Source organism: Achroia grisella, unplaced genomic scaffold (genome assembly GCF_030625045.1).
Source record: "Achroia grisella isolate CSIRO2021 unplaced genomic scaffold, CSIRO_AGI_Agris_v1 utg308, whole genome shotgun sequence".
NCBI lineage: Eukaryota > Metazoa > Arthropoda > Insecta > Lepidoptera > Pyralidae > Achroia > Achroia grisella.
Window position 1 is genome coordinate 188,518 of NW_026712791.1, and position 72,089 is coordinate 260,606.

A 72,089-nucleotide genomic window follows, 5' to 3' on the forward strand; every position below is an offset into this window, starting at 1 on the left:
ATTATGCATCAAGTGATGTTTACTAAATACAAATATGACTATAAAATAGGTTTATTATGTGTTAGTGTAATTGTAATATTATGCATTAGTATACTAATTATAAACCATAAAACACATATACAATTTATATAACTATCACAGTCTACGCATAATTTATTTATTATTTGATTAGAAATATATATTTCAAAATAGGTAGTATTAAATTTTTGAATTGAGGAAAATTTTAGTTGATAAATTTGTTCTTCTCGGTGAAGAGAAGACAATTTCATAAACTAGGTATACACAAATGTAAAATGGGCGGCAAACGATTTCTACCAGACAACTTTAGCATGGACTGGAGTTAAGTGAGTCTGGTTGAAGCATAATAATATTATGGTATACTTACAGTATTGTAGAAGTTTCTAATAAACATTTCTACAAGGGTTATTTTCCTTTTACGCTGGCCCTGAAATTTTATCAAGAAATGAAAGTCGTTCAACCTGATCAAGGTGGACAAGTATGGAGCTAGGGTCTTTAAGTATCAAATAATATTGCCATATTGTTATTACAAGTACCACTGAGGACGTACAAATAATTTTATGAGACTAGCTGCCATAAAAATGAAATTGGTCCGGTTATAAACGAACACCTCGTGTGTAATAAACTTTATATTATATCTACGTGGTGTTTTATGAAATAAACAATGTAAAATTTCATTCTTATTGCACCTTAATTAACTTATATATATAGATATATATGTATTGGATTTGAAAGTATAGATATATTTGATTTTTGAACCACCAAGTGGTTTAGTTGATTAGCACACCTCCTTACTTTCGGAGGTCGCGGGTTCGATTCCTCGCACAGTACAAACATTGTATCCGAGTACGACTGTTTTGGTTTGGGTGTTAAAAAAATATATTTATATATTTTTATCAGTTGTCTGGTACCCATAACACAAGCGCTGCTTAGTTTCAGATTGTTTGCTATTCTATTTATGTAAAAAAGGAATAGTTGTCTTAGGAGCTTGTGATAAACATAATACTCGCCGAATATGGCGAATGAGCAGACATGGTAAGCGTTAAGAGAGTACTGTATACGTAAAACACAAACAAACAACTAACAAGCAGTGTTAGTACGTAAAAGTCATGCAGTTAACCAGAGGGAGACTGTATGAAGTTGTTTACAGGAATATCCCTGTATCGCCATTTAATTCTGTTGCCAGTCAGCTCGCTTACATATTGCCTTCCGGTTTCAAGGGTGAGATATGGTAGTAAAATTAATGAGTATTGTGACATAAGATCATGAGGGTCGGAAAACTACGAGATTCGCTTTTGGTGATGTATAAACGGCTTTGTGCTTGCCGTCTGTGCTTTTTCATAGTTTAGTGAGAAAAAAATAACAATTAGTGTTACAAAACAAAGCATTGTAACAAAATAGTTTCTGCACCGTGATGTTACAGAACTTGAATTGAACAATTCTGATTATTAGTATTTTTTTTTTATGTTTGTGTTCACTGTGTTATTTTGAATATTTGAACATTGTTTAGATTAGTTAATAGTTAAATGTATCTATTATTGTTAAATTGGATACAATACTTAAGTCGCGTACAAGCAGCAACAAAACGCAACACAAAGGGAGCGTTCTGATTGGAGCGCACACCCATCCAATTTAAATACGCAACGTAACGTACAGACTTAAAATATCAACCGATCGATCTAACGTACTTTTGTTCACTCCACCAAAATTGTAATTTATCACAGTATTTACCAATTAAATTCAAGAAATCAAGCGAATTCTATCATTTTATACAACCCGTAATCTGCTGAAGCCAACATCACCTACGATCTGAGCATTCGAGCCGCATCAACACGTACCAACTTATTTTAAAGAAAAAAATATAAAAAATTAAGAACTATCAAAAGAAAAATAAAATTATTAAGAAACTTCAGATATATTTGCATATTATATTAAATATAGTTATTGTGCTGCAATATATGTATTGTGTTAACAAATGTGTCTATGAATGTGAATGTGTTTGAATGTTCCTGTGATACACATGTTTTACAAATTTTGACGCTTCGCTTTCCTGTAACGATATCAAAACTTCACAAATTTTGTTTATGATCACTTTTCTTCACCGATATAACAATTTACCGGAAAAAATCTCCCTTCCGTTTGACTTAAAGCTGTCTCGGGTGCGCCCGATGCCTCCATATTTTCTTATTATGTCATATTTTTTTTCGGCGCTGCCTAAATTATGATTAAAATTTATGGTTACTGCGAACTCCTCAAATTATGGGAGCTCCACTCTGCAAACTGTTATTTCTTTATAGAATAAGTAAATAACCGCAGTTGCTTAGCAGTTTAATTAGGCACTTGGGTTCATTAAATTTGAGTTATATTCGCAATATCATCCGCTTTAGTTTACTAAATATTTGCGTAATATTTTAGGAATTTGCAGCTTATTTTATGAATACTTCTAGCGAAAAAATCTTTTGTATTTGCTTAGGTTGATAAAGTACCTTAATTACAGTTATTGTCATGTAAAGATAGTGGATATGTTTCTATAGTTTCTAGAAAACTGTTTCTATTAGCCGGGATATTTGCAAAACTTAGATTAAAACCATATCTTATGCAACATAGAATGTTTTTTTTTTCACTCTAATCTCTCTCAGCTTACTACAAAGTTAAGAGTTGAACCCTAAGTATTCAGCAAAGAAGCAGGTGTTTGTACTTCATAGTCCAATCTTTCCTAATCTTTCGTCAAACCTTAAACCAAAGATTTCTGTAGGCAATGTACCTACGTTTTAACCAACTTAAATCTGAGATCCACAATATTTTGTATTGGGAATGTCGACTTTATTGGATAAGAAATAAGACATATATATACGCTTTTGAAGTTACATAAATTAATTTTGCAATAGCTTTATGTCCGGAGTGCATTCGGCGCAGGTGGTTGGTATTCCCCTGGGACCTTTGCAAGATGTAAATAATGATAGCAACTCATTTATTATTAATTTATTATTATCGTATGAAAGACGTCGGTGTACGTGGTGGTTTAGTGGCTAATTGAAGATGTTGTGACACCAAGGTACCAAGTGTTATGTTTTAAGAATGTTCAATATTTATCCAACATTGTGTTTTGTGACTATAATTAAAGAAGACAGAAACCGAATGGGAATGGAATATGTTAATGAATTATCAGAGATTATGTTTCAAAACATAAACCATTTTCTAAATATTTGTAACGAAAAGTAACGGAAGTTCATTCATTGATTAAAAAAAATATTTGTTAAAATCAAAACTGAAGAAAGCAGTTAACATATTTCATTTTGAAATCGGTTAAAAACAAATACTATTATAGTCTATAATAAAACACATTTAACAGTTAATAAACAATAATTTAAATTATTTGGTCGTCGCTCAACCATCATGTTTGATGTCGAAACGGATTTAAGTGCAGCCTCTTTGTAGGGTGGCCATGATTACATGCTATGAACGCTAACAATATTATTATAATAAGTGTACACAAAAATGTCAAACGTTTCAGTAAATTTATGATATTGTAGGTATTGTTCTAATGAATGTAAATAGTATAGTGTATAATTAATAGATTTTTTATTATCTGACATTAAAAACACAACAACTCTAAACTTTCACCCCTCTACCAGCAACCTCCATTTTTAATAGCGATATAAGTACTTAAATTTACATGGCAAAACAACGTTTGCTGGGACATAGTAAAGTACAAAAATATTGTTGTGGCGCGAATGAAACTTCACAAAACAAGACGAATTGGTCACCTTAACCAACTCTTCGTTGAGCTGACACGAGGTGATTACGTGGCTTGTTTATTTTGTTATTATTATTGTTTTTTATCTAAACACGATCGTGATTACCGAATGGAAAGGCTACAGACGTCCAGCCGACTTATGAGTGATTTTTATTTCACTTTTTTTTCTTACGGGCCGATTGAGTCCACTCTATACCCACTTAAAGAATTAGTGACTTTATATGGTAGAGGATTTTTAATTTGAATATTAACTAACATGTTCGTTTGAAATGAGTTTCTGAGGAGTGATTAGTCGGCCTCTTTTTGTATTTTTATAATCTGTTGCGCAAACATTTCGGTTCTGCAACAAATATTCAGTACATTCGCTTTGGGTATCTAATGGTATCTATCTAAGGGGTAAGGGTAAAAATAATTATCTAGGGGTAGCATTGAATTTGAGTAATTTATAATATCAGTTAGTTCCACTCGTGGAAGAAATAGGTCCTACCTGCATAGATTTAAGATAATAGACTTCAATTACTGCCCGTATGACGATGAAACACTATTTGTGATACAATAACGGAATGCCACATATTTAAGCAAAAGATTTCATTATGAAAATATATTACATATGTAAATAAAATTATAAAAATTCCCAAGATCAATGGCAGGTACAAATACAATAGCCGATTTATGTATATATTACAGTATGCAACCGAAGTCCAAAACGTACAATATATACAATATATAGCATTTATATAAAAAAAAATCCTTTTTGTACAACACTTTGTACTAAACATTCTATTAATTGCAGGTGTAATAAATGTAAAATTATACGCCATACGTGTTATAAATTTTTCGTGTATAAAATTATTTTAACTATTAATCTATTTCATTCGAGCTATTTTATAAAAGTCACTTGCAACAAAACACTTATTTTGCATTTTTTTCGAGACTGTGCACTTGTGAACCACTCAACACACGGCGACTGATAAGTCTCATGGTGGCGCGTCGCACGTATAAAATTATTTTAACTATTATCTTATTTCTAGAGAGACAAAGTAGTTAAAATCGATTTGTAGGATTAAGTATTCATGTACGAGGAAAAGAGAAATTATAATTCGTAATTTGTTTTTTTTATGTTATGCTTGTACGTGACTTAAAACACCATACGTATAATAAATATATTTTTACTATTGATCTATTAATTAAATTTCTTTCTAACTATTTTATTAAGTGAAAGAGAGAGATAAAATACTATAATAGTTTACTAAAAAGTTAGTTGTAGGATTAAATATTCATGAACACGGAAGAAATTATAATTCGTAAATTTTATTCTTGCACGTGCCATAATATAACCTATTTTAACTATTGGTCTACTTCTTTAATTTCTTTCGATATTACTATGAAAAAGAGAGACAAAATACTATAACTGGTAAAATCGATTTGTACCTAGGATTAAGTATTCATGAACAAGGAAGAAATCATAATTCGTTAATTTTTATCAAAGTTATTCTATCAATGTTATCTGTAAATTAATTATTAGTCGTGAACTGAACCCATATCACTAAAGTTAAAGGTCGGCATCTAACCCGGCATAGGGAAGTACTATATCTTGACATGTACGATCGTGATGGACAAGAAAAATAACATTCATTTTTGATTTACATGACAGGGCTAACAGCATATTATAAAGCTTTTTTTATTTTTGATTCCTATATATTTATCTATAATTTTCTATTTTGCTTCTTTACTTTTGTACTGCGGTATTACTTAAGAATATTTATCGGCCGCATTTTGGAAAATCGAGAGTGAGTGCTTCCAAAATGCGATGGAAAATTAGGATTGCACATTAGCAAATTATATTTTGTTGACTATATCAGATTTCGTATAATAAGTATACCTTTCTATATTTAATACCTCTTCTTTCATTAACATTTAATAGAAATTTTTCAAGCAACCTAATGTAGTGTAAATAGATACTATTTACGATACTACGCAAAGATAATAGACAAATGTCAGATGGGGGATGAGATCCATTTTAGCTATATGATGTATGCAATCTTTGAATATTTTTATCATAACGTCTAATAAATGTATGTCAGACTATGTCAGCTAGTATTGTGGCATTTTCTTTCTTTAAAACAATTTGACAAGGTACGTTGTTAACTGTAAAATCGATAGGTATACTTTTGTGAATAAAAGGGCAAAAGTGTTGTAAATGTGGTCTTGTTTGAACCGTAGTTATATTTACAGTCTGTAAATTGGTTGTACTTGTATAATAACTACAACGGTATTTCGTGCACCACCCGTGTTATATGTCAACAGCAACAATACTAGCTGATATTGCTACAGGTCATTTTCTGAAGGCGAAATCGAGTTCACTTCAGACTTGGCATTTCGTGTCGGCAAAATTGAATTTTGCGACGTCGACAGGCATATACCAACACCCAATGTTATTAGAGGGACACATTGACGGGAGTGCACAATTTCAATGCAATCGTAAAAGATTCCATGGTCATTTTCTGAATGTCATGTTTTCCAAGTTTTATTAAAAGTACTTTAAAATTTAAATTCGATTTGTTACCAAATTGCTAATACAAAAGATGTTTTTTTATATCAAGTAAATCAAATTGAAGAGTTTGTATTTACAAATTAATATAATAGCCTTGCAGTACATATAAAGTATAAAATATATCGTAATTTATTTGTTTGTCTCTGGAATGGGTAGACCGATTTTGTCAACAAAACAAAATCGGTCTAGACAGCTAAAGTTACAATGAGAAACTTAGGATATATCGTGTTGTTTCCACGTGTTGTCGTCACGATTGATGTTTATTTCGTGCGATTGTATATTACCCACATTTAAAGAAAACTTACGTGTGTTTGTACACATTTCAGATATTTAACTGTAATCTGTCTTTATTTTTTAAACCCTTTTCTTTTTTAAAGAAAATAACAAAGCATTTATATTGTAGAGACTTTTGTATTTATTAGTAAGGAGTGTAAACTAAGTTTGTATAATTAATTTTATAATTATTGGGAATAAGAGTAGGAATTTAATAATTCCATTGAACTGTATATTTATAGATATCTCTTTGCTTGTTTCTAATAGCATCTTATTATTAGCTGGTAATTATTAAAATGATACGTAGGTGGTGTGGGTGTAATTATTTCTATATATATTTGAACTAGCGGCCTGTCCCGACTTTGTTCTAGTTATATAAGTAAGTTAGTTAGTTATAGTATGTAATATTATGTTATCTGTGGTTATAGTTATATAACACACAATATTAAAATGTATTGTAGATACATAGAATTTTTTCGTAAATATATATTCCGGTGAAACAAACATCAAAATTAGATAAGGAGATGCGGACTGACGACTCAGACTTTGTTTTACACTTTGACTTTGTTTGTAGGCATAGTCTACTATTAGACTAGCTGGTCCCTCCGCTTTCTTACAGCTGCAATAATTATTATTAAATTTATCGTATTTTACATACAATACTGTAAATATGTATGTATATATATAAATATATATATATACATATTATAGGTAAAATTTAAGAGTTTGGATGTTCGGGGTAATCTCCAGTACTACGAATGCGATTCTGAAAATTCTTTTATTGTCGGATAATCCATTCATCTTCGAAGGTTATAGGCTATATAACATCACGGTTCGACAAATACAATCCTTTCTGCAGTGAAAAATGTTGCAAGAACCGGAAAAATATGAGGCAGAAGAAATTGCGCGAATCATTTAGTGTTACAAGTAGTAACTAATGTTATATAAAGATTTGCAAGCAAATCAAATCAAATCAAAATATCTTTAGCCATGAAGGTCTATTACAGCCTCATATGATATGTAATATCGACCGTGAGTTCGGAGTGCTTTCTAGCTGAGAAGAACTGACAAGAAACTCAGCTCGTATTCTTTTCAAGTAAGGTTGCATATGTTTGCGGAAGATGTTTTTAAATTCTGATGATAACATAGTTTAGAAACAAGATAATAACAGACGCACATAACAACTTTGTTGTAGTGGTACTATTTATAGATAAGAGATGAGGATAACTCTAGAAATTAATTTAACATCCAAATTATTGCTTCTAAAATGAAAGCCATCGGCATCTTTGATCGGCAACTGTGTTTATTTCTCACATAGATTTGCATTGTCGCGATTTTTTGCTCTCCGCCAATCGTGACCGCCCCAAGATACTTGTACGAGATATAACATGCTTATTTTACATATAGTGTGCGCCTTTTATATTGTGCCGACGATTTTTTGTCTATTCTTGTTAGCGCAATGCAAAAAAAGTAACTTGGTAAATCATTATGACTATGGTTCACACCTGTTGTATCTTGCAGATTATTAGAGATTATAAACAATTTTATATGTTACTAATGTTAATAAAACCATATATTATACCAACAGGATAGATGCCTCTGCTGGTTAAACTGTGCATATACTCGTAAAATATGTACATTATATAGTTTTTAAATTGAAAAACTTATTATAAGTTAATTTGTAATGATCATAGTAGACAATTTTATTAAATAATAATTTGATTGTATGATTGCAATACTATTGAATAGTAGTGTCTAAACCTTCGATTTTTGCCAATTTCGGAGTTCCTGAATACTTAGTAATGAATATTATGTTATCTGTGGTAATGAAAAACTAAAATTAAATTTATAAGTTCGATTTTAAAATTGAAATTATAAAATTAATTTTTCTATTTAGGGTGAATGGGTAATTATGGAGATATATTTATTTCAATTATATTTTATTAAAATTATTTTTTTTGCAACAATACCATTCCATACCATACCATATATCTAAGAATTGCTTATAACAACAGTAGGTATTTATTATAAATATTATTAGGTTTTTATTATCATTGTATACTACACCTAATATTATCAAAACAATGAACATAGAACAATATACTGTAACAATGTATATATGTACATAAGCTAGCGATGTCCATGTTCCTTCGATTATATGTCATATCATATTGTATGCGACGTAAAAGTATTGATATGCAAAATGTATAAAATATTTTCCACAAGAATACCACCTGGGACATAGGAGCACATCTACCCAGTAGTGCAGTAGCAGACATGGGCTCTCTGCTGATTGCGAGCCGTGTGCCATTTGCATCAGCCTTATTGAGGGTACACTCCGCTATAATAATATGGCTCTTGCAATATAAAACGGTAATATAGTATGTATTGAATTTATTCAATATATAGTATATAATAAGTAATATAATTCAATTCAGAATATATTTATTCATGTAGGTCTAATACAGACTCTTATGATATGTCTACCGTCAATCTACCGTCAGTTCGGAATTATTTAGAGATGAGAATAACTAACAAGAAACTCAGCTCATATTCTTTTCAAATAAATGTTGCACATGTTTACAATAATACAGATCCATACACTGATAATAGTTTTATAGTTGTGGTTAACCGTAACTTAGCCTGAATTTCTTCTTGATACAAATATTAATTACATTCTTTTCCTGTGATATAATACATGTATCTCGACTTCTGTGCCACAGATAATATAATATTACATATCCATACTTAAAAATGGACAAAATTTCCCTAAATTAAAGAAAGTAAAAAAAAAAATCGTTCAAATGTTTAGTACTGAAACACTTTCGCATTTATAAATTAGAGTATGAAATTAGGGATATGTCTAAAATAAGTAGATACCTTTTGTCATATGAATATAATAGAAGAACAAAAATTCCAGCGGTTACAGCTCTTGACTTCCATTGGTCGCGGGTTCGATCTCTCGCATGGTCTGGCTGTTGTTCTATTTATATTATGTATGTATTTACAAAAAAAATGTATTTATATCAGTTGTCTAGTACAGCTCTGTTTAGCATGGTACTAGATGGCGCTGCGTGAATTGTCTTATGATATTAAAAAAAAATTGTCGCAATTTTAACTGCATTTCATTTTTGAGGGAACAGATACAATATATATTCACGTTAAATTTCGTTAAGATCTCTTTAGTTTTAGTTTTTAAACAGTGGTGTTAAATGTGCAAGCTGTCATATTTTTCTCGAGAGAACTGTACAGTGGAATGTAAATGGCAAAGCGATACGGCAACCAGTACACTGTCTTTGTAATTTGAAAGCGTCGCCCCATCTCTGAATATAGTCGAACTCTTCTGAGTGTTCATTTCACTAAGTATCGACAGCATTTTTTTGACAATTCACACAGCGCCATCTAGACCGAAGTTAAGCTTGTGTTATGGGTACTACAAATACATAGATATATTTTTTTCGTATATTCATTTATACATAGTAAACACCCAGACCGATACACACAATCATACTCATGAATACAAACATTTGTACCGTTCGAGGAATCGAGCCCGCGACCATCGGGAGTAAGGCGGTGTGCTACACCACTAAAGTACCGAGGTGTGTTTTTCTTCATTTTATTTATTACTGATGTACATCACACACATAGATATATTTTTTCGTATAATCCTTACAAATAATAGAGTCCTTTCAGAATCATACCTACAGTAGTTGCAACTCTTGTTCAAATCCCCCAAGTGTAGTTGTTATCCAGATGGCAAATATGCATTGCAAAAGCTTTGATCAAATATTCAAATCCAGATTTCAATAGGTCAAACATAAAAATATGCTCTCATACAGTTGCACGATTCTCATAAAATCCAAGAAACGTTCCCAGCAATCCCCCAGGAAACAGGCTTTGAGCAGGGTGACCAAAATTCTCGAATAAAAAAGAAAATTGTAATATAAAATCAATTTTTGTAATTAATGTAAATTATATATGTAAATAATAAATTATGATGAATGATGATTGATCCAATGTAAATAGTCAATGGTTGTTTTGTTTGATATATAACTGATATCGGTTATGACAATATGAATATGAAACCCTCACTGTCACAACGTTTATAGACAGGAAAAATTGAACTTCACTTCTAGAAAATTCTTTTCAAAATTTATATTCCATGCTTTGAACTTAGTAAGAACTGTATTCAATTTTGTAAATCTAGATATAGCAGTAAAACAAAATTGAAGCTGAAATCGTACTTATATAACATTTATGTTAATATAATTATTACCAATTATTAATTAATTGATAGATAAGATTATTACATAATTAAATAGTAATGTAGTCCACACATGCAGAGTAACAATCAAAATAAACTACATAAAAGAAAGACATACAAAAAATATGAAATTCTTAATATGAGCACTTCGCGAACATCATCTTATAAATATATAATTTTAATACCTTCTTGGGGTCTCCTGAATATACCATTGTATGGTAACCCTAATCTTCCCTTTGACGCACCTTGCCGCTTCGCAATATGCGCGTGTAAACACACCCTTATCTGAATGTACAACCGTCTCTGTGAGTTTTCGTCTTATCTTCAAGTCGTAGCTTTAGCCGCTTTTCCTTAGTTCGGTCAACTTGTTTAAAAGTTGTATTACCCCTTCTACCGTGTAGGGACTTAGTACGAGTAAAAAGTACTACTTCATTTAATTTTTTTAGCGTTTTGGTGAGGTATTAGTGGAAGATGATGGGGTTATGGTGAACTGAGGTGATTTAGCGCATCGTGTCGAATTCATCAGGAATTTTGGACAATGGTTTCTAATTAGTACTGTGGACGATTTTTTTTAATGGATGATAATGGAATAGTGCATCCGCCATTAAGAAGATGATAAGATGAGCATGACCTCAGTCAGGTCAGTTAGCCCATCGTGACCCATTTACTAGGAATTTATCACAATGGTTCGGAGGTCAACCTGTCATAGTACATTATTAACAGTGTGGTCATCAGTCCACATTACTAATAATGAAACCATCGTGTTAAATTCCTAGCCTTCTATTTCTAACAATGGCGCAGTCAAAAAAAAAAAAAATCAGTCCACATTACTAATAATGCCCCTAGCCTTCTATTACTAACAATAGTTAGTAATTAGTAATTGTTAGTAGTAGAAGACCATTAGTGCCATTCACCACCCAGTAGCATAAGTCAGTTTAGTAGTTGCCATTGATCATCATAACTTCAGGGAGCCAGGTATCACTTCTGCCTGATTATCTGCGTCCATACATATGAATATAACAGTCAACAGAGGTACCGACGAGATAATTGTAACCAAATATATACATTTTTCTATATTTTCATTTTATAGTTATAAATATAAGTTTAAATGTTTATCTATATATATATATATATATATATATATATATATATTAATGAATCCCTATTTCCCGCGGTCTCACGCGTGAAGCGTTAGACCGATTTCACTAAATCCTTTTTTGTTGTGTTCATTAGTAATGTAGTACGCATTTTTTTAATAATATTAATTAAATAAATAGTAATTGGCATAATTAATAAAAAAATCCGCGTAGCTTATTAACACCGATTTAATATTTATAGTAATTATAGCATTAAGACAGAACAGTTAATTATATTTTATATAATAATTATAATTTGAAAATACCTCGGGTAAAATATTCCAAGTCGTGGAAGTCAGTATATTACAAACGAAAAAGATAAAAAGTTTATATTAAGACTAGCTGTCCCGGCAAACGTTGTTTTGCCTTAAAATAAAAAAATAAATTTTGGGGTGGACTACCCCTAACATTTAGGGGGATGAAAAATAGATGTTGGCCGATTCTCAGACCTACTCAATACGCTCACAAAATTTTATGAGAATCGGTCAAGCCGTTTCGGAGGAGTATGGGAACGAAAACTGTGACACGAGAATTTTACATATAAGATTAGTGTACAAGATTAATAGCAAAATATGGAAAGAAAATTGACAATGAACACTATCTGCCCGGCTAGCTCAGTCGGTAGAGCATGAGACTCTTAATCTCAGGGTCGTGGGTTCGAGCCCCACGTTGGGCGAATACTTTTTTATATTTTTTTGCAGCTGTATATAATTTTAGAGATATTGTTTTACTATTTTATGTTTAGTATACATAATTACAAATTAATTTAGCTTAGCATAACAATATAAACATTGCTTTATAACAATTGCGAGTCATATATTGGATATTTAATATGTTAATAACTTATTATTCTTATTTGCTCACTATCTTAATTATTTTTATGATTTAATTTAAACAGTAATAATAACTGTTTTAGTTAATTTAGATTATATACGACATTCATACATATGTATACTGAACTCATTGATATATATGTATGTCGTATATATTTTTTAATTATAGCGCCATCTAGCGATAATACGGAATAATATGTAGTATTACAACGCGGCTTCGATTATTCCGAAATAGTTTAAAGGTAGACATATGTATACTTGCAGGTACTAGTCACTTGTAATAGATGGCGCTAGTCGTAATTTTAGTAGAAAATTTGATTGCAATCAAAATACGTGGAATTATTATGTTGAAACTTAAACATATTTTCAGGTTACCATAGGCAAAAAAATCTGCAGGTAGTTTGAGTTTCGCTACCTTAAATTCTTTCAGGAAAGTGATTTATTCTTTTTTACGTATGAAATTTTGTTTTGTAAATAACATAATGTACTTACTTAATATGATTTTTATTCGATGTACCTAACACTTATCATTATATTTTATTATTAATTTTATTATGTTGTACTTATTATTAGAAACCTTTGAATCGGTATCTTAATTGCTTTCACAAGCTCTTCTTACCTTGGGACTAGATGACGCTGAGTGAATTCTCGAAGGATCTTATTATGTTATATTAATTATTCACAATAGTAATATGTAATAGTATCTTATTTGTGGTAGTAGTTATTATTCTATTATAATTGTTTGTATTCTTTGCCAATATTGAAAGATGTAACCGCAACAGACTGTCGAATTTTTTGTTCATCAATCATACTTTTCTCAGAATCGGTAGTGTTTAATAAATTGTAATGTGGGTGTAATTGAATATCTATGAGTTCTTACATATAACACAGAGAAAAGAATGGGAATTTTCTATGTACAAAAACTGTTACCTACCAGATAATAGGTACAGTTTTTGTTTGTTCATGAACTTTTTTTCTGTAATTGTATCAGTTAGTAATTTATTATAATTTTATACAGTAATTAATATGTGTATTTGAAACTTTTTGGCGGAAAATCTTTTATTAACCACTATGTTATATATGTTTAACCTGTACCTGAGGGTGATACAGCTGGAATCGAGCCACAACGCGAGATTCAAAAGCGTTTGTGGACCGGGTCGCCACCAACATGCTCTCCATCTTCATGAAGGAAGACTACTGGCCGAAGAGAGTGGTGTCACAAACAATATCATAGTTACAATATTAAAATTTGAAACATAATATATTGGTATAAAATTCAAACCAGAAACTTTCCTTTCTGCAACACGATGACCAATGTAACAATTCAAAGTGTGATGATGTTGCTTTACATTAGCATGGAAAATTTACTATTTCAAGCAATCCCTTACGACACCTTACGAACAATTGTGTCTAAAATGTGTGCGTTTTTTATATCATTATCACGAGTAATTGCTCCTGGTTTCCTGCGAGCATTCGTCAATCATCATTTACTGCAATTTATGTTTGTATAAAACATACTTGACGTGCTACACGGCGTTTATTGTATGTAACGTCTTACTACGACTATGTGGCTGACGACTTGCCTTGTACTTCTAGGTAAGAACAATCTATTTTTTAAATAACCTCTAGTTTTATTTTTTTCAAGCTCATTTACAGGTTTTTCCGCTCGAACCTGTCGTTCCACAAAAAATATAGAGAGGCCTGGTAATTAATTATTATTTATCTGCAATTTTTACTAGGACTACCTGAATTTTGGTTTACAACATACCTTTCTATAGATTTTTAAATTCTATGTAAAATGCGAAAATGTAACAGATATATTAATTTACCAATCGTATAATTTATAGGTTTTATGAGTTACTAGCGACCCGTACCGGCATCTCATCGATGCATTCCAAATCTTTAAATTTCGCGGCTTCTTCGATACATATAAACCTTGCTCTTAAATCACTCTATCTATTGCTGCAATAAAATCCGTTGAGTAATTTAAAAGATATAAGCGAACAGACAGTGGCGCCGACTATGTTTACTAATATGTAAAGCTAATGAATTAATATATTAAAAATCGTTGAAACATCAATTAATATCTAGTATAATCAACGACTCATGGGATAAACCAATACAAATCAACCATTAGATGCATTATTGATATACTTGTTTTGCATTTATATATCATCACGATGATATAGTGACTTGCTTGTGTATGAGATAGCAACAAAGCCTTGTGGATATCGGTGCAACAGGCACGTCTAGAATAAACAATATATTGCTCTTTCTAGTTCAACAATAAAATATACCATTCAGTTATTCACAGAGCTCTTAAAAGTAAAAGCAATAGTAACTATCAGTACTGTCAGCAAAAACAACAGCAAATTTATTCTTTGCCTTAAAAAATCTTTGTAAGAAATTGTTTGTTCGAGTACCTCTAGATATGCTATTATTGTTGGACATTCTATATATAGAGGACATTATACTGTAATCTACTCATCAAGGGAATCATGTCTTTCATTTTTTTGCCATTTTCCATTCACATAACAAGAATCAAGATAACTTCTGCTTATTTTGTTATTTGAATCTTTTTATATCAGATATTTAATTACGCATATACATCTTATAGTAAATTGCTCGGCACATAATTGCCTGTTTCAATTATGCACCTATCTAACTGAATCTACAATTGTATGTTATTATTTTTATGAGAAAAACTAGAAGGATCTATTTTTTCTCACCCGAAACTATTATATTTAAATGGTAGTTGATTTTAATGACTTACATTATGGTGCTAAGGAATATGCATCCATCTACTAACATTTGTGGATATCAGTACGATTTAGCTAGAGTTTTTAAGGGAAGACTATGAAATGGCAATAATAAAGAATGAGCTTAGCTCAGAATGGCTTGATTTGCTGGTATATTTAACTACAATAATTTTGAAGTAATTAACGTTACATTACTCTGCCAAGAGAATCACGATGAAAAAGTAGTATACAAAACTTATAAATAATGATTAAATACTCGTACCTAGGTATATGGAATAAATCCATTAGGCACTTAATGGCAATTCCAACAGTATGAGCAAGCGTTCTTTGTTGGTATTCATAATTTTATTTTTAACCCTTTTGACTGAAAATGTCTTTTACTTCTACTTGCCACAGATTAATATAGTTTTAGAGAGAACAGACGGTGCAAATGTCTATGTTTATATACAAATATGCATGTTAGATAAAATACTAGGCTTGATATTTAGAAAAAAAATTATAAACATTAATTTTTTTATAAACCTGGATTTTGACTATATAGATGAAGTATCTAGAAACCCTGAATCTAAATTTAGAGCCAAAATTAGAATATACATGAAGTTGTACAACTTATTTAGAATATATATGTATATGTATATATGTGCTACCTAGATTAGAGTCAAAAATAGCTTTTAATTACTATTAAATTTCAAAGGTCGTAAACATTTGTTATTCTTTGTATGTTTGTTCGTACATTCATTGTCAAGGACGCAATAACCTTGAATTTAATAATCAATATCAATATTAATGTGTCCCTAGCATATATTATTTGTGCTATCGGAACTATTTACGTGGTTATATAATCCAAGTGGTCTACAGATATTTTTCATTTTGGATTATAATGGAATGGTGCACCCACCTGCGCTAACGGTTTACGCTGGCGGGGCACCAGTAGAGGACGATAAGATGAGCATGAGCTCAGGTCAGTTAACCCATCGTGACAAATTTATCACGATGGTTTCCCGGAGCAACCGCGTGGAGGTCAACCTGACATGGTACATTACACATATTAGACTGGTCAAAATATCCACATATAAAATATACATACATAGAATTATGTTGTACTTTTGCGTGTTATCAGTTAACAGCATCATAAAAGCTTTACATTCTTATAATTATTATTGTAGCTGTCTCCAATACAAGTCATGGCGTATCTTCCAAAATGGATTTTGAAAACGAACAAGACTCCACAGCAGTTGTCAGTAATTCCAGTAAGGTAGAAGATGAAGATGTTGAAGTAAAGCATACAATAGTTGTATCAACAAAACTCAAGAACAATAATCGTAGGGGTCTACATAGCAACAGTGATGGTTAGTTCCAACTTTTGAATTAAGAGACTAAAGAATTTGCATTTGTAACTTTTTTATTCTAAGGTTTGAACGCTACAGATTATGTAATATATCCCCCATAATATGCCCTCGGGTGAAACCGAGGGCACAGCTAGTGATCAATAATCAATAAAAAATATCGCCTATGTTATTCTGATGCATAAGCTATATTGCTGTAAAGTTTCATCAAAATCCGTTCAGCAGTTTTTGCGTGAAAGACTAACAGACATACATACTTACAGACTTTCGCGTTTATAATATTATATATGTATATATTTAATATATATACATAAGATAAGATATAACTATCTTAAAACACACAGTTTATAATGCAAAGCATCTTATTCACATTAAGAAAAATGCAAACTTTAAAGTAATATGAAAATAAAACGAATGTAAAACGTTTATTTTATGGTCATTAACTGAATTGTTTAACTACTGTTTTATGAAACCTATAAACATCATGCAACTTATTTCATTCTCCTTATTATAGGAGAGATATTAAAGAAAAATGCACTAGTGTTTTCGTGTAAAATGGGAATACAGTACTGTATTTTTATGATCTTTTTTATGCTTCCATACTGCAATATAAAAATACATTTCCTATATAAATCTATAGTTTCATCTCATTTCATTTTCTTGCGAGTATGTTCAAATCTAACTCCAGAGATAAAGCGCGTCTACAAATAATCTGTTCAAAACTTGTTTAATACTCATTCGGTTGGATACGCATTTTGTATAATAAGTAATTCGTGTTTTATTCTTATTAGTGCCGCTAGCATTACGATCATGTCACCATCCTACATACTGGGCATTGCCCTGTATGCAAACTAATAGGCACTCGAGATTAAAGTTATACTTGAAATAAGATTACAGACAAAAGGACTGGCTAGTTTCCTTGCAGCCAAAACGAATTAAAATAGTAATGTATAATAGAAATAGCTAATATTTTTAGCACTACGCCACTAGAACATGAGTTTTTATTTTTTTAATTACTGAAAGCATTAAAATTAAATATAAGACTCCCATGTTTTTTTCTTAATCTTGATATATATATGTAATATATTTTGGTTTGAGGCTATCCACTCCTCCTATGTGACATTGAAATTACAGAGTATGACATGTTACAGGAATAGTAACCCCATGTCACTCTGAGACTTATACGTCGACGTGATGTCCACGGTTCAATCCATATATTGCTAACTGTTTGGTAGACCGTTTAGTCTACCATGAACAAACAGTCTGATAGATCACCTTACAAGTTTCTGTACTCCCTACCTAAGTTGGCCTAAACTGTTATAAAAAGGTATATAAATTTTATTTAGTATTTTTTTTCAGGAGATTCTGGTGTTCTTTCTTACAATATAGGACACACACAAAGATCAAACAAAGACACCGACAGCGATGAAGTACCAGTTATTCCGGGATATAAAGCTGTACAAACTACACAAATTACAACTCCAGATAGTCGTCATAAACCTCAAATTTTCCCTGACTCGGTTTTCATTAACCGTAACATAAGGGACGAGTATGATGTCATACCGAATTTGGCTACAAATCCGATGCAATGGAAGCCTTCTAATTATTTCAATAATATAAATTGGTGGAACCATGGCGACAGACAACCAAGTTTTGTAAGAAGATTCGATAGACCTATAGGAAATCAAAACAATTTCTATAGAAAAACCGCTAATGATGGTGTGAGGGAGTTCTATTGTAAAAAATGTATGGAAATGAGTAATGGACAGATAAAAGGATGTATTCAACAGCGCAGTAAATCGTGGTATGTAGAAACAACAACAAACAAGATAAAGTTAGATGGTAAATTGGCGAAATTAAACTAATAGCTCGCTCCATTGTTTTTGTTCATCCCGTGCACGTACCTAATGTTGGGTAGCAAAAACGAGACGGTGATATGATCTGTGCAACCTTGAAAAGTTGAGAGCCATAATGATATTCCATAATTGCATCCATCTCTGCTAATGTTATAATCACGTGTAATTATTTTTATAATTATGTTTTGCCAATCTAAGGAAGTATTCAAAATATGTTAGGTTATTCTTATGGCTAGGCTTCTTATTATAGAATGATAAAATCTAAATGGGTAATGGTAAGTTCATGTGGTAGAAGTATAATTAATTTATATTATTGAATAAATTAAGTCAGTCAATCTAATCCAGAACTGAGTACCTACTAAGAAAAAGGTAAACTGCAAATTAAATATTGACATCACAATATAGTAATTTAGTTTATTAAAAACTTTACAAAATCGCCGACGACGATATAATACTAGAGGAATATTTGAATTATATATATTTATTAAACACTTAAGACTAGTTACAACTAATTCAGTGACGACGTATAAACTCCATTAGAAATTTTGAGATCTCCATTACGATTGTACCAGATTTTTTTAGGAGCTTCAAACTTACGTTCAGTGTCTAGCTTTTGACTCTGTAAGTAGTTACTTTGCCGTTATTGTTAACAGTAGTCTCCGCACCCCTGTCCTTGAATTCTTTGCCGTTAACGTTAGATGATACGGAATAAGCATGGGAGGACATGCTCACGAAATTACTTCCTGGTTTTTGTTCTGTGTCTGCGAAACGGCTCATAACGTCCACGTTCGGCATTTGCTGAAAAGAATATTTTAAATTATAAAATATTGTTATGAACTGTCTATTTCATCATCTGAAGTAATAATTGGGCACAAACAAAATAAAATAATGTCTTAGTTCTATTATGGTAGAAACATTTTTAGCATAAAGTATAGGTACAGTCATATCAATGATTTGAAGTAAGACTTTACATGACGAAAGTGAAGTTATATTTCCAATAACAAAAAGGAAAAGCAAACCAGAAGAACAGCGAGATTCAAAACGAAAAAGTGTTTATTGGTATTGCCTTTCTCCATCTATGGTTAAAACTATGAGGATAATTAGCTGCTATAAGTTACTTTACTCAAAGTTCTTGTCGATATATTATGGCGCGATATTGCTGTGTCGGTATCATTCAATAGGGCAGAATGTCTATACTCTTATCAACTTGTTAGTAGTATATTTTATATACATGTAATTCTAACATTTATTATTCAGTTTACAAGTAAGGAATGTTATCAACTAAGGTGATGCATGCATCGACAAAAATACTAGTAATACACGTATGCTTATTACAAGGTTTGCAACAAAGATGCGGCTCGCGTTTAGTCACGTTCTTTTATTTCCACATAATCACACTGCTATGACTATAAAATATAGTACTATACTGCAAAACAAAAATATGAATAAGGGAAAACATTTAGTCTAACCTGAGCCTTATTCAATCAAAACTTAAATTTATATCAGACCTTACATAGTTGCGAAACAGTTTTGAACTCTCATTTTGAGTAAACTCTTAAATTGAAAAACTTATAAAACAGTTTCTGTTTATTTTGGAAACAGGATGTATTCGGTTTTTGGAAATAGTATTCAGTTTGATTAAAGAAACTAATTTTACTTATTATGAGTATTATAGAATAAATATTACGTAGTAATTAGGTACTAATAGTTTTTATGAGTACTGTTTAAACTATGACATTATGACAATTAGATTAGGCAGAAAAAATATATGATTAGAGGCAGATATCTCAGTCCTCAGGAATGGCAATGCATGAGTGGCATCGCGGGTATTATGTGATGACGTCATGTCTGTAGTGATGTTCATATATATAGGAGACGGTTACCGTTTGTAATAACTGAAGTCGTCAGTTTGTTAACGAAACCAATTAAAAGAAAATACTAACTGGGTTGGCTGGATTAATCGCAGCGATCTGGTGAGTAAATCCGGGTCCTGCTGCTCCTCCCGCAAAGGCACTATTTCCAAAGTTTGACATGTCGAAATTCGGGAAGGTAGGAAATCCACCGAATCCTGGGAAATTGTTGAAGGGAAACCTGCGCGGGAAATTCGGAATGTAACCAGCGTGATTAGACGTTAAGTCAAAGGCTTTGCTGGCTGCATTCAACGCTAATTTTTGATTTTCAAAATTTGAACGGAATGTCCTGTAAATATATAACATGATAAAAACAAAAAAATCACACATAAAGTTTAATATTGTAGCATCGATGTAAGCCAGAAAAGTAGCCAGAGAGACAGAGGAAGTGCTAATGTACAATTAGAAGTAGTTCATATTTCGGTTAGTAATAAGACCACTCGATTACATAGTGTTATAGTGTTACCTGATAGGTTCTAAATATCCCCACGGTCTTAGTTGAGGAAACGGTAATGGGTGAAAAGGATGCAGCTGTGGTAGGAACGTTTGTGGTACTAGAGGTGGCAACGGTGGAATAACTGGCAGTGGAGGGAAGGGCGATAATGGCTCCAAGTAGTCCGGGAAAAATCTTCGACTAGTAACACTATGAAACACAATATAATTAATTATTATTACTAATAATTGGTTTTCTTTACTGTCATTGGTGTTTCCGATAACCAAGACCTTTAGCTTGTTATCAAAATCCATTATTACAATTTACGTTGGGACTTATAACCTAATATATTGTTCTTCATAGGTTATACAATAATGGATCAACCTCCTAATAATAAATTAATACCACCAATAAAGACCAATACGTGGGCATGCGATTCTTCATACAAAATAATGAATTAATTTAGTTACATACTTTATGTCTAGTATTTATTACAGATAAACTTCACTTGAGAGATTATAATAGGAAGAATCATAGTTATATCTAGATAATATAATGCTGTTAATAACAGTAGACCTTCCACCATCCAAGGTATACCTCCACCGGAAGCACATAGCTTTATATACTCTGTCAGTGAACCTACTCTTGTAGAAGATTCTCGAAGTTCCTAAAGTATTCAGGGAAGAAATCATCTAAGTCCAGAAAATTATTCTGGAATGTGTTTTGGGCGAATGGTATAGGAAATCCTTTATGACCAAAATTAGGCCCGTCCTTTAATCCGTAAGTGCCACCGTACCTATTACCAGCTGAGTCTTGATAAGCATATGCTCCTACTCCTTCTGGTGCACCTGGAAAAAAAGAAAAACATCTTTTATTATTTGACCAAAGTAGTATTACAAACAAATAAAGCTGTCTACGTCGTCGAGCTAGTACATCTGCCTCACCTACATATATGAAGCGAATACCGACCAAAAACATAGTTTGTTCTTTAGATATATTGTTTGGGTGATTTTTATGTATATTATGAATATATTTAAAATATAATTGTATCTAAGTACCCATAACAGAAGCTCTGCTTAGCTTGGCATTAAATGGCGCTGTGTAAACTGTTCAGGAATATTACTTTTTATTATATATGTGACTCCGAAAATATTTTTTTTTTTTCATAACTTCATTCTCGTTTGCATTACTAAAATCAATTGATTTTAGTTGTAAAATTTAATTCTTTTGAAATTCAACCGATATACCGTATGCCCAACTGTATTATATTATAAATGTAGTTAGCCCAATCGCTTTTATTAGGCTAATTATACTCGAAGTTACTAGATCTTAAGCATTACAAGTTTTTTTTTTTAACTAAAACTTATGTTTTAGCAAATAAGACTTTTTTTAACGTTTCTTTGGATTCGAAGACAAAAAAAAACAAATATGCTGTTTTCATACTCTCAGATACCCCTATCTATCGGATAGAGTTCGTAGGTACCTAATTATATCTTTTTTGTAAGTGATGTTTTGCATTATCAGTCATTGAAAAATTATTGGTAGGTACTTATTATTATTCAAGAGCTGTAATAACAAGCCAATTAATAAAATACGTCAATAGTACAACAATAGTTGAGCAAACGAACTCTTTGTTATAACAAAATACTTGCTAACAGCCATGACTCACGTGTCTCGATTTTGTATGAAAAATATCATCAACCAATTAAGATTGTGGGCAAATGTAACCGTGATACATTTAATGTTCATCCATTAGACGGTGGTGAATAAAAACATTAGCACTCGAGTGTAATTTGTGGACGGAAAATCCCGAATAGATATTGCAATGACGACGAATAAACGCGAACGACGACGAAAAAATGACGCGAAGTAACTAAAGTTTAAAAACGAGATAAGGCCAAGATAAATCGAATATATTTAAATGTATATCTATTAGATACATTGGTTGTGGAATAAAAAGTATATATATCCATCACAATTTAAATGTAGTGTTGTTGCTAAGTAACAGTTATGTTTTACGTGCAACTGTGAAGAAGTCAAGAATTAATTGTTTTTACTACTACGTACTTATATATCCACGAATAATATCTCCATCAATAACAACTGCAACGCGGGAAATTTAAACATGTTGAGACTCAGTTCGTAATATTGATATATTCTTTGTCCCATCATCATATTATACGGAAATGTACAAATAAATGAATGAAAATAATTTAATATGCATATGTAATGATGAAATGATTAGGCAATGGAAAATGAAGATTATAAATGGTGACTATTCGTTGCTTTCAGTCTTGAACGGATTTAGAAATTGAAAATATTTATTAAATACTTTATATAAAAATGCAGAAAAAATTACGAGAAAAATTGATTAGAAAATGAAGATTTAAAATGGTAAGTTGTTCAGAAATTGTATTATATTACCGACAAGCGTCTTTATAGTACATCAAACTCTCCGGCATTCAGCAACAGGATGGTGAAGAATTGTTGAGCTGTGGAATTTGGTTACGTAGATAAAAATTGTAGGTTCATTTGCAACTTGGTGTGCGTGTACACCGAGCCTAATGATTTCACGGGAACACATTACAAGACATAGCGTACACACTACTTATTATTAAAATCATCAGTCACGGCTTATTTATTACTTGAACCGGTTTGTGTTCCTGTCCGTGGGAATGTTATATTTATTTACTTTTTGAAATGTATAGGATAGATTTGTTCTTTATACGTGAGTCAAAATTAATATTTGCAGGTCTACTCTGGATTTTCATTCCGATTTAATGACATTGGATTGTACTGTTTCACAGTCAACGCTAGCAATGTTTTTATTCCTTATTTCGTGATCAAGTAAAGAACCAATCGACATTGTTATTTGGTATATTTTTACTTATATTTCAAAGTAACAGTAGAAAAATGAATTGGATTGATATGTATATATGTATTTATTACATTGATAAAATATATTACACATATATAGACAAATGTGCCAGAGTACCCCCAAAAGTGGTAGTATATAAGAATACGTACAAAAATAACACTATAAACTGTAGATCTTCTTAAGAAACATAATAATATACTTACAATATATACGTACGAATTAATAGTTGAAATCGTTGAAGTACTGGTAATCAATAATTATTAGCAAATGTATGTACTATGTAAGCTCCTAGCATCATCTACCAGCGTACATAATGTAGCACTATTTCATTACAATCCAATTAAAATGAGTCATTCCTACACAGCCTAAATGTTGTCAATTTAAATTATTTTCTTTTGAATAATATAAAAACTCTATTCATTACTAGCTAATAATAAATTTATAATAAAAATATATAAAAAAAAATTAAAATTTAACAATATCTCATATTCCATTGGAAATTATAATAAATTTGAAGAACGCAACTTTGTCTTATAAATCAACTCTGAATTCGCTAATAAATCTAATATTTTGTTTTAAAATACATTTCTCTCATCAATATGTATTTTATTTAACCGACACGAATATTTGGATATAATTATGATACAATGTTGACACGATTATTTATAATGCTACAAAAAAAATGTAAATGTGTTTTTTTGCTTTTGTTATTATGAAGCTGCATCGAAAACCCAGCGAAAATATTCAACTATTCGTGTTGTCTAACTTGTGGCAGAGTATGGTAATAGGTAGTAGTGTTCACAGAGTAATTACTTCTCTTACGAGGAATTATACCAAATTTAATCTACGTAACAAAAAAAAGATAGTGTTAAAAATGTAAAGCTTGCACAGTTTTACACAAAAATATTTTGAATCGCATAATATGACAAAACTACAAAAAATAAGAAATTGCTAAAAATGTTAGGGAAAAAAATTGGTGTCGTAATATAATAAAAAAAAATCTATTTTGTACCTAGTGACGCAAGCCTAGTAGTGATGGTAAAGTAGAGAACAGTAATGTTATACTACATTACTCCAAGCTATATTCTGTGGAACAAACGATTATATTGATATTATACCTATCTATTGACATCTATAGATAACTACGAAATTTTATTATCTGTAAACAAAATTAAGTATAATTTCTTTGCTACGAATTTAATCCATCCATCATCATCCAGGTTTTAAAATCAGTAAAGTTTTACTGAGATTAGAAACAACCAATTATTTGCTACATTTAAAAACGGAATCATTATTCCACTAAACAAAATCACAATTTCAATTAAGGCCAGTTAGATTTACTACGCATTTTAGATAGGTGCCGTAACTATCGCCTTTTCTTGTTTTAACCACAATTTAATTTTCTACGGCTTCTCTATTATTCCCCCAACATATTTATGTGCATTTCCTATAAACACAATAAATTAACATCTAAACGTTCCATTCTTTTACAATATATTACTGCGGATAGTGAAAGCGTGAGGACATAATAAGAATTTATGTAATTTATGATTGTGCTGATTTAAAAATATAAGTAATATAAATATTAAATTGATAATTTATTCAATAGGAATGTATAAATTTTGTGTCTAACCTCGAAGTTCGGCTAGGAAATAAGTTTTTACCTATTTAATAAGTTGAAGTATTTACAATTTCTTTTTATATTTATTTCTTGAATATTTAATATTCATTATGTTAATTAATATTTATTTACTGACCTGGTCGTCTGATCAGCAAAGCACCACTTATTGTACTGAAAAATTTTACAGGCCTCTCGGTTAGCACACCTGTGACTAATAAAGTATTGAACCAAACAAATTGTTGCGCAATAAAATTGGACTATAAGGTTTCGTATCTAGAATTAACGATGACATAAAAGGCAGGACGAATGAATTCAACGGAAGTCTCCGTTTGTTTATTTTTAAGAATTACTAATTTATTTCATTCGTAGATTACAGGTAAAATAATCATATATCAATTAAGAATCCAATATTTTTCCAAATAATTTGTTTGGTATTGGTGAAAACTTATGGTCCATATTTGGAATGGGTCTCGTATTTGCCCTAAAAACTTATTATATTGGGAATGGGTCTCTTGTCATGAGAGGTGTTCTTAATGAAATATTGTAGTGGTTGTTGTTAATGTACTTTTTTCACGCAATCGGGTCCTAATTCATCTTTGAAAAGAAATGCTATAACAATTATTCTTACTCTCTCATTAATCAGCAATTAAATCTAGAAATAAGAACTCAATATTTTTTTATTGTTGTGGTCATGCCTAGTGTAGAATTCACCATGACGTCATCAACGTAACACTGCTTCTGACAATCCTAACTGGGACAATACCAACCTGAAGACATATCATTATTTTTATTTACAAAATTATTTACTGTTTTCTTAACGCTAAGAATAGACAAAATAGAAACATTTAGATAATGTAAATTAAGTTCGAGTCTAGAATTAAGTTAAGCGATAACGGTACCTTTGTTTTATCCACAATACAAATGAAACTGGATTACCCACCGGATGCTGTGTGTTGAACAGATTTAATCTTGAAACGATATAATTTAAAACGTATGTATTGAACGCAAAAAACGTCATTTGCAATCTGAATCTTGGGAACGGCGATAAAGTAGTAATATAATAGTGAAAAAATTATATAAGTTAGGGTCATCAATGTAAAACTCATAAAATGGTGGCAAAAAAGCAGGTTCTAAATTTGACTTTTATTGCATTAAAGGAATTTTCTCATTCTGTCATGGTTTATGATTCCATGTATAAATAGCACAAATTACTGGCAGTAAAAAAAAAGTAAGAACTACTTATTATTGGTTTAGTATTTGGAGATAACAAATACTTTGAATTTATTTTAAAAGTATTATTTGGCAAGAGAAAGTTTGTGTTTAAATTTAATTTAAAATTCACGATTATACAAATTATATTGGTTTTGTATATTAACATGCAAATAACTAAATTTATTATGTTTTAGTGAAGAACAAAATAAATTGTATATGAATCGGAATTAAAAATAAAAATAATATAATTAAATAATACAAACTATGACATCTGTAGTAAGCCCTAATATTGAAGTCAATGAACGCAACCGTGTAAGTGACCGAAAGCTTATGTAATAGAAATCTAAATATAATGTAGGCGAGTTAAACAGCTATATATTCAGCTATTATATTACAATTTTGTAATAAGTTACATTTATTTATAGATATAATAAACATACTTGAACATATTGACGACTTCAGTGGTCAAGCGGGTTCGATTCTTCGCACGGTACAAATATTTGCATTCATGAGTGTAATTTTATATCGGTCTGGGTGTTTTCTATGTATATTACGCATGTATTTACAAAAAATGTATCAATGTATATATATCGGTTGTCTAATATCCATAACATAAGCTCTGCTTACCTTAGGACTAAATGGCGCAGTGCGAATTGTCCTGAGATATTATTATTATTATACTACATATGTACTAATGCGTGTGTTATATTAAGTATATCAAATAAGTTAGTGAATATGGGACTAATAAAGAGAGTTAAGTCTAGATAATATTTGAAATTTTTTTGAATAATAAATTAATATTAAATAAACAATATTAGGTAAATAATATTTAGAAATACATGTACAAATTAAAAAGATATTAGATAGATAAGATATTTTAGCCTGGCGGCTGAAATAAGAGAATAAGACTTACTTTGACTTGACAGGCAACTTGCTTTGTAAGCTGTCTTTTGGTTGAATGATGCAGATTAGGTAGTGAAATTACTGGATTCTTATCCAGTAATTTCACCTTAGTCTGCTGGAATGGCATCGCGAATATCATACGATATCGTGATGCCGTAGTGTCATACAGGTCTATTTTTTTTTATTGGGTTGTTTGGGCTATTGTCAGATGTTTGTAGCACCACTGCGACCTACATAGATCTATTGTGCTCGCCCTTTTTCAAAGTTCGCTACCTAGACCCGTCAGGGACAAGAATACAGGTCTAACTTTAGACCATAAACGAATCACTGTTTAGAGATAAACTTCTTCTGTAATAAGGAATACTTTGGTCAATGGTTTATTACTAGTGCTAAACCAGGTTTATCTTTTTCTAATAAGATAAATAGTGTTCATGAATATAGGCAACGGTTATCGTTTACCTTCAGATGGGCCGTCAGCTTGTTTGCCATTTCAATTAAAAAAAGTCATATCTTCAACTTCAATAGATAATAGTAAAAATATTCATATAACTAATAGTTATTAGTAGCTACTTACTTTATACTTATGACTAGGTAATTACTTATTTTAAAATAATTTCTACAGTAAGGTAATGTAATAAGGATATTCCGTCATGTTTCAATGATAAAGCTGTATCATTAATTTTTAAATAAAAATTGTTAAGCTGAATTTACATGATTTTTTTGTCTTTTAGTTGAAATAAGTGTTTCCCCTTATTGTATTTATACAAGTGTGCTTTCACAAATTATTTATGAGTCTTTTCTTTAATTGTATAATGTAAATAAAGTATATTCCGTCTTATATATGTCACCGTCAAATTATATGTACCTACATGTATGACTGAAACAAAGTAATTAGATATATATATATATGACATTATCAAGAACATTTACATCATGTCGATGAAGTCAGGTATGATAAAAGCTTATAAGGTATAATGCCTTATAGGCAATTACAGTATTAGTTATATTTTTTTCTATAATAAAATGCCCATACAACTCCCAACAGATCAAGTAGGCAAATCGACTATAATGATAAATTGCTATCGTTGTTGGATTGATGCTTATGTTTGTATGTGAATGATTACCTCATAACAATTTAGAAAACATATAAAACTATGTTAATTGATATCGATTTGGGCCCGGGGGTTTTTATAAAGGTATATATGGATACATATTTAGAAAAACCCTTCGTCGAGATTTTAACATACCTACAATTGAAATGAAACATCACATTTCAATTGTAGGTATGTTAAAATCTTATTTTGATTTAGATTTGATTTACACAGTAATGTTAATGATATGCCTTATTACTGCGACATATGTGAGAGGCACGGGGAGGGGGGGGGGGAGAAGGGGCCTCAGAATTTGTTAATTATAGGAATAGTAGGCATATTTCTGGCAATGTACCATATAAAATAGATTTCAACACGGTCCCACCTGGAAACCTGCCTGCGCTAACGTTTTACGCTGGCGAGCCACCAGTGGAGGATGATCTAATGAGCATGAAGTCAGATCAGTTAGCCCATCTTAATAAATGGCAATTAACTACGATGGTTTTCAGAGTGGGCCGCGTGGAGGTCAACCTGACATGGTACATTGCTAACAATGGGGTTATTAGTCCATATTAGTGACAATCCCCTTCCTCCCAATAATCGGAGTTAATTCCACATGAATTTGCCATGACAAGCTAGCTCACCGACTTTATGCTCATCTTGTCATTCTCTACCGATGCCCCGCCAGCGTATTCCGTTAGCGCAGCACTTTTCCATTATCATGCATTAATAAAATGGTACTTACTAGTATGTGAATTGCTATTAGCTACTACATAGAAATTAAGTCGACGTCCATGTCTAAAGAAATTGCTGAATAATGGAAATATTGAATCGAAGCTATTAATGTAACATTAACTAATTTTATAATAACTAAGAAAAAGACCGAAGCGTATTCTTACAAATTGTCATTTTTTGTATTTATTTTAATGATCAAATATGAATTCTACTGTCATTATTATAAATCATATTGTATAAAATAATAAAAATTCTTGAAAACCGTAATGAAAGGTGTAATTTGTAACAACATTAACGCAATCTCAGAATGTAGTGTAATATAGGTATCATATATCAAATTTCGAATTGTAAAACTGGGTTTTGTATTTATTATTATTTCCTATATTAAAAATATATAAATAAAAAAGAATTTAGAATAATTTAATATACTTAAGTTTTATATTTTTACAACAATTAACAACGGTGCTATAAAATAATAAATAAACTGATATTCGACACACATAGTCACTGGCAGGTATGAGCAATATCAAGTTTTAACGAGGAAATAATAGAGTTAATTTTTAGATAACTCAATAAAATCGTTATTATAATAGGTAATTTAAAATTTTGCATATCAATTTAAATGTCTTTTGAATATTTAAGAAAATTTCTGACAAAAATATTATTGGCGCTGTAGGCAACAAAAATATTCGGAAAACAGGTTAATAGAGATACAAGTTTTTTTCACAGACTTTAATTGTAATTTCAATTGTTTTAAACTCAATTATTATATATTATGAGTAATTTGAATGTAAATAAATTTAACTATAAAAATGAATTTTTTATACAATTCCATTGTAAATTGATGCGAATGTAAATTAGAATAACAAATTAAAAAAAAATCTATGTCAGTGTCTACTACAGACTGTAGTAACATATTTATAATAACAGAAAAATGAAAATGTTTTTGCTTATTTATAAACAAAACACAATACTCCTTATCTCTTTTGGTATATTATAAACTTTCTTCTAAGTCAGTCTAATGGTAGCAGCACACAAATTAGCGCAGCAGTTTAACTGCTCGTTTAAAATTTTATTACACAGCAAATACGACTATCTCTAATTGTCTAAAATAAACGTATAAGCAAGTGTCTATAGATTGGCAATTTTTTTATACTACAATGGTGGCAAAAAAGCATACGACTTATCTGAAGGTAAACGGTTACCGTAGCCTATAGATGTCTGAAACACCAATAAAATATTAAACTAGCTGACCCGCGCAGTATCACACTTACTTGACATTTATCGTTTTATTTCGCTCATTTTACAGAAAATCTTTTTAAGCCTATGTGTTATTCTGATATATAACCTATATTGCTGTAAACTTTTGTCAAAATCCGTTATTCTTTTACGCAACTTAGCACTTAATTGATAGAGTAACAATCATATATCCATCAATACTCGCAAACTTTTGCGTTTATAATATTAGTAAAATTAGTAAGATGTTAGACTAGTAACAATGATTACGAATTATCTACGTGTAACGGACACAAAAATATATACCTAATTCCGAACTTCAGCTATCACGAAAACAGTTGAAAAATTATGATCATGGTATATTATGGATAAACCGTAAGATATGTCAGAGACTGTATACATATTAAAGATGACGTTTATAGCCTAAGGCTATGGAACCATAAGCATTACAATTTTGCGTAGGTTGACATCAATTATCAATCAATTACCTTTGACATAAATATCAATCCTAACAACTCCAAAAACCATTAATAATGATAATAAAAAACTTCGGTATAACAGTACCTAACAAGATACTATTGGGATGATAGGAGACAAAACCAGACATGAGAGCATTGTTTTTTTGAGAATAAAATTCTATAAAACGAGATTTGAATGTTTGATTGGCAATGTTTGTTTGATGATGCTACCGTTAAATATACGAATATATTTGTTTTAACTATGACTCTAAACCAGTCTGGTGTCTCAAGTAGATACAGAGATTTCAAATAATAAAAGATACCTTTATGTAAGTGAATACTAAGTAGAGAGGGAAAACCAGTGTTTTCATTTAATCCTTTAAGGAAAAAAAATACTTAACATATATTTTAATATTTTAAAATATATATCATGTTTTAACTGGTTTTTTTAAATACAATTAAGAACTATAACATATCCTTCAGATGTACTATAAGGTTATGGTTTGATAATTCCTTTAATTTTGTTATTCTGACTTTTTTCTTTAAAGTCTGCTAAAACAGCCGATCCTTCAGATAGTGCGGCTAATACAAATTGGTCACTGGAGAAGTGATGTAGTTATTAGTTTTAGGGTACAATGAGTGTCAATGAGTTGGCATATGTTTTTAGTTTGTACGAAAGTCCCTAAAAATCAATGAAATAAAAAAAAATTAAAGAATATTTTGATATTGCTTACGTTTGTAGAAATGAAACTTGTACTTATTTAATTATCAAGTTTGTATTCTTTTATTCTATTAGTTTATACTTGAGGTATAACAATTTATATTTATTGTGGAATATTTTCTTAATATTAATCACTTGTCACAATGACTCAAGCGGTGACATATTTACAATTTTCAATAATTACATATTAATCGGTTCGAAAATTATAAATTAATAGTTTCAAAATTTAAACGATATGTAAATATAAATATAATATATTTATTGATTTAGACATTCTGTAGGTGTATTTTAATACAACCTAAACCATGACTAATATATACACTCGTTTACCGTTTACAATTTACCACGTGTTAAGTTACAGTCGTTGACTACTCACAAATACGATTGCTTTTGAAATACGGATACAACGATCATGGTATTCATAGCTCATCATGAGCATCTCATATAATAGACCTATTTGAACACAAACCATTCGATAGAACAGCAGCTGAGAAATATGCTAGTGATTGTAACCGATATGTGCTGTATAACTATGACAAACCGATATTTGTTAAACACTTCCCACACAGGCAGTCCTTATTTTTATTTTATTATTAAATACTAGGCACCTGTCCAGGTTCACACTAGTCTACATGTATTATACATATAAACCTACCACTTAAATCACTCTACCTATTGCTAAAAACAGAATTAATATCCGTTGTGTAGTTGAAAAGATCCTTAAGAATCTTACGACATTTTGATATTGCTCCGTTACATAAACTTATTAATCTTATGTCGAACTATATATTTATACAAACATAACTGTGTGTTGTGTGTATTTGGTAACAATGAAAAAATTTAAGATCTCAATTTTTTCAATTTAAAATGTTTCTTTATCGAGACTGGGTAGTTTAGTTATTTATAATGTGGAAAGATTCCATTGGAGACCTCATATTTTTTGTTACTTCTAAAAGGAGATTCTGTATTAGACCGTAATATTTTTTGTTTTATTTTTTTGCAAATCACGAACCGATTTAATTTGATACCATACGGAGTAGCGGATAGCTGAATATATTGAAACTCTATAAAGAAATATATAATAAATATAAAATTATGCTAATTATAAACTTTAGAATTACTCTTTATAAGATTACTAAAATATTTACACAGGGAACAATATTATGACACAGTAATATATAAAACCAATTTTTAAAACTACTGTCGTTATAGAATAATGTACCATAAAAATATTCGATACGACTGTACTTTTTAAACATACATTTCAATGTCATGATTCATCAAGTTCAATTGATAATAAATCATATTACATAACATAGTACAGTATTTTTTACCTTCTAAGGCAATTTAATAAATTTGTTCCAATTTCTCAAATGATTTATGTAGACATACGTATATTTAAATATTCTGTTTTGTTTTTGATACATTTGTATTTCAATATCAGTCTTAAAGACTGTCATGGACCGGCTGTTCACTAACTCGATTGATAAGACATATATGTACGATACATTATGTCGTCTGACATTGAAATGAAAACATGGAATTAAGTTTAAAATTGTATCCCTATGATTACGTACATATATATTATATATATAGTCGTTAGTCTTGACTAATTCTCGTATCGTATTTTTCTAAGATTTATATAATACGAGAAAAAATGAGAAAATATGGTATGTTATATTGGTTTACGGTGTTTGAAAGAATACGAAGAGGTAAAAAATCCATCGTTAGCTTAATATCCTTTACCTTTTAACTGATTAGATACCAGAAAGATCATCGGTCTTAAGAGACAATAACCGTATTGATATATAAAAGGAAATTGAAACTGAAATACCAACCATTAATTACAAAATATTGCTCTGCAATAAAAACCCATAAAATATACACATAGAGGTAAATATCAAAACGAGATCCACTGTACTAAAAACCTCATTAGTCCAAGGGATCAAAAGGTTTATTGACATCGCTATTCGAAACATCAATCGTGATTCAAAAAATCACTGCCTTAAACTTTCGCTCTGTAATAATTCTGTGATAAAAATAAGTAACACCATATATGAAAAACTGTATCAATATAATAATATACACGTGTCAATGGAAACTTTACCATATTACACAGTAAGTGCAACTGTTATGTTACTTTCGTAGATTGATTTTAACAGCTATTCCAAGTGGTATAATTATACATTCATTTCAGAAAGACGCTTTAAAAGTATGTAATTAAATACATATTAGCATACATTTCTTGTTTATCATCATTATTATTTGTAGGTTCATATCACTTCTGTATAATTGAACGTCCATAATCGAGGTGTTTTCAAATCAATCATGAGTTCGTGAATAGAATATTTACTCACTGAAACTTATTAGCATTTTTTAATATTATAATTATTATTTTATTTAGTCAGGGTTGCTCACTATTTACTGTTTTTTATTGAAAATAATACTGAGTATTTAAATTATACAATTTTTATTTATGATATGTGAAAAACTTTTATGAATATATTGATTGTTCATTGGTGCTGTTTATAATTATAGCAGTGATTTGTAACTTAACATAATTTAGTTATTTTAATTGTATCTAATAATTTCTTTTTATTGTTTTTTTCTTTTATTCTTAGAATTAACACTGGTATTTTAAGACGCATCATTTCGCACGAATTATCATTATAATATAATCTATTTATTATAATATATTTATAATCAGAAGTTTATTAACGTTTCGATTTATATAAAATATTTAATATGAATAAAAGAATATATCAAGTTAGCTGCATTTATGTTTCTAATCAACCAAAAGCAAACCATTGCTTACAATAAAGGTAAAATATTTATAAATCTATCTGATACGTGAAAGTCGGTGAAAGAAAAGTGTTTCTATGTATTAGTTGTGGTATTAGTAACCCTGAGTCTATATATTAATAATTGTTTTTGGATGATGCGAAGATTGACGTATTGGCACTAATGACAGTATGCAACTAGTTGTGTACTGTGAACTAGGACATTGACCTTCTAGCCTCTTAGAATTTGGTATGGTGTATTAACAATCAAAAAAATATATAATAGAAATTTATAATTAGCCAAGCACTTACATAGTTTGGATTGCTGAATGAGAGATGCAACTCTAAATGCTGTGGGATATTGTTATTGAAAGATTTTTTTTAACTAATATATTATTTACTTTGATTAGATAGATTGTCAGTTTCTGACATTTCTTACAATTAGTATTTAGAGAGAGACCTTTGCTCACATGTTTTCTAATATATGCATTAATTATTAACGTTGTAATTAAAGTTGTAATAGCATTATGTGTTATCTGATAGAAGAATCAGTAGTTTCTAGAATCATTGGTATGTAGAATGAATTTGTAAGAGTTGTACAGAAGATATGACACTCTATTCTCCCTGTTTGTTTTATTTAAGAGATGAAGACGGCAAGATGAATGAATTTATTTAGGTACCTCTATATCTATACGCAAGTATGTTTTAGGTTTGAATAAACCTAATTAATGAAATTTGAATAACAATTGAATTATATAGGAATTCCCTAAACGAAGATGAACCGTGAATTTGTTTAAATCACTGCTATGTAATTATGTTATAATATAATAATGTTATTATAATTGTTTATTAATGAAGTAATTAAATTCGTTATACTTTATCTCCATTATTATTGCCTATAGGGAATGTTTTAATATAATTGTTGAGAATGGTTATTTTATAACTAAATTTTCGCTCTTTGTTATTTTCTATGTGGCTGCTTCTTTGCTTAAAATATTTTATTATATACTAGTTTAAATAATCTTAAGACAATATACTTGCGAGTATACATATATGTTATCCTCTATAACCAACAAGTAACGTAAAACTGATCAAAACCGGAACCGAAAAAAAGAAATTTATTTTAATCCTTTCATAGCATAATACAATGTAGGAAAAATATATATTTTATAAAATAATGTTGCAGTTTAATGCAAATAGCATCTACTGAGCTTTTCCTCGTATTTTTAATTAGTTAATTTTCGGTGGAACTACCAGTTATGTATATGACCAGGCTTGTCTCTTAGTCAGATTTAATTGTTACCTGAATACCTAAATGTTTCTGCATATCAGCTATTTGTTTAAATGTTGCCATAGTTCTGCATAGCAACCTAACGAGATTTTTTTAGATTTGCACTTCTGCATGGGCTAGCCAACAATGATGACAAAGGTATCGACCTTTACTCATTGTCACTCGAAAAATCTATTTAATTATTTAATCCATCCTTTGAATTTTTTAAACATTGAATATTTGGAAAAGATGCCCAAATTGAAGCAAGTTAATACTACTGTCTACTCTTTTTGGATGTCGTTGTTTAAATGTCATAACGTACTCTAGACATAACAGTATAATCAGCAGTGCATCGACGATCAATGTACAATAACAATAATGTGCTATTGTCATCTATGATGGTCAAGGACCCCATATTTTGATGCATAAACAATGGACATGTACACCTACGAAATAAATTACTGACAACTAATATATTAAATATGTGGACATCATTTTTTATAAGAAAACTATAACACCATTAATTTGTATTTAAATTATTAAACGAAATTTATACTTTCGAGAAGTTTTACATTTTTTGACATAGTACAATAACAAAGTTATCGAGATTTAGTTATTACAGCTAAATTTATAGTAGATACTTGTGATTTATCTTATTTATGATATATATACTATATTATACATGTCATTATATATTATGTTTACTATAATATATTCTACGTTATCGGTTGAGTTTGGCTTTAGATCTATAAGTTGTTACTATATTTATCCTATATATTTAGTTACTTTAAGAAATGTTATTATAAAATGTATATGTATATGCTGAGCCAAAAGAACTGACTAATGAAATACACACGTAAAATTCTATTTTTTAAATGTTCATCTAGGTATATAACGGGATTCATCCTTGGATGGAAAAGAAGAGATTTTATCTCATAGTCATTTATAATAAAATTTATAATTCAGGATAGATGTTCAGATTGAAATAAATGAAGGATATATTCATTATGACACGTAAATAAATTATTAAAGCTAACTTAAATATAATCTAAGTAATATTAATGTTACTCACCGTAACTCCATGCCATTTGCAAACATACAGCACTGATAAATAAAAAACTTCTCATGTTGCCGACACTTTATTTACACTTGAAGCCACAAATAGTGATCGGACCTGTTTCCTTATTACCTGTAATTATAATATAATACACGTGTATATCCGTCGAAGGATCGCAGTATAGTGTAGGCCAACTAACGCGCACACTGTTAATGTACTCTCACTTCTTATCACATTAGACTATATTACTCTTGCACATAAAAAACATATCTTAGACCTTATGGCCTTGCAACAAAGACTAATATAATAAAGTGTTTTGTTATTTCTAGTTCTCGTTCCTCACTATGTACAAAGATGCGTTATGGTACAGGTGCAATGGAATCAGGATCCGGGTGCAATGTCACTGATTGCAACATAGACTTAACTTATTATTATACTGTAATGTAACTAATTAATTTATACTATTATTATAAACAGAAAGTATGGATTTTGTTACGAGATTTTAAAGTTAGACAGTAAACTCCACTGCACCGACTTGACAAATTCTTTCACTGTATAAGAGGTATCTTATTCCAGATAAAGACGCTATGTCTCCACATATATAAAATATACAAAGTTATAAGTAGTATTCGCAGTACTAATAAACCGGCTGAAGCGGGTTTATTAGTACTGCGAATGTCCGCCTGTCTGTCTGTTTGAAAACAGACAAAGTCGCGTGAAGCAGCTAGTATTATCGACAGTGCAATTATTGTAGGAATATCTAATTATTTTAATATTAAGAAATAATTGTTTTCCTATAGTATATATCACATACCTGTCTATTCATGCAAGAACTGAAAGAAAGAACAGTATTTAGTTAAGTAATTTTTGAGTTTATTTTATTATATAAGCAAAAAACATTACATTACCTCTTTGTTTAATTTAATTATTATCATATTATAATTTACTATAGATAGTGCGATCATTGTATTAATATATTTGTAGACAATAGGTCAGTGTTATATCATATCGAATGAAGGTGAAGTTTATCACATAATACGCAATCTACATACACTATTTATCAATATTGTAAATTGTGTTGTTATATTTATACTCGTAAATTGACGGAGATATCATATAAATCAAAACATGTATATTTATTTAATGGCAGTAGGTATGTAAATTAAATAACTGTATATTTTACTAAATAGTAAAATGCAGTATTTCTGCTTTTGATGTCTGTAATGTAGAACCGTGTAAAACCTACATGGTGGGAAAGAGAGGTCTATATTCATATTAAGATGATTATAAATTAAATAAATATATGACAGCATACAAATTACACGTGCATTGTTGCTCTCCTTTTTTTTAATATTACAATTTTATCATTACATTTACAAATTATATGTTGCTAATGCTTGCTTGCATGCCTTTTTATAAAAATGTAAACATTGTGGTATGAATATGCTTACTAAAGCTCGGCACAGCATTATGCGTTATAAATATTACTGTAGCCTTACTTCCGAAGGTCGCGGGTTCGATTCCTCGCAAAGTACAAATAATGATATTATCTATGTATGTTATGTATGTATTAAAAAAAAACAACTACTTGTATCAATTGTCTAGTACCCATAAAACAAAGTCTGCTTAGCTTGGGATTACATAGCGCTGTGTGAATTTTCCAGGTATATCATTATAATTATTATTATAAAAATCTAATATGATAAGTACAAAATTTATTTTCAGATTTCTGCTTTTTATGCTGGTGGAAATATTTAAGTTTCATGAATATTCTATGTAGGTTTTGGTTTGGTATATACTTCACGACCACTCTTAATAATAACTTATATCCAAAGGTTATGGTCTGATAGCACATTGACTTAGATTCCAATGTATGCGGATTCATCAAAAATTGGTATTCATAAGCACGTCTACATATCGATCCGGGTGTTTTACTGGGATAACATTTGTGTTGATATCCGGTATATTATTATTATTATTATTTGTATATTTTGCCATAAATGGACATACCCAGTTGTTTACTAAATATATCAAATAACAGAACAGAACGTGTAACTTTTTGGCTTTAAATGTAGTAAGCAATTAATTAAGCTTTTTCTCTGTTTTGTTTAGTCATCAAACAACATATATTTACCTCATCAAAAATGGTAAATTACCTGTCATTTTGTTAATCGAAAAACTATTAGCCTTATTAATATACAAGTTTTTTCCTACAATAAAAAATATGAACCAATATTCGTTTATATACGATTAATATAATTTTAAAATTTGAATGACGATATAAGAATTTCAGGGAATCATACCATGTTTTATTTATTACAAACTGTGCCCGCTGGTTACACTCGCCTTTTATTTATACTCTATATGTTATTCTTATGTATAAGCTATATTACTGTACAGTTTCATCAAAATCCGTTCAGTAATTTTTGTAACGAAAAGAAACGAAAAGAGTAACAAACATCCATCATTATATTTCGGTTGGATAGTGATAGATATTATATATTTATTTTGATTATTTTTTAATCAAATAAATTAATGAAGTAAGTATATTACAAAATCTAAATGAGTCACGTTTATTGATCATTACAATAAATACATAACTATAATTTACATACAATATGATTAATTTATGAAACATACATACATTGTCAGAACACTCATTCTTAAATACGTGACTTATCAAAATAATTAAAATGTTACATACCGGTAGAAGCGTACATTAAAAATAATAAACCGCTGTTCTTGGATTTTATCATGGCTATACAGAATTACGTGTATTATACTAGAATATTCTTAGTGTTTTTTTTCTAAAGAAAGAGGCTTTAGGAATGCGCACATGAAAAATCTAAATATGCCATCTAAAATGTTTCACAAAGTACAAGTCTCTGTGAATTTAGCTTGTATATTTATATCACATATAAATTAATTTATATAAATTGTCTAGAAAGTGAATTGTGTAATATCAATAAATACATTTATCTCTTTACCGGATCACATCTTTAAATAGAATAAAATTTGATTTAAATAGAATAAATGGTACTCCATTTATTGCTAAAAACTAAGTAATTCGGGAGGTTTAGATGTATAATACCCATGCGAAGCCGAGCGGGTAACTGTTAATAGTAGTTAGTCGTTAATAATATCTCATTATTTTAAATCCTTTGATCAACAGAAAAGCTTTCACTTACCTCCAACTATTTACATACACAATTTACACTGAATACTATAAATGCCAAAATGTGTCCGTTTGTTTTATATGTTTTTTACCCTAAACAAAAGGAACCTAATGGAAATTTAGTGTGATACAAACTGTCTGATAGTATCAGGAGGTTACCTCATATATAAAAAGCAGACTAAGTTACAAGTAAGTCTAGGCAAAGTGACTCTTGTTAGATCTAAGTATAAATACCGATACTGGATGTTTGATTCTACAAACGACTTGCACATTATAATATTGATTTGATATTTAAACAAAAGAAAAACTAATAAGAATTGGATTTTATTTCTCCTTGTAACAATAAGTTACAAGGAGAAATAAATTAAAAACTTAGTTAATAATAATAATAATTTAACTCTTTATTGTGCACAGAAAAATATGTACAAGAGAATGTTCTTTTTTTGTAAAGTTTGTTTAATAAATGCGCTGAACAAAAGGCGGCGTTATCACATAAACCAACTTCATATATGTAATTTTTGAATATTTATTGTATAAAAATAACCTGATAAATAAGATGGACTTGGTACTTTAATCTAAAACATAAGTCACGGCAAGTTTTTTATTCCAATTTATAACACTTACCCAGCAAAGGTACCTACGTCTTTTTTAATTGTCTGCATAATAAGGTTTGATTGATGTGTTCGTGCAAGACCATTGTATTGCATATGATATTCTCAGGACCGGATTCTGTTCTATTCTGACATCATTGTTCGTGGTTTTATGCATATACTTACCTATATATACAAATTATTATGGATGAAGCTAAGTAAAAAAATCTAGTGCCTATATTTTCATTGTTGAATATTTGAATTTTATAATAGTAAAGATTGAGAAATATGTATGTGCTATTACGTACCTGGGTTGATTTTTTTTTGTAACACAGAGGTCAAAAGGATATGCGGCTCACCTGATGGTAAGTGATTACCTTCAATATCGTGTCGGATTGACTTGCCTATTTATTTATTTTGGTATGGTATGGTTTGGTATGGTACCTACCGTAAGTAGGTACTATTTATTTGACATAAAAAATAGAAAACTTTATAAAAAAAACAATTGTCTTGATATACTAAAAGTATGTTTAATACACAAGTAGTTAATTTATTTATATATACATGTATAATTTTCTTTCATAAGCACTAATTTCTCTAATACCTGTGAGATGAATTGATGATGGCATGTCAAGTCATCCATGTTAGTAATATCTAATATTACCTCGTCTTTATAACATATTATCCTAAGTTAAGTGCCAAATATGTTTAATTTGTATGTCCTACTAAGCAAGTTGTTATTTCTATTTATAAGTTATTTTCAGTGTATAAACAGTTTTAGAAGTAAGAATTATTTATGTATTAATACTTTCTTTAAACAAATAGCAAAGTCTACCTTATGGTAAATGCTAACCGTCTCCTATATATATGAACAGCAACACAACAGACATCACGTTTTCATGTGACATCCGCGATACCACACATGTGTTGCCATTCTGGAAGACTAAGATGTCATGCTTTTTATCCGGGAATCAGTGCCGGAATAAGCCAACTTCGAGCCTGTAGCAAACTTTCAAGGAATTCGATTTTGGTTCTAATTTTTGTTTGAAGTTAGTTTTAGTTATGGCCCAGTATCGGGCGATGCTTGCAATTTCATTGTCTAAATGCTTGATGGCATCATAAAGGATGGAGAAGGTAGAAAGAGGCAAGCAGATGACAAGTTTTTACAGTTTTTACCTCGGTTTTTGTACGCCTTTATTTACAATAGCGAACGCATATGTATAAATGCGTTATTGCTAGAATTTTTGTGGAGGCTCTGACGAAATTTAGTGATATGAGACGTAATAGTAGTTTTAACTAGATGGCATTAATCTTTTTATAGAACTGTAATAATAAATTAGAATATATATTATTCCGACCGATTTGAAAGAAATTTCATGGATTCAGCTTTCAAACTTTTATTTAAACCTTGTAGATGCCGCTACATTTACAGGAGCGGCGATAGTCCTCTAGTATCTATGTTTATAAATAAATAATATTTTTTCATCTTGTCTTATTAGAATATTAAAACATAGTTTAATACAATGATGGCTTCATCCATCATATGCATGTAAGGGTGGCGTTTGTAGAAATTAGTTCTCTATAGTTCCTTCTCATCATATTATTGTTTTAATTCTAAAATATTTTTATTTTATGATCAAATATTGCACCTATAAAAATCAAGATACAGGTTTCGAAGATTGTCCATATACACACAAAAAACAGAATTTGCACTTCTTCATACCTAATATAAACGTAGATGATCTTTGTTATCTCTAAATGGCATTAAACAAAGTCGCAGTTCATGCATATATGTTTGTCTGCACTTTTTTTCTAAACTATGCAATTTCACTGGCACATATTTTTCACGCAAGATTTATATGTAAAATACAACTACTAATAATATGACTTACTTTATATTCAGCATTTGAAAATAAAACACTGAAAGTATAAAGCAAAATACATTATGTACCTCTATATAAATGATTAATATCAAGAGATTTATTAAATAAATAGAATATACATATGATTTTGTAGACTGCGTGAAATTACAAGGTAGGCTAGGATATCACCTCAGCTTTCTCGATTGGCAACGCATGTGCGGCATGGCATCACCACAATGACGTCGTGATATTCATAGTTCTGTTAACATAATAAGCGAAGATAATAATAATACGGAAATTATTTACTTCATCCTAAATCATTCTCAAGCATCTTTTAAACTCACCACGCTTGGCGCTTGGCACCCGAATGATTTAAAGTATAATATAAATAAAAATGGAGATAAATATACATAGATAACTAGAAATAAAATACCTGTAGAACTGTCTGAAAATTCCCTAGAGATAGATGAAAATGACAAAACACCTATCACGTAAATTTAAAGGCTCACAATAAGAACACACTTACACGTACTTGGTTTTAGCACGTAAGTGTGGTAAAAAAACCAGCAAAAGCTGTGAACATAAAGCATACAAATAATAATAATATTCTTTATTGCGTCAAATGTGGTAGATAAAATGTCTTGTAAAATACAATATAGATTTTAGATCTACATCCCAATGTAGAATTACATGTTTCGCCTTTACAGCAGGCATGCAACAAATTCACTTACATTTACATTTAAATTGAAGTTATAATAGACTAAAAGTATATCATAAATTCTTTGACTACACAGCAACATTTATCCAAAAGAACTACACCATGAGGTGGGGAATCTATGGACTACTCGTTTCCCATTCTAGTTATATAAAAATACCTTGGTATAGGTTCAATTGATCAAAACTGTTATTATAATAAATACACCCAGACAATTCTCATATCTTATTCGAAACTAAGCAGCAGTTGTACTATGTGTATAATAAACAACTAATAGATATGCTTCAATAGATTTCTTTTTGTAAGTACATACATAGTAAACATAAAAATACACCCAGACCAAGACAAACGTATACTTATGAAATCAATGTTTGTAATCTGCGGAATTTCGAAACCGCGACCATTGGAAGGAAGACCAAAAGGAGGTGGTCATCCAATAATAATGATATTCGTGACGCCTGACCTAATAATGGTAAAATAAGAAAAATATTAAATTATTTATTGCTAGCCCCTTATTATTTAAAGGTAATATTTAAGTAAATTAATGAAACCAATTTTATCTGATTGAATGTAAATTTATTTCACTTTCGTACATGACAACGGTTCTACCTAATTTCTTTTTCTATAGGTATGATGCAATTATACTCTTTTTATTACGAGTGCTCCACAACTAATGATATACCTCTAATATGTATGATAGTGATATGTTATTTAGTCAGGAAACTTGAGTGTTTTTCTTACTAAGTTATACCTTGATTTGCATAAAGACAAACAGAATAGTCAGTTATACAGACTCCGGCGTTCTAAGTATGTACTACAATAATGCAAAATAGTTTATATCAAATTTCAGGCATAAAATTAATAATTTACGTAGCATATATGTTTGTAAATATATTCTTATATACAATTTTAAATAATTCCTATAATCCATATTTCAAAAGAATTATAATATTTTATTCCAAACCCTATTGCACATGACACAGCCAAATTTAGGATCAAGAATAACTACAGGCTCTACTACCACCCAATTTGTTTATTCTTGAATATTAATTTTTAATAGTGCTCTTTTTATAATAATAATATATTGTTATTTTAACATTAACATTATTATTGCGTGTTTATTAACTCAAATTTCCTATTTGTATCGTTGATAAATTAGATCTTAGGCTTGAAGTCGTATTCTGAGACTTTGCCATCATTATTGATGACTTTATGGCCTCCGCTCTGTTCCTGGGTTTGTCCGCCGACGTTGGACGATGAGTGGAAGGTGTACTCAGATTCCCCGTATACGTGGCCACCTCCCAAAGGTTTCAGGCTTTTAACGCTACCGGATGATATAGGCTGAAAACAAAATGCATAATAAATACAATGTCACTCGCACGTACGTAAGTATTGACCCGCGTTGAATGTATGAATATTTGTTCACTATCACGCGGAAATTACCAAACGGATTTTGATTAATCTTTTCGGAAATAAAACATATACAACATTGGAATGACACATAAACAATTGTTCGTGTTATACCGAAACTAAAACTATGATAAATAATAACGAAATTAGTATCTTCTTCACATAATATTATATCTTTTAAATTACGCAATCGATTTTAATGCAGTTTTCATCAATAGATAGAGTGATTCAAGAAGAAGGATTACTTTTATATGTATAGTTATATAAGATTTCTAAAGCATCCGAAGCTGGGACAGGTTGCTATTATAATATAAAACCTATCTCTAAAATCTATATTTTGCCGATCTAAAACAATAAATTATTTTTCGGATGAATTGCATTGGAACCAACAATTATAAGTATATACTACTTAATAAAACTACTAAGAATTGTTTTTGTATTAGAAGAAATCTCACGTTGATGCTACCGTCATAATGAATTACCAACATTATTTACGGCAACACCGCCGCAATTCAATACTGTCTGTGATATTTTAAATACGTATTGTTTCTAATTATATGTTTGTCAACTTAAATTTCACACATTTCGCACGCTAAATTACCGATGCTAATCAGTTTACAGTCTGGAAAAGATCTCTTTTAAAAACAATTAAATACACTTTAAAGTTTTATAATAAAAAAACCTACAAATGCAATCTACAAAATAAAAATAGACATGAGTAATTGTAAGTACATACGTATACTATATAAACGGGATATTGCTACTGTTAAAATTGATTATTTACAACTCCTGATATTTCGACTCTATTACAGGCGTCTTGGTATACACATAAACAATATTATCATGAATAAATAATGTGTAAAATAACCGTGAAATTTCAAACGTATTAGTTAAGAGTCTAACTAATTTCTTCTGCCTAATTAACGCATGCACATGGCTTCTCTGAATATTATTAAAATACTTCAATAATTTTAAACATATATATTTTCGATTGTTGTTTGTATAATAACATACATCACACAATTGTAATATGTAGCTAATAAGATTACTAGAAAAACAAGTTCCCTTCCAATCAGATGTTAATATTTTCCTCTAGAATAAAAAATATGCTTAATTCGTAAACAATGTATTCATACAAATAACGTTAATATCATAGTCATGTTGTCATGTTTTATATATAACTGGCTGACTCGTGCGATTTCAGCCTATATACATTTTCCTCAATTTTGGAACTTTTTTAATAATAATAATAAATTTATTGATGGTAAATGTCTTCTGATGATAAATGTCTGTAAGTAGAAGAATCTGATGGTAAATGGTTCCCGTAAAGTAAAGGCTAGGAACGTTTAACGCTTTTCGGCAGGTAGTTTATTCCACAGTCTAAGTTTACGCGGGGTTTGTTTGAAATCGCACTGGCCGTAATCACTTAGGTTCTAACATGTGGGAACGATTTCCTGTTAATTTGTAATTGATATTCTGCTCTTTTTAGTGGTAGCGATATATAGCCCATGAGCTTCCTGAACAAATGGACTCAATCATTAAAATAATTCTTCAGCTTTATAATATTAGTAAAGACTAGGAAATCAGTGTTTACTATGGAATAGGCTATGGTTGTATAATTATTAGCAAGATTATAGATTATTACCTTATTACCTTTAAATTAAAGGATATAATTATTATCTTTTAATTGGATTGCGATCAAGATCTTTAAACTGTTTATATAACAACTATGTATATCTACCTGTTCAAGCAATTATTTTCCTACTGTGCCTTTGCGCTGTATAAAGATGTAATACTTAAGTTAACTTATTCATGTTTTATTTGTATAACCAGTTATTTGTTTAGTACAATAATAATTATTAGATTCACTTTTATTAGTTGATATAATAATACCTATAATCCACAAGAAATAGTCAGTGTAATAAATAAATGGTAAACTTACCTTCCAAATACTTTTGTTGTCGAAACTCAGACTGAGTCTGAAATTGATATAAAGAAAATTGGTGAAATTACAAGATTCTTTTTGAACACATAAAATTAAAAAAAAATACAGTTATTTGATGAAATATTGTTAAAAAATGCAATGCATGTTTTATCGGAAATAATCTTGAATCTGGAGAGTTAACTATAATTTAAGACTATTATGATGTATATGAAATATTATAGACACATGATTATTCGTTCGTTCGTATAAAAAACTTTTCATACATGATATGGTGTGAGCAGTTTTTTAGCCAGGTAACAGTTTTTTCATTTTAGAACTTTTGTCTACAATGTACTACGACAATTATAAACTGCCAAGCAGCTTATTTTGTAAGCTGTTTCTGTTGAAGGTAAGGTGAGATATGTCGGATAAATTACAGCACATTGCAGCATGACATCCAGAATTAAAACATCAAGGTGCTGTATCTATGCGACGGTTGCCGCTTACCATAATACACATGTGGGACATAATGAATTTATGCCCATAACAAAATAGCAGTAGGTAGGTCAAAGTATAGTATAGTATCATAACTACTTTTGGCTACGACTAACAAGCAAAACCCGTGTTTTTCGTTTGTAAAAAAATATATACATACAGCTTATGTACAGCATCCCAGTCACCTCTAGCTGCTGCACTCGCGATGTCATCAACAGGGTAACCTGTAATTATAAAATAATGTCCATTAGACGTCTGAAATTACTCAAGTGTGCCTATTCCATACAGTCATAAGCCAAGTAACGAATACATTGTTAAAAATAGAGGAAAAGAGTAAACAGTCTGTTTGTATCTGACTATTTTTTTATGGATCATAATGAAATGATGCACCCGCCTGCGCTAACGGTTTTGGCTGGGGCACCAGTGGAAGATGACAAGATGAGCATGGGGTCAGGTTAGTTAGCCCATCGTGACAAATTCATCAAGAATTTATCACGATGGTTTCCAGGGGAACCGCGTGGAGGTCGACCTGACATGGTACATTGCTAGCAATGAGATCATCAGTCGACATTACTAACAATCCGTTTTCTCCCCTGTATCTGACCATTTGGTGTTCCAAAGTTTCTGCCGATCTAAACTGGAGACAGCCATGTACATTTTTTATACCACAACAGACAATAAACAGTTAGAGTAGGTTATAAAAAAGTGAATCTGTTATTTAGTAAATATTTTGTTGACTTTAAAATAAATCCTACTATTAATTTCATTTTAGATATTCTTTACGCTGAAATATATATTGACTTGACAATATATATTTCAGGTATAGACCAAAATACAATTTGTGATCCTAAATGTTCAATACAGGACTATTACATAAGTTAACCATAAACGAACAAATCTTGACATAATATTGGCATTAATAAAGTTTGATATATTTACACATACATCCTAACTTTTACCAGAAGTAGAAAAGTGTACAAAATCATCTGGGTGGGTATCTCAATCTCATCTACATACTTAAGCTGCTGAACAGCTTGCTTTGTTAATTGATTTCGGTTGTAGAGTCAGAATACAAAGTGACATTACAGGACATGAGGCATGAGCTCGAAGTCCTTTAGAATGACAACATATGAATGATAAGACGGGTGTCACATGACACTATGATATCCGTAGTACTGTTCATGTATAAGGCGACGCGCGATGGTTACTCTTACAATCAGGTGAACCATTTGCTTGTTTGCCATTCTAATTATATAAAAAAAATACTAAACAGCTTGTTCCGTGTATCTATCCGTTATAATTGCAAATGGTAGTAAAGTCCTTCGATTACACAATAAGAACAAAATATTTACTTTTCGACCATCTATAGGCGTTGTTAGCCGATGGCGCTAAACGGATTCAAAATAAACAAACGTATATAATTACCGTTTGTGGAATGTTGCACATTTCAAGAAAAATAGGTACATACTTAAAAAAACGATGGTCGTGGATATGTAAATTAATTCAAAGACAACTTTGTCATAATTCTTTGATATTTAAAATATTAGATATCAAGGATAACTATTATTATTCTTGTATATATATAAGGTACAGTTGATAAGGAAGACAAAGTTAACAACAACAAATCCACTCATTGTTTCTAACTAAATTTTAATTTCTTTTTCTAAATATTTGGTAGAATAATGGCAAAATATGGATAAAATGTTAAAAAAAATATTAATAGAATATTTTAAATAGTAAATTATTTCATTCTTAAAATTTAATATATTTTTGAATATGGAGTTTGACATTTTCCGATATGTTGTTCCGATTGCTCACGTGAATATTCAGAGGCAAAGACCAACACTATTTCACTGCAACTGTGTGAAAAGAAAAAACTGTGAGAAAAGCTATTGAATATTTGAACAGACGTTTCCAATTTTTTATATTTATTTCATGTTGTCTTCATATTTTTCTAACAGGAATTAGAACCAAATTTAATTAAAATCTCCGTATAGTGAGTAAGTAAGTTACAAAATCATATACCTATATAAACATTTATTAATTAAGATAAGGGGAGAGTACTTCATACGAATTCCAATTTTTTTATTATACATTATTGATATATGACTTAAAAATGCAATATAAATAACTTGGTTATTTCATAATACAGTCAAAGATAGTAAAAACATTATCGTAAAGGAGTTCTCAAATAATGAAGGGCTAAAGTGTTTAGAGTAACTTGTATGCCTTTACATTTGTATACAAATATATTACTAGCTCTCGCGCGTAATTTCTTCAGCGTTACATTTTCCCTATTATTGCAACAATTTCCATTGCAGCTCCCCTTGGTCGCGTTGTGATGTTATATTACCAATATCCATCCTCGATAAATGGGCTGTACAAAGCTAAAAGAATTTTAAAAATTGAACAGTAGTACCGGAGATTACTGTATATAAATACTCATAAACTTTACCTCTTCATAATATCAGTATAGATAACCTGTTTCATAATAAAATAATTTTTCATACAACCTTAGCCATTACTTAATTGATTAACTACTCGTTTTGTTTAAATATAAGGTATATTTGTTCCGTAATTTTACGTAATTCATGTGAAAACAAACATACAAATAGGCAAACAATTTAAAAACCATTATTGGGCTTCTGTAAATGTTTTAAATGCCTCTTAAAACGTGATGTACAGTGCGATTGATGGATATACAGAGACATATAACAGAGAGGTTATAATATATTTGCAATGATAAGAAAGAAGATGTCACTAAATTGTTCTGAACAACTATATTATTTACATCAAAACTTCCATTTTCTAAATAATTGGTGATGTTAACATTTCGTTATGACGTTAATTGGAACATGTTGCTAATTGATACAATCTATTATGTGATGAATAATTTAATAGATGAACTAAAGTGTCTGGTATAGCTGTACAGATCTAATAAACAAGAAAGTTTCTATAACAGCGACCTCCAAATATAGATAGAGATGAAAGCTCTTAAAGGATATTGTGTACAATTATTTGTACACAATATTCTTTAAAACACAACGAAATAAAAGATATTTCAGGCTATTGTTATAGATAAATGTATATGTTATTACAACCTTATTGTTCTAAATATTTAGCACACTGCCTTACTTACCGATGATCGCGGGTTCATTTCCGCACAATACAAACCTTTGTGTTCATAAGTAGGTAAGTCTATGTTTATATTGGTTTAGGTGTTTTCATATGTTTTAGTATGTTACAGGAAAAATATATAGTTATTTAAGGAAGTCTATCCATTGTGTAGTATACATAGCACATAAGAAGCATTTTTTAGTTTGGGGTTCGATAACGCAGTGGAAGTTATATTTAAACATTTTTATTTTTTATTATTTTCTTAAAATATTTTACTGATTTTAATTTTATATTTTCAATTGTCTCTGTATATAAATAATATAAAATAGCTATTTTTATATATTTGTTTCTTCTTCGCTTTCGTCTAAAACCGTGCAATGATATTTTATGGGGTTTTCATTATCATTTAGAGCATTGCTTCCCGAAGATTTGTATGTATAATATGTAGGTACATATCGATGACCTCTGTCACATAAACTGCATACTCGTACGAAGTAACAGATTATAAAACAAAGACTGTTGGGCGATGCTCAGCTACGAGTACGTGGAGCAATGACCCAAAGTATGTTGGATGGACGACACAAACTCAACAATACAAACGAATTTTGTTCGTATATAGTTTATGGATGGACAATGGACAACAAACAAGTATTCTACGACGAAGGTATTGCAAGAATATTTGGCACAATATGACTAATTTACAAGGATCAATAATAAAATCGAACTTTACAGACTTTAGCCGCATGAACCCAATATCTGATATTCTCGTAATAAATCTCACTAGAGAGTCAAGGATATTAATAAAGCTTTGTAAAGATTTTCATATGAATTGTTGTAACTACATCCACTATTTTGCTATTTTAATATTACAGCTAGTAAATTTAAATAGTTCGGTTTTTGTTTCCTGTTAATTTAAAGGAATAAAAAGTATTATTATAATGTCTCTGGATAGAGAGAGACAGCACCTTGACTATATGTACTAATAAATAATGCAAATTAGTAAAATCAGTCAAACATAAACAAAACTATTTTCAAAGATTATTTAGGTACCTACATACAAAGAAAGAAAATGAACAGAAGGATTGTGAATCCTTTTGTTAATTTTGTATCATTGCATATAAATATTAATTGAATTTTGAGAACAATATTCCTGGTGTCACAGTAACATATTAACTTTTTGTGGGTAGGAGGTAGGCTTTCTCCATGGCCTCCTCGGATAGGAGACCGATTTAATTTAATTCAACGTGTTATGAAATTGGAAAACGTATGTTCACTACTCTATATTTGGTAGACTCTATGTCTTTTAACAGTAATGTAACAACAGTAATTTCTCTTGCGTTGCTTTATTTACCGAAATAGTAAAATTTTTACTTTACCTATGATCGGTGACGATTTATAATGAAAATTAAAATTTATAGTAATAACAAAATAAGCAGCACTTATAAAAATAATCGTCTGAAATATCTAAAAAAATGCACTTGATTTGAGAACTTACTTCGAAAAATAAATGTAAAAACGTATATATATTTTCTTAAATGATAAGCAATTTTAAAATAGGTATCTAATTATAATTTGAACTACGATTTAATATTGCGCATAATTAGTGGATATTTCTGGAAAAATGTCTTTTTTATGTTGTAGAAGCTAACATGACGTTCTTAATGCAAAAGTGTTGTATTTAATGTTGACGTCCTTGACACAGTACAAATTATGCGAAAAACTATGTTCGAGCGAGCTTCTTTATTAGGCGCTATTTCCGGCTTTTCGGCTTCTCATTGTAATAGAATCGGAAACTACAATGACACCTATAAATATAATATGTTATTGATTTTTATTATACATGTGTTGATGTACTTAAAAAATATCGATATATGTTTGGGCACTAAATGTACCTGAATTAAATTATTTTTTTCGTTGGGTACATAATTTCCTTTTAATAATTAATACGCACAACTTATGTACATATATCTATTATTTATCTATTTACTTTATAAAAAAATGTCATAGTTCCTAAGTTGCAATATATACAGGTAAAAACAGGAAACTACGTATATTATATTCAATGGAAATAATATATTGACATAAAAAAAATATACCACTGAAATTTACTATAATAAATACCAATAAGATTATACGAGTGACTTGGTAATAAATTTGTCATTAAAATGAATAGTACACTAAGAATAAGTAAATTAATAATTAAAGAAACCTCCTATGAAATCAATATAATAAGTAAACATTTTAAATGTCACACTCAAATACCAAGAAAATATATATAATAAAATAAAAGACATGATTTAAAAAATATTAATAGCCATTCAAATTCGCGCAGGATTACTGACATTTTTGAATGATGCTCGCTTACCTTGGACTGCTACGGCGACCAATACAAGTAGTAGCACGATTTTCGACATTTTATTTGGTATTTGATATTAAGTAATAAACAAACAGAGACTAAGTTAGTCTATAATGTTTGTTGAAACCGTCTGTTTCGAGCGGCTGAATGGTTATGTTTGATCGCAGGCGTTCGGCTTCGCTTATATCGCGCGTGAATTAACATGTACACAATACATATTGAAGCATAATCAGTTGTACTATTCAGAGCTTTTCTTTTTGTTTTCTCTTGTTGTCCAATTAGTTGTGATACCATTATACTTTGAGACATATTGTTACAATTTTAGTACTCTATTAACATGTCTATCATTGTCAAATCTGATGACATTTGTTAAAATATCTACTGTGTAGGAGGCACATAAAGTCTGTAGACGTAATCTTATGCGAATTTTTATTTTTACATAACAAAACTATTTATCTATAAAGCAATGTATCTACGACTATGTTTTTCTTTTAAAATTAATATGTACAATATTTTGTACGTTTAAATTTTAGACTGGGTACATATGTGTTAATTACTTCACATAGGTTTCTATGCTTTTTAAATTAAGTCTTAATTAAGCCTTTCTCGAGTTAGTATTAATATCAGACTGATGGTCAAAAAGCAGTATATTTACTATTATTTTTAAATTAAGTAGACAAGTAAAATATGACATATTAAGAAAATGAATATGCATAATATATATGTCCAAGAAAAAACATGCAGTTACAAAATATTATGTAAAAGACAAACGAAAAACAGCTTATTATTAACTACATAATAGAATGATGTACGATACGAGTACATGTGAACCGTTGTGTGTAAACAAACAGAAACACGCTCAATAGGAAATAGTGACGTTAATTTGACAGGTTTAATTGTGCGTTGCGCTGTGTTGCTTCCAATAACAACTGTTTTTTTTTTTACAGTATTACCGGACAAAAATAGCGATTGAGAAAATAGAGCAAGTGCAGAATAAACCCTTTATGCACTGTAAACCTGCGGAAGGACTCATGAAGCAGCTGAAGGACAACTGCTATCTGGCGAATTTAGATTAATACTATTTCCAATAAAAACTTGGGACTATTATCCAAGGGGAGGGGATTTTTAATGAACTCCTCCTACTAGTCCTTAGCTATACCCTATCGGGTCGAAACTCTACGCGCTTTCCTCTTATAATCATCATAGTTAATACCGGGAAATTCTTTACACTGGCCTGACTGACCTGATGTCATTCTCACCCTATCATCTTCCACACACACTTCCCGTTTCTCTAGGTTCGTGAATACACCTGTAAGATTGTAGAGTCTACGACGACGCATATCAAGGTGGTAGTTAATTGAGTCATATAGATCTCTATCACCAGTAGTACCGGCTCCTTCCATGCGCCCCAATTAGAATTAATTAAACATCTATGACGCACAAAATTTAAATATTATTTAAAAAACGTAATATCGTATATGCGATGTCACACCTACTTATAGTTTATATATTTTGAGCAAATCCTGTAATGAATCATGTATACAGCGATATTCTACATTCCCATATCAATGTTAAACACAATTAAGTAATATCATTTTCTAAAAATAAAAACAAAAGAAAAGTAGACTTTTTACAAAGTCGTCTGCATGGGTATCTCTTAACAATCAACTCGCTCTCTTTCTCCCGTCAAACAGCCGGCTGAAATATGAATTGCCAGTGTAATTAAAGTATATGGCACGATACCTCTAATCAATGGGCTCCCTAAAATGTGGTCGTGCGCAGTGATAGGCGGCTCATCCGTCATACTCGTGAACGAGTGCTGCTTGTAGGGACTGGTATGCTCTAATGACGACGACTGATTTACTCTTATTTGGTTGCTTAACCAGTTGGTTGTATATTTAATATTTTTTCTATTTGAGTATTTAGCCCAATTAGTACTAATTGGTAGTTTGTATTCATACACTTCAAATTAAAATGTAAAGTAACAATAAAATGATTTAAAAGAGCAACACGCAAGTTTATTGCTCGTTCATCTTGTGATGAGAAAGCTGTGATGACTATTCAGAACTGCTTCAAAGTAAGTTTATTTGAATAAATGATTTTCTATTCTATTCCTACTGAAATTAGGTTAGATGTACGCATTTGGTGTCTTGATGATGATTATACGAAGTGTGTATTTGTACAATACAAGGGACAGTTATCTCTTTTCATCAGGTAGACGGTGAGTTTATTCTATATTCGAAGGGCAAGTGTAAGTTACATTTACACTATATAAAAAATATTCCGTTAACAAAATATACCACAGACCATTACTAAATAGCGACTGTTACTTGTTACTTGACTCCATATATCGTAGATTTTTAAAATGCCTCTCCATTAGGTAATTCCTTAGCTAGTTATAAGCGTATTAGTGAAGTTGTAACCCCTATAAACCGAAGTGGTAAACTCCAAACCGTGATCTAAAAACATATTTAGCAAATATGAACTTTCAACTTCTGAATAAAGAATAAAAAATAAATTTAATGAGTAAATTGAGTACTTTATGTGATATTAATATCCTGATCCTGAATATTAAGGTTATGTGATATTATTACTCTCTAAAAGTGATATTTGCGTCATTAATTGAGTAAAGACGTGGGCACGGGCAGACAAATGCTATTGTTGCTCGGTCATCAGACACGGCTGTCATCGGCTAACATGTTTGTGGAGCCAGGAATCTCGAAATAACCAGAATTTTGTCTTTGATATGTTATTGACATGTGTGTACGTCTAGTCACTCATAAAACAAGACCTGGCTTTGTTAATGTTAAAATTATAAGACGATATCGTACAATAAAAGTATTACATAAGTACACAATTGTGTCTTTTTATCATCTATCCGTTTTCCCTAAACTGTATTCGTTTCGTTATTTATAAGTACAATTACAATTATTAGATATTTAAGTAAACCCGACACATCAAAAATAAATGAATCCTGATTATTCTAGACCTAAGACATTCTAAGTATTCTAGATATTAGTCTTCAAATGTCTGTACTCATTTTCACGTAATTCTTTGAAATAAAAAAAGCATTAAAATGATGATGATGATGATGCTACAAGCAGAAACTGATATTTAAATACATAGGTAGACAGACGCCCTTCCTTTTATGTGTGTAATATTTATTGTACGACATTCAAGCATTTCTTCGACGTGCATTTACTTTACCCATGTATTGAAGTTTCAGTATAATAAACAGGTCCAGTTCTCTTGAACAAAACATATATTATTGCATGTATACGGTACAATGCTAGTAATGGGATCATTAGTCCACATTACTAACAATCCCCTTACCCCCTAAGATAAAAGATTGATTTTTGATATTTATAAGGAGGGAAAATAATAATGATTTCAAATTTAGAATTGGAGTTTCGTTTTTATGCGATATAGGCTAACTAAGCAAAGATGTTATGTACAGTAAATACGTACCTATTATCAATGATATAATAAATTATATCATTGATTTATATAATATAGAGAGTATCAACACCTGAGAATGGTATAAATGTTTTAAACGTTTATACCATTCTCAGAAGCTTAGAGATAGATTTTCATAACATAATTATGTACGTTCTACTTGTAAGTATAGATTAAGTACTACTTTAAAATAGTACATATTTTAGTAAATGGTTAAAATGGACTTGCCATCAGCAAATGATGATTTAATAAAGCATAAAATAAGGTCACTTGGAAGAAACCGCTATTCACGGCGTCCAGGGTTCAACCATATAACGTTCTGACTCTGACAACATATCAGATATCGCCAGCAATATTTCATCGTCGCTATATTAACAATCCCCTCTGTTGACCCTCCCCTCTAGTTCAAATTGGTGTTAGTCTCCAAAAGCCTTGACATTTTTATTTAATCATCATCATATTTAATTCCAAGGATTTTCGCTTCCTTTAAATACGCTAAAAACAAAATATTTTAAAAGAGTTAAAATTAGCTAAGAGTGTTGTGATCTATAGATTAACAATTCAACTAAGACCTATCTAGAATGCACAAAATAGACTTGTCGTTTCGAATTATATTACTGCTTTTCATTTTCAGAACGTTGGACAGAGATAACTAGAGAATATAATAAGAGGATATATAAACTCCTGCTCCCTAGATATTAGCCATGATTGTTTAGGAGAATTTTGTGCCTAGCTGTAAGAATCAGGATTGTAATGTATTGTAGCGGGACAAAAGTAATAATGTTTTTTTTATGTTCTCTCTCTTTATATCCATTGTTATTAATTAAAGTAGATTTCCATTCGAAGAGGGCTCTATCAAGCCTCCTGTTGCCCAGGGGCCGATGCTGAAGGCCCTTACCTACATCCCCTTAGGAAGGTGCGGACTACCCTAGTTAGTTAGTATACATATATTTATGGTTGTAAATACATACATAAAAAACACCTGCCGTCTGGAAGTGTATATGGTCAGGAATACAAATGTTTGTATTGCGCGGGATTCTCACCCGCTTTCTAAAGGTCCTATTACCTAGACAAATAAGGATGCTTCGAAATTACTACTAATGACACCTGTATTAATAGTAGTTAAATATGTATCATATTTAAAAGCATATATATGTTAGTTATCACATAGTTGTGTCATAGTTTTATATTACACCTATAGATGGCGCAATTTACTGTAATTATAATAATAGTCACAGGACAATTCACACAGTGACCATAGACCCAAATGAAACTAGCAAAAGCTTGTGTTATGGGTTCTGGATAACTAATATAAATACATAAATATATTTTTTTCGTAAATACATACATATTATATATAGAAAACACCCAGACCGATACAAACAATTATATATATTCAAGAATACAAAATGTTTGTGCCTTACGCGGATTCGAACCTACGACCATCGAAAGTAAGGCGGTGTGTTAAACCGCTAGCCCACCGCGGCCGTCGTATTTATTAGGTATGCATAATAGTTGGCAGTTACGTACTAAAAAGCAATAGAGATCGAATATCGCCATATAGTTTACGCTGATCGCGTTTGCTATTGAAGCTGTGATTCGGTTGAAGAATGAGCTGTGAGATAAGGCATACAATTAGGGGATCATATTATCATCTTAGTCCTTTGCAATAACAATGCATGAGTTGTTACCACTTAAAGGTGGTACGTCTGCTACTTAGTCATTCCAAGAAGGTACATAAAAAATAAGTGTCTTATTAGTCAGTCAGTTAGTTGCAGTAGTCGGATGCAACACAACATCGGGGATAAGTTGGTTAATTCATGTTATGAAGCTACAGGTAAATATTATATCTAAAATAGAATTGACTGGCTGAGACCGCGACTTCGTATTGTATGTAAACCGATTGAAATAAAACAGACACAAATTTTTAAGTAAAGCTATGGGAAGCCACTGTCTATTAGCGAAAACCAACACTCAGTTAAAACATTTCTGACATTAGCTCACTCAAAGGTAATAAGGTAAAGGCATAGACAATAAACAAATAAATTCAACTATCTTCATTTGGGTTCTATCATTAAAAATAGTGTTCAATTGGTTTACAAACAAAAACGGTGTTTGAACTATTATTGAATGCTAAAAAATATATAATTTTGTATCTCTTATTATACAGGTCAAATTATTTTCTTAAGGAGAATACACTCTGTTTAGTATAATTAGAAAATATGTGACGTCACAGTAGAAGGGGACGGGTCAAAATTGCATAAAATTCATGTGAAGTACTAGTTAGAAATTAGAAGTACATGGAATCATGGATGAACGCTTAGAATGAAAAGGACTATTGTGAAAATTAAAAGTTAAAGTGCATACTGTTAATGATATTGGTTGGAAAGATTTAGACTTTTTATATACCTATATATATTGACATAAATTTGAAATATTGTCTGTTCAATCACTTCAATGCTTACGATCTTTCTGACACAGATTTTTAATTTGTCTAACAGTCCGCGTATGATGTGAATCACGGAACGTAACTAAATAACTAAGTAATTATAATATATATATACATATATATAATAAACTGTTTGGGAAATAAAACAACATGTTGTAAATAACTACTGTCTGCGTTTGAGTTGTAAGTATAAATAATAAACATGATGGTTCCATTGTCATCTACACCTAACTGTAAGAATGAATTACGACATTATTTATTACACTGTAAAAATGAAATGTCCTCAAACTTGTGACAATAGTTTTCTTTGTATGTAAAGAACTAAAAGTAGCATAAAGTTCAGAAATGCTATATATTATCATTACCATAAATACATTTAATGGCAGTCACAGTTTATACAAGTGGGGAATGCAAAGGAAAACGCCATACAGCCTAGTTAAATGAGACATCGAGACTTTCGTCATTTTTATAAGTATTGTGGCCCTTAGGTATAGCAAACATAATTGAGGAAATCCTGCTACAAGATATAAAATAACAATATTATCCTATTAATGACAGAATATCCAATTGAACTATTCAAGGCCATATATCTAAACACATTATCAAATTCATGTAGCAAATATGGCTTTTTGTACTTTTCTACGCAATGGGAAAAAAATCACTATGTTAAGATATTTTATTTAGTACGTACTTAGGGTAAGTAGTAGTAGTAATAGTTTTCAAGCAGTTTTCTATGTTTTTGAAAGTGGAATGGGCGCGCTAAAAAATACTGCATGGGTATATATAGAATCTACTATTGAGCATTACTTTATTTTTAATACATATTTCAAATGTTGAACAAAATCTTTTTACTGTTTCTATTTCAAAATATTCTATTCTAAATTCAAGTCTAGATATTTATTGACTTCTTACAAGAAAAAACGACTAATTCTTTTTTTAATTTCCATAGGTGTACTCCTTGACGTCTCCGTTGTTGTTGGTTAGTATTTTTGTGATATCTTTCCTCACAGGCACTCCATTGACTGTTTCATATGAAGATGAACTGGACACGGAAGCACCATTTACGACAGAGCCATCAGATGGCTTCAAATTCTTTATTTCTTCAGGAGTAAGGGGTTTCTGTAATTAGAAAATTTCATATTATATATATGTATATATATATATATATTGACTCGTCTAATTGCTATATGTTACTTAGAAGAGAAAATAATTTTCATCAAAATCCCTTTAAAAAAAGTAGGTCATATATATTGTTTGTTTATGTTACTATGTCACTGTGAAATAAACAACTTCCTAGTATATTATAAAGAAATAGGATTTTGTTTCCTCACAACAAAATCCTATTTATAATATACTAACAGTTACCCCCGAATTTGCATAAATTTTCGTCCCGTATCGCAGTCACTTTGAGTGTGTTCTTTAGGATTTCATTTCGATGGTCTGTCCTATTATTTTTGTAAGGTACGTATTTTGTAAAATACGTAGGTTCTGTTGACGACTACGTTAAGAGTCTGAAAATATCTTAAATAAATAGTAACAAACACATCGTTTCACGTGGCATATTATTATATTTATTTTCATTGCATTTTACAACTCATTATGTACATAAACTACATATACAAACATTAAAAGTACCTACACGATATACCTTTACTCACGTTTTCGCAGCCAGAATATTACTTTGAAATAATTACAGTCAGGAAAAAATATAACATAATGTTTATTACAATTCAGAAATAAGTTTATTTTAAATTAACAATACAAAGCTTAATTACTTAATTTTGAATAACTAGTAAATCTTATTGTTAACCAAGAATTTAGCGGACGCCGTCCTACTCTACCGTTTTTTACCACAAGCATATGAATATAAATACGGTACATAAACCAAAATAACATTTTTTACAATTTTTATCTGTCTGTTTGTTCCAGCCAATCTCTGAAATGGCTGGAACATTTACTATAAAAGAAAGTCGCCGCCAACAATGACAACTATACTCTTAGATGTTTTCAGTAACGCAAAAGGGACCATCGCTCTCGATGGCTCTCACCAACCTTATAACTATAAATTTGTGTATTATATAATATTATACTAAAAATAATAAGACTAAAAGAGTACTTACAATTTTGGGTATATTGATCTTTAGTGGAGTAAACGCCGGGAAACCGAAGGCATCAAATCTGTGAATATTTTAATAATAGTTTAGTTATTTACTTACGTTACAAACAAACAGAAGTATTCTTATAATAAAAGCAAGCTAATGATTTACTTACGGTTGGAAGTCATACGCATTAACTGAAAAATAAAATTATACAATTCTATTAGTAAAAAATAATGACATTGTTATATAAAACAAAAAACTATCTCGCAATCAAATCATGGTAGAAAGTAATAACCCTTATGAAATCCCAACTTAAATTCTTCCTGAATACTCTTATACTATAATACGTTATGTATAAAAATAAATAATCTTTATATATTTTGAGATTATTCACAGTCATGGTGAATTTCAGGTGTCTATCACGCAGTCACTCCCACAAAAGGCGAGTGACAGGTGATCTACCTTACCGATGCTCAGGGCCGAATTAACCCACTTGACATAACTATAGTAGACTACTGTTAACTGTACTAAAGATAATTAAATCTTAAAATTAAAAACAAAGGAATCTAACAGAATGTTTTCGGTCTACAGTCATCATCTGCTTCTTCCTTATCCTATTTATTTGGGGTCGGCGTAATATGTTTTTCTCTTCCATTCATCCCTGTTCGCAATCATTCGATCTACAGTAGACCACCATTAATGAAGTTATAATAAAAAAAGAAGTAAGAAAACCAGAAAACCTATTAATTGTTTCTTTTTTTTTTAAATTTTATATCGATATGTATGACCGTGGTATACAATACAAAACACTGGATTCACTATCTAACACAAATTAATTTTAATTTAGAAAATCGGCATATAATTTAAATAAGAATAATAATAATAATAATCTCCAGACAATTCACACAGCGCCATCTAGACCCAAGTTAAGCTATGAATACAAATGTTTGTGCCGTGCGAGGAATCGAACCTGCGACCATCGGACGTAAAGCGGTGTGCTTGATCGCTAGACCACCGAGGCCGTCAAATAAAATAAACCTAAAAGTAAGTATTGAGTAAAATTACAGTAAGTAAACTGTTTAACAAATGACATACTACCATGAAATTATTTAATATTATTATAAATACTAACCGGTGATGCAAAGGAATGCAGCAAGCACAAACACAACGGCAAACTTATTCATATTGAAAAAAATATTAAATATAACAACTCGTTCAGGCTCTTATCAGGCTGTGGTGCATATGAAAAGAACGCCTAATTTATATGACGAACTGAAAAGGCCTTGAGTCTTTGTTGTGATACTGATGTGTTGAGGAATGTGGGTAATATTGGAACAGTGTATTATGACTTTAAATATTATAGCGTACCTACGTTTTTTATAATAAACTCGCTGTCCCGGAAAACGTTTTATCTTATAAAATTAAGTACTAATATCGCTATTAAAAATAGGGGTTGGTGGTAGAAGCGCGAAGGCGAAAATTAGGGTTGTATGTATTTTTATTGGCAAATATAAATAAAATAAACATAAGAAATGATGTCAAAGCAATAAAAAAACAGCTGAATGTGCATATATTCATAAAAATCGGAGGTTTCGGAGGAGATTGGTAAAAAAAGAAAGAAAGAAAGAAAGGCGCGACACAAGAATTCAGTAATATTACTGGTCTATTTTTAACAGTTTCTTTTATAATTAATATGAGTTACCGATTTTTTTTATATATACCAAACCAGATATTTTTCGTTTCTTCATTTTTTTTAATACGTAAGATAACTTATATTAGATGTCGAAATAAAATATGTGACTTCATATTAAATTTCATTGAGATCCGTTCAGTCGTTTATTCATGATAAGGAAACAAACAGAGATGCAAACTTTCTAATTTATAATATTAGTAAGGATGGAAGTATACAATAATTTTAATACAACATCGATATCAAAATGTTATGTTTTTAGAACATAAGCCAATATTTTAAAAATAATTATGTGTTGCCCAAATTATTATTATTTATTGTTAATATAATTAATCCACTAACTAAATTAATCATCAGGTACTAACGAGGAAGTTATTATTTAGATTTGTACGGAATTTACTTTCAGGTGCTTTACATTATATTTTTATTGATTACACGAAGTCTATTCGCCCCATTCTCCTTTTTGTCGAACTATGACGTCAATAAAATGAAAATGACATATTACTGTCCATAGAGAATGTCGAAGTATATAGAAATAAGAACAAAAAGACTAGTAGCAATCCGCTTGTCATTTTTTGAGAATTTCTGTTAGATGATGCTGTTCTTAGTCCTATTTATGTCAACATTGCTATTTAGCAGTATGTATTCACACAACATTCTTGAAAATATAATTGTGAATAACATTTATTTAAAAGAGCAACACACAGGTTTTTTGTTCCTTCTTCTTATGATGTGTCTGCGTTCCAAATGATTGGTAGAATAAAAGAATATGAGGATATAAGTACACTATTCAGAAATGCATTTAATAAGCATATATAAATTAAGATTCTTTCTATTTCTACTAGCAAACAATAAAACAAATTAATTGTCACATTAATGACTTAATTATTTATTATAAATCCTTCATTGGATGTAGAGTGTTAGAAGTGGGGTTACCACCCGTATTATAACATACAGTATCTTTTACTATTTTAGTAAATTGTAAACACTATATAATATAGAGAGAAATATAGTATAATCATAATTAATTTAATTGTCATGTTTTTTTATATTAATTGTTATCTGGAATATAGCAGTGCGTTGATACGAAATTAATGATCAATTGTCCTATCAAAAAGTAATAATAAAATTAAATATATAGTGGAAAATAATATTATTTTTCCCCTAAGTTTCCAAAAGTACTCATTTTTTACTTAAGACATAAGAACACTATTTTATCTTTATAAAAAGGTTAGAAGCCTCAACTTTGAGAGTGTTATCACAGATAAGATAATTGGCGTTATGGTCCAGTGCTTTAAAAAAATCCAATGGCTCATCATCATCATCATCGCAGCCCGGAAAACGTCCACTGCTGGACATAGGCCTCCCCAAAAGATCTCCACAGTGCGTTGATACGAAATTAATGATCAATTGTCCTATTATTATATTAATATTATTTTTCCCCTAAGTTTTCAAAAGTACTAATTTTTTACTTAAGACGATCGGTCCTGACATAGCCCTCCCCCAAAGAACTCCACGCGATCGGTCCTGCGCTGCTCGCATCCAATGCCTTCCAGCGATCTTGACCAGATCGTCGGTCCACCTTGCTGGAGGTCTTCCCACGCTGCGTCTTCTGGTCCGTGGTCGCCACTCGAGGACTTTACTGCCCCAACGGCCATCTGTCCTACGAGCTATGTGCCCTGCCCATTGCCACTTCAAAGTCGCAATTCTTCGGGCTATGTCGGTCACTCTGGTTCTTCTGCGGATCTCCTCATTTCTGATTCGATCACGCAGAGTAACTCCGAGCATAGCCCTCTCCATTGCCCTCTGAGTGACTCTGAGCTTATTGATGGGGCCCATAGTTAGCAACCACGTCTCTGTTCCGTAAGTCATCACTGGCAACACACATTGGTCGTAAACCTTCGTCTTGAGGCACTGCGGAAATTTGGACGAAAAGATATATCGGAGCTTCCCGAACGCTGCCCATCCGAGTTGGATTCGACGATTGACCTCTTTCTCGAAATTGGATCTACCTAGCTGGATAGTTTGCCCTAATGGCTAATGGCTATCGAAATTAAATCGGTATGAGCTGAGGTTCGAACATCCTAACAGTGTCCCCAGACTAAAGTTGCATCTTCACTTCTTCCATAAGTCCTCCATTCAAGTCAATTTTTATTTTTAACTAACTATCTGATAATTATAAAATATTATATGAAATATATTGAAGACGAATTGATTGATCGTTCGCCGTCTACCATGTATTCAAATATTCTCAAATATTTGTTAATTATGATAAACTAGGAAGCCGTAACCTATCTAAGTCGCTAATACCTATACATGCATTTACATGAACAGCATCACGGACATATAATGATTATGTGACGCCCATGATATCAATACGTTCTCATTGCGGAGGACTAAGATTTCATGTCTCAAATCCTGTAAATTCATCCTTCAACCGATGTACAGCTTACGATGAAAACTTCTTGGTGACTGAAATAGCTATCCACGCAGAATTATTCGCGTAATCGATAGTATCATCATAGTAATTTGCACTATAGTTTTATGAAAGCTCAAATAAAAATAACTTAAATATTAATGCAGTTTTATTAAGAAATAGGATACTTTTTATTGACCACTACTAAGCCACAGCAGCAACTGGCCGGGTCCTCTATTACTGAGCAGTCGGTGGTCCAGCGCTTCAGCACACCACCTTACTTCTGATAGTGGGGGTTCGATTCCTCGTACAGTTCAAACATTTACCTCTCTATTCATGAGTATCATTGTTTATATTGGTCTAGGTGTTTTCCATGTATATTATGTATGTATTTATAAAATAATGTTTAAATATATTTATCACTTGTCTAATAACCATAACATAAGCTCTGCTTAGCTTGAGACTACATGGCGCAGTGTCAAGTGTCCTGGGTAATTAGTATTGATATATTATTTCAATGTAAGCGCAAACCGTATAGTTTCTAATTAATACATATTCTCGACATTGAAGAAGAGTGTCAAATCAATTAAGTATTTATAATAAAGAAAATTGCTACTCTGATAAATTAGAAGCATTATCCATATCACAGATAACATAATATTACATATCCATATGCTTAAGAAGGCATACCCGTGCATCTTACTAATAATATAAACGCGAAAGTTAGTGGGTATGGATGGATATTTGTAAGTCTTTCACGCAAATACTACTTTACGGTTTTTGATGAGACTTTAATTATGTAAATAATAAATATTTTTCTACGTGTGTTTTTTATAAAATATGTAGTTAATAAATGTGCCTACCACCATTTTGAAAACTCATACAGTAATTTATTACATATACATCAAAATGGATTATGTGCTGTTCTGATGTATAGTGTAAGTAATAAATTACTATACGAGTTTTCAAAATGGTGGTAGGTAATGATTTAAAAAGATAATTATTTAATTAAGGGCTTAATATTTTGTATAATATAATGTCAGGTAAGTGTGATACAGTCGAAATTGCCGAGTCATAGTAAATAAAGTATATAAAGTGCTCTTACCTTTAGAAATAGCAAAGTAACTCTAACACATTTATTTCTATACAAAATATCTTAGGAGTGTTGATGATTTCTAAGTATCAACCTATCTTAATAGGTTACATTATACGCACATTGGTTTTTATGATCAAGTTTCTGGTTCTTGTCTTAAGAGATGTTAAACACTTAATTATAAGGTGTACCTACGTATCTTTGAAGGTTTAAATATGGGCTTGGGTATAAGGAAATTCCTAAAAAAGGAAACATTGAGTTTCTCGTTAGCTCAGAATAGAAAATGTCAGCTGAAGAGACCAGTATAAATATTCCCTTATCTGTTGTTAAATAATAAAACAAAAACATTGCCATCCGTTGAATGTATTTACATACATCTATGGTAATCTTTGCAATCCATAGAACTTATTTGATATTATTTTAGAAACATACTAATATGGTCTACGAGTAAATTCTTTTTTTTTTTGTTAAATATGCTTACTATTCTATAATAACCAAAAGCCAGTAAGTTCATTAAGGTGTAACTGTAACAGAATTTTGATCAAACAAAAACTAAATACTGTATAGTAGTCTAAGGGTCATCTATAACTTACGACACACGTTGAGAAAGACGGAGGGTATAGACAAAGTATGACTGTATATTAGCAGCCTTACACACCAGGTTCTTTCAATAAGGAACTAGGGAAGGATATATATTTTATATAGGATTTAGGGAAATACAGCGCGTGCAATTGTGAAAGATTGTATTTATCTGTTTTATCCAAATAGACCAACATACTTTTTTCACCTAGTCACAATTATTATGTTGTATGTAAAGAAGAGATACCATGTGACTGATCTCGTCTGTCTGAACAGATTCCAGGTACACAATTGCTATTACTATAATAAATGAAACCAAGAGTATTTTTATGCGCATTTTATATTTCTACGTAATACTTAAACAATTTCAGATTTGTAATGAAACAATTAGGACATTAGGCAGGCAGTACTTATTTTCTAAACGAAATATCCTTTTTAACTCCATTATCATCTGTGCTAATATGTCCGCCATGTTCGTTATCCACCACTTTACCGTTCTTAGTCTCTGTTTTCTCAAAACTGCTCCTCAAGACGGAATGGAAGTCACCGTTCTTAAGCGGCTGATTCAGGACGCCATTGGGTGGTTCCTGTAATGTTAATAGATGTTATGCCTCTTATTCTCTAACTTACATTTAACTCTTCTTCCTAAACATAGCTTATAAAGCAAGCTACTTGGCAACTGAAATAGGAAAAATAGTTGGCCACAGCTGACTTTTACAGCTTCACCGGACGATAGATGGCAAGTGCAGATGGCGCACCAAACCCGCGGAAGGACTTATGGAGCGGCTGAAGGCCAACTCTCGCCTGGTGGATCCGACTTTAGTCTGAGGGCACCGCTAGGGGTTCGAACCTCGGCCCAGGCCGTCGTAATTTCGATACCAGTTTAAATTGGACGGGAGATCGATCGCAGGGGACATTTAAACATATATGTACATATCAGCATGCATATGACTAAGGAGACTTAGAAGATCCTTTTGTCAATAAAACTATATTATATTAATAAATAAATTATACATGGGAGTAATACTTACAATATTGGGAGTGTCGGGTAATGAAGGCAATGGAGGCAATGGAGGCAATGAGGGATTTGTTAATCCGTCATCTCTGTAAAATGAAAAAGTACGTTTTTATATCAATTAATAATATTTTATAACGACCTACGAGAATTTAATGAGCGTTAATGAGTTTTTGTCATTAATAATGGTAAATTTTCATAGATTGGTAGGATTAATATATTTTTTATATTATAGCAGCTTTTTACCGTTTTACCCTTTGCTCATTTTACGATATTTCAATAATAAACAATGTGGCCAATTCAATCTTTTAGCTCTATGACTAGTTGGAGGGGTTAATTAGTAATGGGCACTAATATTCCTAATGCAATGTACCATGTCAGATCGGCCTACACGCAGTTTATCCTGAAAACCATCATGAATTCGCCACCACGGGTTGATTGACTGATCTAAGTTAGAGTTGACAAATCACTTTTTAAAGTCATGTAAATAATTCAAATGTTACATTATAACAATTGTCTGCTGTCATAATAGCTGACGTAGATAGTAATTACAATTATACATGCGTATGCGTACTAAGTAATATATACATATATATGTAGCTACAATACATGTACATCGTAAAGCAAATAATTTAAACATTTGGTATTATATAGTATTTGAATTAATTGAAGCTTTAATTTTCGACAAGAATAGCTATATTATGATAGTACATTTAATTTGTTATTTTAATTAATTAATTAAATTAAACTGATCATTTTTAATAAATAATAATACTTTGTTGCTTTATTATAATAATTTCCACGCCTAATAGGAAGTTCTCACATATTTGGCTATAAGAAGTGAGATTTTTCTAGAAAGGCATATTAAGGTTTCCTAAGGGTTGACAACGCGCACGTGACATCGCTGCCGTATCAAACGTGCATAGACTACTGTAACCGTTTACGATCAGATGGACAATATGCTTGTTTGCCACCATCGCAATATAAAAAAGAAAGAAGAGTCAATAAAAAATACTCCATATATATACAAAACTAGTTGATAATCCGATCTTAGATATCTTTAAATAGAGTATATAGTTAAGTATAATAATTTAAGGATATAAAAGTATTCGCAATTAACTGTAAGTATATATTGTACTAGCTGCACCCGCAACTTCGTCCGCGTGGAATTTAACTTTATTTTTCTAAAATAAAAGTAACCTAAATTAATCCTTATTACGTCAGCTACCTTCCAAAAAAAAGTCCCGTTAAAACGGTCCAGCCGTTTCAAAAATTATCCGGAACAAACAGACAGACAACAAAAATTTAAAAAAAATGTTATTTTAGTGTAAGTACCGTATTTATATTCATATGCATGTAGTAAAAAACATTATTATTTATATGTATAGATTAATTGAATCAATAAATAAATAAACTTCGTCTTCTTTTGTTAGATAAAAGGCAGTCTATGTATGTCGGTCCTCGTGACACTATCTATCTGCATGTCAAATTTCGTTAAAATACGTTCAGCCGTTTAGTCAGGTAGTGAAAAGGTAACAGATAAATAGAAAGTTACGTTTTGATATTTATAATATTAGAATGAATTAGACTAACAATATGTTTATTTAATTATTCGTCATATTATTATCAACCTTATAGTAAATTTTCACTTCATATAAATAATATGATTATTCTTGTGTCAATTATAATCAATTTAAAGTTGTTGCAACTTTAAATTCTGGAAGTAATGAAAAAATTACTCACCCTGGAAGTGGAGGAAGATCGTCAGCTTTTACTGAAATCAATAGTTAATAAAATTTATTTGTACATAATATATTTTTGATAAAATAATCTATTTTATGTGTGTTATGGCGAAGAAGTAATCATCATCACCAGTCGTGTTCATTCCCAGGATCTGGGCAGTCTAAGGGCAATAAGCTAGTGCAAGAGTATTTTGTTGAGAGAATGCTTTGTCGAAATGGAACCCAAATGAGTTTATAAGAGCCTAAATTCGTTTGCGAGAGTACTTATGTTTCTCCTATTTGTAGCGTCGTGTAACAGAAAATTATATTTCAGTCCTAGAAGGAGAGATAGTAATTAATTTAGGTATGAAGTATGACATTTTAAATATGTGACATTCATATACAAGTTTACAAAGCAAGCTGCTTGGTCGCTAATGTAAATGACATATCCACACAGAATTTTTTTTACAGTCTACTCGTAAATTTATGCATGCATTACACCTAACGCAATTTTTTAACTTAGGGAAAATTCTTATAGATACCCGGGTACTGCCAGACTCTTACCGGCTAAAAACCCAACGGTATTCGTTCTCTTAATCTTTTGCCAGAATTACTGGAATGCGCGAGTCATCATTATCCAAGTACTTGGATTCAAACTTTACGAAGAAATTCTAAGTATCAATAGGCTGGATATTTCACTAGCTAAAAGAACAACAAATTAACTAGTAATTAAGATAATAATATGATTATAATAAAACATTTTAAATATAAAATAATAATATATATACCCTTAGTGATACAAATGAATGCGGCGAGTACAAACACAACAGCGAACTTAGTCATTTTGGAAAAAATACTAAATGGAACAGTGCTTGCTAAGTCTTATGAAGCTATGGTAACTTAGGACGAAACTCTTAATTTATATAACGGAGAACTAACTGAGAAGACCTTGAGTAATTGTTACTTTGATATTGATATATTGAGGAGAATAGGAAATATTGGAATGGTCACGATATATCTTTTAAATTTATATGGCGCCTCAAAAAAGTAACTAATGTTAGTGGTTTTGTTTTCTTCTCAACAGATTTCTTAACGAAAGGGGTTCTAAATTCTACTGATTTTTTCATACATTTACTTAAATGATAAAGAACAATTTTACAGTTTGTAAATAGTATTATTATTATTATATAGTAAATCAGCAAAAATTTAGTCTGGCTTACTTCGCAGTAAAAGAGGATACAACTTATATTATGAGGCATACAAGTATTCGTTTTAAAGATAAATTCTTTATGTAATGTCAAATATTAAGGGAGACCTAAAACATAACCTCAATAATTCCACAGCTATACACTACTAGAAGAAAAAAAGCTAGTAGACCTCATTTCTCGGGACTGGATATCGACAGTCTTATATGGGAATGATCGACAAACATCATTGGTACGTCCAAAAACATTGATATTTTATTGTATTCAGTCTGCATACAAGCGTGCAAATATTTCATACATTATAATATTATTTGACTACAGAACATTGTAACGATAATTCCTAGCCTCAAATTTGTTTGAGAGAAAACCATATATGAATATGTTAATTGGCACACATATTTTTAAGCTATAATATGAGGTCTGAAAATGCAATGTTTTCATATTTAAATTTATATATGTACTCTAAACATTACTTTTATTTAATTATACACCTTTAGAAATAAAATGTTTATTTTAATGTTGCATAAATAAATATATGAGTTATATAATGATGTTCCTTGAAAAGCAATTCATTTTGTAAATTATTGACTACGTAAAATTGCGAAAGTAAGTTTTTTTCGCTTTCAAGATTTCAGCACAATCAATCATATTGATATATATATATATATATATATATTTACATGGAGAAGGATAAGAATGGATATTTTTCATTGCGATCAATCACGGCCACGCGAATGAAGTCGCAGGCACAGGCTAGTATAACATATATAAGTTAGGAGAAAATAACAGTGTTCTTTTTCCCCAATGGAGAATTACAGCGCAAAAATAAAGTAAATTATAATGCCAACGTATATACAATTGTTACAATATATTATTGTAATTGTTCTCATTTTGACTGTCTTTTGTTTATGACTGGTATTCTGAAAATTCATAGTACTTTTATGTTTTGCAATACTTCATTGAATAGAGACGTCGAACTTTATTACCCATTTACGCGTCTAATGATTTACTAATGAGATCCTACGTCATCGGATGTTTTCTTCAGCTGATTATACAAACATATTTTCGTTTCAGCATTAAAAGTTCGAGTCACGTAGTCTTGTTTTCAACTAAATTCAACAAGTAAAACATTTAATTTAACTATATCGACAATTTATTTGTGTGTTGTTAATTCTAAATTGATTTGTTATTTCTCTTTATAATGAACAGGATACACTCCAAACTTACTAATACTATGTAATATTATTTTATCTGTGCTAATACTCTCCTGTGAATAGTTCAGTTCTGAATAATACATCTTTATCTTTAGTCGTTTCCAAGTTTTTGTATTTTTGGTTGTGCGTTCGACCAATTTTTTTCTAGTTTCACAATTTTGTCGCATAGTAACCATATAATAATATGAATGAAAACTTATTACCCCGTAATTGAATAATTATAGGATATAGACGGAAAAATTATGTTTTATATTGTATATACATACATAACACCGGACGTTAGTGGCCACTACGTCAACCAATGCCGGCAGGGATCTAGTAATTCGTTGCCATCACACATGCGTAAGCATCAAAATGTCATACTGATTACTAAAATTTTCCTAGCTAATAATTAGAACTCGCTTATT

The 72,089-nt window shown here is 30.5% G+C and overlaps 4 protein-coding genes, 1 long non-coding RNA gene and 1 other non-coding gene across 7 annotated transcripts; 2 read left to right on the top strand and 4 right to left on the bottom strand.

The window, feature by feature from the left end:
- Window positions 1-12,605: 12,605 nt before the first annotated feature.
- Window positions 12,606-12,678, top strand: Trnak-cuu (transfer RNA lysine (anticodon CUU)). The gene has a single exon. It is a non-coding gene; the product is annotated as a tRNA-Lys (tRNA).
- Window positions 12,679-14,400: 1,722 nt separating this feature from the next.
- Window positions 14,401-18,951, top strand: LOC131843428 (uncharacterized). The gene is made up of 3 exons (XM_059192072.1): window positions 14,401-14,431; window positions 16,761-16,943; window positions 18,300-18,951. Exons 1-3 carry the CDS (start codon window positions 14,401-14,403, stop codon window positions 18,803-18,805), a joined length of 720 nt encoding a protein of 239 aa, XP_059048055.1. The 3' UTR covers window positions 18,806-18,951.
- A 250-nt stretch (window positions 18,952-19,201) lies between these two features.
- On the bottom strand, window positions 19,202-37,304 carry LOC131843425 (uncharacterized). 2 transcript variants are annotated; one of them, XM_059192068.1, is made up of 5 exons: window positions 37,117-37,304; window positions 21,936-21,987; window positions 21,173-21,349; window positions 20,740-20,995; window positions 19,202-19,594 (listed from the first exon to the last, which is right to left on the bottom strand). In XM_059192068.1, the coding sequence occupies exons 1-5, from the start codon at window positions 37,169-37,171 to the stop codon at window positions 19,403-19,405; spliced, it is 732 nt and encodes a 243-aa protein (XP_059048051.1). In that variant the 5' UTR covers window positions 37,172-37,304; the 3' UTR covers window positions 19,202-19,402. The 2 variants fall into 2 exon arrangements, with proteins under 2 accessions (XP_059048051.1, XP_059048049.1); XM_059192066.1 differs by lacking the exon at window positions 21,173-21,349 and having other exon boundaries at window positions 19,203-19,594; window positions 21,783-21,987; window positions 37,117-37,302.
- Window positions 37,305-44,004: 6,700 nt separating this feature from the next.
- Window positions 44,005-52,916, bottom strand: LOC131843445 (uncharacterized). Its single transcript, XM_059192088.1, has 4 exons — window positions 52,755-52,916; window positions 47,433-47,496; window positions 46,796-46,832; window positions 44,005-44,784 (listed from the first exon to the last, which is right to left on the bottom strand). Exons 1-4 carry the CDS (start codon window positions 52,801-52,803, stop codon window positions 44,599-44,601), a joined length of 336 nt encoding a protein of 111 aa, XP_059048071.1. The 5' UTR covers window positions 52,804-52,916; the 3' UTR covers window positions 44,005-44,598.
- Window positions 52,917-59,365: 6,449 nt separating this feature from the next.
- On the bottom strand, window positions 59,366-62,026 carry LOC131843505 (uncharacterized). Its single transcript, XM_059192173.1, has 4 exons — window positions 61,882-62,026; window positions 60,922-60,943; window positions 60,771-60,828; window positions 59,366-59,769 (listed from the first exon to the last, which is right to left on the bottom strand). Exons 1-4 carry the CDS (start codon window positions 61,931-61,933, stop codon window positions 59,587-59,589), a joined length of 315 nt encoding a protein of 104 aa, XP_059048156.1. The 5' UTR covers window positions 61,934-62,026; the 3' UTR covers window positions 59,366-59,586.
- Window positions 62,027-67,583: 5,557 nt separating this feature from the next.
- Window positions 67,584-70,139, bottom strand: LOC131843403 (uncharacterized). Its single transcript, XR_009357552.1, has 3 exons — window positions 70,052-70,139; window positions 69,286-69,316; window positions 67,584-67,631 (listed from the first exon to the last, which is right to left on the bottom strand). It is a non-coding gene; the product is annotated as an uncharacterized LOC131843403 (long non-coding RNA).
- Window positions 70,140-72,089: the final 1,950 nt, after the last annotated feature.

Coding starts and splice junctions, on each gene's coding strand:
- LOC131843428 (XM_059192072.1), top strand. CDS start 14,401: ATGTGGCTGACGACTTGCCTTGTACTTCTAG. Junction 14,432..16,760: donor GACTTGCCTTGTACTTCTAG/GTAAGAACAATC, acceptor TTATTATTGTAG/CTGTCTCCAATACAAGTCAT. Junction 16,944..18,299: donor TCTACATAGCAACAGTGATG/GTTAGTTCCAAC, acceptor ATTTTTTTTCAG/GAGATTCTGGTGTTCTTTCT.
- LOC131843425 (XM_059192068.1), bottom strand. CDS start 37,171: ATGAGAAGTTTTTTATTTATCAGTGCTGTATGTTTGCAAATGGCATGG. Junction 21,988..37,116: donor GCAAATGGCATGGAGTTACG/GTGAGTAACATT, acceptor CTTTTTTTCCAG/GTGCACCAGAAGGAGTAGGA. Junction 21,350..21,935: donor CAAGACTCAGCTGGTAATAG/GTACGGTGGCAC, acceptor TGTGTTTCATAG/TGTTACTAGTCGAAGATTTT.
- LOC131843445 (XM_059192088.1), bottom strand. CDS start 52,803: ATGTCGAAAATCGTGCTACTACTTGTATTGGTCGCCGTAGCAGTCCAA. Junction 46,833..47,432: donor TGGGATGCTGTACATAAGCT/GTATGTATATAT, acceptor TATCAATTTCAG/ACTCAGTCTGAGTTTCGACA. Junction 44,785..46,795: donor ACAACAAAAGTATTTGGAAG/GTAAGTTTACCA, acceptor TTTTGTTTTCAG/CCTATATCATCCGGTAGCGT.
- LOC131843505 (XM_059192173.1), bottom strand. CDS start 61,933: ATGAATAAGTTTGCCGTTGTGTTTGTGCTTGCTGCATTCCTTTGCATC. Junction 60,944..61,881: donor TGCATTCCTTTGCATCACCG/GTTAGTATTTAT, acceptor TTTATTTTTCAG/TTAATGCGTATGACTTCCAA. Junction 60,829..60,921: donor AATGCGTATGACTTCCAACC/GTAAGTAAATCA, acceptor AAATATTCACAG/ATTTGATGCCTTCGGTTTCC.